Consider the following 72,089-nt stretch of genomic DNA (forward strand, 5'->3'; position numbering starts at 1 on the left):
CAGTTACGGAACTTGCCAAAGGTTTTAAAAAATCAGGCAAAGCAACCAAAAAGAGGAGATTTACAGATGACCCTAAACCCCATACCATGGGAAAGGGTCACAATCCCCAAGAATGTCCGCATAAACCTCACGATAACGATAACAGTGGCGAAAATCCCCACAAAGGACCCTCCACCCGGGAGGAGATTACCAATAACCGGGTTATGACAGCCAGTAAGAGGGCTAAGTTTATCTCTTACAAAGAAATATCTTCCTCATCACATTCAGATGATTCTGATTCCGTGTTAAGAGATGAATTACCTTTTTTCTATGAGGATGATTATACCGAGGATCCTGAGGAATCCTCTTCAAATAATCAAATCTCAGAATCCTTGATCCTAGACAGTCAGGGTATCCCCTTTTTCAATCCCGATCAAATAAAACACCCCAGGTCGGGCGAATGGGTTCCCCAACCCCAAATTTCCAAATTTTTGGCACAATGGGTCAATAAATCCCTGGATAGATCCTCCAGGAACAAACTAAAAGCCGAATGTCCCAGGCCTACTTTACCAAAGAAAAAATCCTTAACTCCAGAGTTAGACCCCATAATTTTTAAATATTTAAACAAAACAGGAAAAAATCCCAAAAGAGGTCTGGACAGATCTTTTAAACTATGCCAGGATAAACTTTTAGATTTACTAGGACCCCTCACAAAAATTTTAGACCTATCAGAACAGGCCGTTATTACAGGCGAACCAGTAGACACATCAGTTCTACGTGGTTGGGCCCAAAGGGCCATCTGTTTTTTCGGAAACATCAACTCCGCCTTGAGTGCGGAAAGAAAAAGAAATATTCTGATGAAATTAGACCCTCAGCTCACCCATTTGGCCAATTCTGACCCCGATGAGTCTGCCGACGGTCTTCTTTTTGGGGATTCCCTCATAAAAGAAATAGGAAAATTCGTGGGAGTATTCTCCTCCCTAGATAAAGCCAAAACCTCTTTGAAAAAAGTAGGTCAACCCAAAATTTTTGGCAGGGCTGGGAAAGGCAGGGGCCGCTTTCCCAGCCGAACTTCACAGTTCAGACAGACCCAGCAGGCTCCCTTCCAATCAGACAGAACTACCACCTTCACACCGCACACCACACCTTTTTTCCCAACCAGAGGGCGCCCATGGAGAACCCGAGGCCAACGAGGTTTCCCTAGATCCAGACCCTCATCAGGTAAGCTTTTCTATCCCAAACTATCCCCACTTCCCTCTAGGGGGAAGACTGAAACATTTTTTCCAAATATGGTCCTCTCTAACCTCAGACTTATGGATCCTGAACACTATCTCAGGATACATGATAGATTTCCAATCTCTCCCCTCACAGAACCACATCCCTCAACCAATACATTTCTCGAATTTAGACCAAGACCTCATAGAGTCAGAGATACGAGATTTGCTCCACAAGGAAGCTATCATTCAAGTACCACTCTTATCCCCAGGTTTTATCAGCAACATTTTTCTAGTAAAAAAGAAAGACGGCGGTCACAGACCAGTCATAAACTTGAAGACTCTAAACAATTTCGTGACTTACCATCATTTCAAAATGGAGGGAATTCACCTTCTCAGGGATCTCCTACTTCCCCAAGATTGGCTAATAAAAATAGACCTAAAAGACGCTTATCTCACTGTACCCATTCACCATTCACATCAACCTTTCCTACAATTCTATTGGAACAATCAGAAATGGCAATTCACTTGTCTCCCGTTTGGCCTTTCATCAGCCCCCTGGTGCTTCACCAAATTAATGAAACCAGTGATATCTTCACTAAGATCCCGGGGTGTACGTCTAATCATATACCTAGACGACATCCTAATTATGGCACAAACACTCTCATTAATACTCACACATACTCAATGGACCATTTCTCTTCTAACCAATCTTGGTTTTCTAATCAACCACAAAAAATCTATCCTATCCCCTTCCAAAGAAATAGAGTTTTTGGGCTTCAACATCAATACACATTCGGCTCTGTTGAGTCTTCCTACAAAAAAGCTGACATTGATTCGAAAAGAAATCCGTTCAGTACTAAACAAACAAATAGTATCACTAAGGACCATAGCACGGATTGTAGGCCTCTTGTCGGCCTCCATACAAGCAATATTTCCCGCCCCATTACACTACAGAGCCCTTCAACGTCTAAAAACGCAACATTTACGAGAGGGATTACAATATTCAAGCAAAGTCCCACTATCCCAGGAAGCCAAAGAAGAACTTCTCTGGTGGCTTCAACATATTCAGATCTGGAATGGGAAAATGATATTCAACTCCCTACCAGATCTGATATTGGAATCAGACGCCAGCCTTTCGGGATGGGGCGCTCGCTGTGGCCCTTACTCCACAGGAGGAAAATGGTCAGACTCGGAATCTCAACTACACATCAATTGTCTGGAACTACTGGCGGCCTTTTTCGCCATGAAAAGTTTCGCAAAAGACAAATCACATTGCTGCATCCTCCTACGTATGGACAATATTGCAGCAGTTCAATACATCAACCGTTTCGGAGGCACCACCTCCAAGATTCTAACAGACATTGCCAAAGAATTCTGGCACTTCTGTCTAGACAGGGATATCACCTTAAAAGCAGAGTACCTCCCAGGTTTGATAAACTCAGTGGCCGATTGGAATTCCCGATACCTTTCGGATTCCAGCGACTGGCAATTACACCCGCTCATCTTTCAACAGATCAACAAATTATGGGGTCCCTTTCTCATAGATCTTTTTGCATCACGACTGAACACCCAACTCCCCAAATTCTTCAGCTGGCGTCCGGATCCAGAGGCCTTAGCCATAGACGCTCTCCGCCAAATTTGGCCACAGGAACGTCTTTACGCCTTTCCCCCATTTGCACTAATCCCCAGAGTAATACTACAGACGATGGCACAGAATTCCACACTAGTGATCATCACCCCATGGTGGCCGTCTCAGACATGGTTCCCCACACTACTCAGTCTGACGATAGACATCCCGAGGATCCTTCCTTCTCCACAAGATCTTCTCCGAGACCCTTCGGGACATCTACACCCCCTAATACTTTCGGAACATCTAACACTGATAGCTTGGTTGATTTCAGGCAACCAACAATCGATCTCGGATTTTCACAATCTACTATCGACATCCTCTCTGATGCATGGGCCCCGGGAACCAAAAAGGCTTATAGATCAGCCTGGAAAATTTGGCTTCATTGGTGCACTCAACGAGACTTGGATCCCATTCGAGCACCTATTACCCACATATTAAATTTCCTTTCGGAAGCTTTCAATATGGGGAAAGCCTATAGGACCATAAACCTTTACCGTTCCGCTATATCATCAGAACATACCCCTATTAACTCCATTCCAATCGGCAAACACCCGATGATTTGTAGGCTCATGAAAGGCATTCGTTTTAGAAATCCCCCAAAACCTAGGTACCATTCCACTTGGGATGTTACTTCCCTTCTAAACCTTTTTTCTAACTGGGAAGACAATGAACACCTTTCACTAAAATTACTCTCCTTTAAAATCACGACCCTCTTATGCCTCATATCCATAAAAAGAGTATCGGATGTTAGAGCCTTAGATATATCTCATAGGTCCTTCACCCCTAACGGAGTAACTTTCCAAATAACGAGAAGAACCAAAACCAACCTACACACAGTGTTCTACCCGGCCTTCCCGTCTAACGACAAACTATGCATTGTCCGCTGTTTAAAAACATACGAATCCATGACCCAATCTTTACGCTCTCCTCGATCTTCACAACTTCTTATTTCTTTTCGTAAACCACACCTTCCAGTATCTTCCCCTACACTAGCAAGATGGATTAAACTTACCATGCAAATGGCAGGGATTAATACTACAATATTTGGCCCACACTCTATCCGAGGGGCGGTTTCTACTAAAGCATTCCAAAAAGGAGCTTCTCTATCTGAGATTTTGAAGGCCGCGGACTGGTCTTCGGAATCCACTTTTAAAACATTTTACTTCAAACCTGACACTCATGTTTCCATGTCTATCATTGAAGGATAGTTATATTGTCTAGCATAAAATTAGCTTTAAACTTGCACAATGTGAGCCTCCTGTTGCAATAAAATTGGAGATTTTCCTAGCTATTGTAACGGAAAATATGGATTTTATTGAAGACAGGAGGCGAGCATTGTCCCACCCTTTTTTAACCCAACCCTAATCATCTTTCAAATATGTTTTTCTGTCTCTATAGCATACTAGGATATCTCCAATCTTCCATTCATCCTACACTGTTCCTGTTACTTCGGATTTCCTTCGTGTGAATCTACGCTTTATTCCTTTATGGTCAAGATCTGTTTAATTTCAAGTTACTTCATCGTGAGTCATCATCAAGAAAGAGGCAGAATCTACAGCAACAGCACCTTATATACATTAGGGAGGTCTCTGATTGGCTACCTGGACTACCTAATTTACATATCCAATACCTGTCTTGAAAAAATTCTTTCACTAGTTGTAATAGTTATTCTTGCTGCTAATGGGAGTAGTAAAGAAAGTTAATGCACAATGCTCGCCTCCTGTCTTCAATAAAATCCATATTTTCCGTTACAATAGCTAGGAAAATCTCCAATTATTCCTCTGCCATTCACTTGAATGGGACAAACAACTGTCATTTCACTGCACTGCGGCTACAATGGAGAGGGCGTGCAGACAAATACAGGTCCTTCTAAAAAATTTGCATATTGTGATAAAGTTCATTATTTTCTGTAATGTACTGATAAATATTAGACTTTCATATATTTTAGATTCATTACACACCAACTGAAGTAGTTCAAGCCTTTTATTGTTTTAATATTGATGATTTTGGCATACAGCTCATGAAAACCCAAATTTCCTATCTCAAAAAATTAGCATATTTCATCCGACCAATAAAAGAAAAGTGTTTTTAATACAAAAAAAGTCACCCTTCAAATAATTATGTTCAGTTCTGCACTCAATACTTGGTCGGGAATCCTTTTGCAGAAATGACTGCTTCAATGCGGCGTGGCATGGAGGCAATCAGCCTGTGGCACTGCTGAGGTGTTATGGAGGCCCAGGATGCTTCGATAGCGGCCTTAAGCTCATCCAGAGTGTTGGGTCTTGCGTCTCTCAACTTTCTCTTCCCAATATCCCACAGATTCTCTATGGGGTTCAGGTCAGGAGAGTTGGCAGGCCAATTGAGCACAGTAATACCATGGTCAGTAAACCATTTACCAGTGGTTTTGGCACTGTGAGCAGGTGCCAGGTCGTGCTGAAAAATGAAATCTTCATCTCCATAAAGCTTTTCAGCAGATGGAAGCATGAAGTGCTCCAAAATCTCCTGATAGCTAGCTGCATTGACCCTGCCCTTGATAAAACACAGTGGACCAACACCAGCAGCTGACATGGCACCCCAGACCATCACTGACTGTGGGTACTTGACACTGGACTTCAGGCATTTTGGCATTTCCCTCTCCCCAGTCTTCCTCCAGACTCTGGCACCTTGATTTCCGAATGACATGCAACAGTCCAGTGCTGCTTCTCTGTAGCTCAGGTCAGGCGCTTCTGCCGCTGTTTCTGGTTCAAAAGTGGCTTGACCTGGGGAATGCGGCACCTGTAGCCCATTTCCTGCACACGCCTGTACACGGTGGCTCTGGATGTTTCTACTCCAGACTCAGTCCACTGCTTCCGCAGGTCCCCCAAGGTCTGGAATCGGTCCTTCTCCACAATCTTCCTCAGGGTCCGGTCACCTCTTCTCGCTGTGCAGCGTTTTCTGCCACACTCTTTCCTTCCCACAGACTTCCCACTGAGGTGCCTTGATACAGCACTCTGGGAACAGCCTATTCGTTCAGAAATTTCTTTCTGTGTCTTACCCTCTTGCTTGAGGGTGTCAATGATGGCCTTCTGGACAGCAGTCAGGTCAGCAGTCTTACCCATGATTGCGGTTTTGAGTAATGAACCAGGCTGGGAGTTTTTAAAAGCCTCAGGAATCTTTTGCAGGTGTTTAGAGTTTATTAGTTGATTCAGATGATTAGGTTAATAGCTTGTTTAGAGAACCTTTTCATGATATGCTAATTTTTTGAGATAGGAATTTTGGGTTTTCATGAGCTGTATGCCAAAATCATCAATATTAAAACAATAAAAGGCTTGAACTACTTCAGTTGTGTGTAATGAATCTAAAATATATGAAAGTCTAATGTTTATCAGTACATTACAGAAAATAATGAACTTTATCACAATATGCTAATTTTTTTAGAAGGACCTGTATATAAGGGGATATTGTGCTTGCACAAGTACTGTGACTCCTTTAAACAGCTAATCAGTGGGTTTGCCTTGAGTTGGACTCCCACCAACATAATATATAGGTCATCGATATCTATAGCCCAGACAATCCCTTTAAGACCTGCCTGCTGTGTATACTATTGTAGTCTATGGTTTTAACAATCAAATGATCAAGACCCCTAGGAGGACTAAAAAAGAAAAGTAGAAAAAATATTAAAATATACAAAACAAGAATATTAAAAAAAATCTAATTACATCTCAATTCTACATACACATCTCAATTCTACAGAAAAAAAAATCAAAAAAAAATCATTGATATTACCAGATTTGTAAACGGTTGAACTGATAAACCATAGTTATTAACCCCCTGCCTGCTGTACATTTGCTGCCATCACTGCATATTCAAACATTCATTCATGGTAAATATGGCTGTCTGAGATCCTCTGAGCAGATCTTGCAAAACCCAGTCTCTTCCTTGTACCGCCCTACTCTACAGTTTACTCCATTTCCACCACACCACTTCAGGAAGCACTGGGGATAACAACCTCAGTGACTACTACAACACCCATCTGCACTACTACTTTTGTTCTCTCCAACCCCATACCAGACCTGTTGGTTGCAGTACAGACTGGGACATTTGTCATACAGAGGGACAGTGGCCATGAATGCGGATGATGTGGATGCATTGCAGTATCCAAAATAAATAGAAAACACCTTTAGCATCAAGAAATAGAAAGTTCTCAAATAATCTGCATATGCAGAGAGCCGTTTCCTGGGGCCCTATTAGAGGGTTGGTACCCAGGTGTAGGAATGGCCGAGTGGTATAGGGTGGCCAAAAATGTCCCTTTATGTGTGTAAGTGAGTGTTATGGTGCTCCTACCTGGATACGGTCGGACCCCGTGTGTTGGCTCCAAAGCAGACAAATAGGGGGGAATTAGTTGAGGAATTTGAAGAAATAATTGGTCCCAGCAGGCTTTGGCATTAAAACTCTGGCAGTCAAACTCAACTCTGCTACATCTGTTGCTCTCTGGCTCTGCTGTGCTAACAGGCTTGCTGTATAACTTAGCTTCTTCTTTATGCTGCAACTTCTCTCTTTGTAGTCTGTCTTTTAATTATGCCAGGGAACTCTCCTCCTGGCTCCTGAGGCTTTAAGCTGTGGCCTCCACATCCAGCAGACCCGAATGTGCTCTGGCTGGCTTGGCTTGGCCTGGGCACGTCCAGCAGAGACATGCCCAGCACACCCTCCTTTCCTCTAGCAGGGAGTAAGCTAGACCAACTAAAACTGGCCCCACTAGTGTTGGGCGAGCATGCTCGGCCAAACACATTTTGACTCGAGCATCGCGATGCTCGGCACATCGCGGTGTTCGGCCGAACACCGTGTGCTCGATCGCGATGCTCGAGTCTCCTCCCCGTATGTTTGTTTGCTGCTTAATACAGAATGCAAAGTAAATTAGGGATGGAGGGGTTACTGCGCTTATCACATGGTCAATCACCATGGTGATGGATCATGTGATGGACCATGTGATGAGCGCAGTGACGTCACCAAAGGTCCTTTTCTCCCAGGTCCTCAAAGAAGAAGAAAGAACATGAGCCGGGCAGCGCGAACAAGTGGCTGAGGTGAGTTTATTTTTTTATTTATTTAACCCCTCCATCCCTAATTTACTTAGCATTCTGTATTAAGAATGCTATTATTTTCCCTTATAACCATGTTATAAGAGAAAATAATAAAGATTGGGTCCCCATCCCGATCGTCTCCTAGCAACCATGCGTGAAAATCGCACAGCATCCGCACTTGCTTGCGGATGCTTGAAATTTTCACGCAGACCCATTCACTTCTATGGGTCCTGCGTTGCGTGAAAAATGCACAATATACAGCTTGCTCCGATTTTCATGCAACGCACAAATGATGTGTGAAAATCACCGCTCATGTGCACATCCCCATTGAAGTGAATGGGTCCGGATTCACCTCACGCATTGCACCCGCGCGGAATTCTCGCCCGTGTGAAAGGGGCCTTTGAGACCCAAAAGTCCTTTTAAAGACTATTGTTTTATCTGGCTGCAATATATATTATTAGCGCAACCTGCGCTAAATTGCATGCAATTGTTTGGCCACTGCTGACAGTGACACAACCTCTGCTACATCTGTTGTGTTACATTTGCGCATCCTAAATATCTGTGACATTCATCGCAATTGTTTGGCCGCTGTTGACAGCGACATTACCTACGCTACATCTCCTGTATAACGTTTGCGCATCCTAAATATCTGTGATATTCAGTTTAATTCATTTGCGCATACACTTACAAAACCTTTGCTACTGTACGTGTGACAAACTTTGCAAACATATATACCATTTAATATGCAAAAGGAGAGCAGTAAGGAACGGGGAAGTGGCCGTGCTGCTGAGGGTGCACGCAGAGGCCATGGCCCTGGGCGCGGTAAAACTGTGCCTGCTGCCAGAGCACATGAAACACACTCATCCACGATACCTAGCTTCATGTTTCAGTTTGCAGGGCGGCGCAGGACACCACTCTCGAAATCAGACCAGTGCAACCAGGTGGTCGAATGGATTGCAGCAGATAATGCTTCCAGTCGGTTAAGCACCACCCTGTCCTCCACAAAGTCCAGTCTCAGTAGCCAAGAGTCTGGTCAACAGAATCCTCATCCTGATCCTCCTTCCTCCCACCATGGAGAGTCTTGGCAAACAAGTGATCTCACACTCGGATATTCCGAGGAGCACTTTTCATCGACATGCCTTGATTTGGGCCTCTCGCCAATCCCGCTTGAAGAGGGACATGAGGAAATCTTGGGCACTTATTCCCAAACTCTTGAGCATCCACAGTAAGAAGAAGATGACTGTGGGAAACAGCAATTAGTGTTTCACGAGATGGATGATGATGATGAGACTCAGTTGCCAATAAGTCAACGGCAATTAGTGTCTCAAGAGGTTGATGATGAGGATGAGACACAGTTGTCAATAAGTGAGGTTGTTGTTAGGTCAACAAGTCAGGAGGATGACCAGAGTGAGGAAGTGGAAGAGGAGGTGGTGGACGATGAAATCACTGACCCAACCTGGGAAGGTGGCAAGCCGAGCAAGGACAGCAGTACAGAGGGGGAAGGATCTGCAGAACCTAAACAGGCTGGAACAGGCAGTGGGGTGGCAAAAGGGAGAAGGCGGGCCACACAAAACAGGCCCACAACTGTTCCCCGGAGCACCCCCTTGAGGCAATATCCCTTGCCAAGGGGTAGGTGTTCCGCAGTCTGGTGCTTTTTTGAGGAAAGTGCGGACGATAAAAGAATTGTCATTTGCAACCTGTCCCGTACCAAAATGAGCAGGAACGTGAACACTAGCAACCTCACTACCACCAGCATGATCTGCCACATGGAATCAAAGCACCCTAAGGCCTCAGGCACACAACAGTTGTTTTTCTCGGCCACCGTTCCATTTTTTTTTGCGGATAGGTTGAGGACCCATTCATTTCAATGGGTCAGCAAAAAAATGCTGATAGTTCATCCGTTTGTGTTCCGCGTCCGTTGTCCGTGTTTCCCTTCAGCAAAAAAAAAAGTGCATGTCCTACTTTTTTCACATTTGCGGACAAGGATAGGCATTTATTACAAGGGATCTGTGGGAAAAAACTGATCCTCCCCCAAAAAACAGATGCCACATCCGTTTTTTTGGGCGGACGCACATGAGGCCTAATGGGTGGGCCGAACGCCTGGGTCCACAATCAGTGTCTGCGGGTCACACCACTGCCTCCTCTTCCTCTGTGTTACAAGCTGGCCAATCCCCTGTCCAAGACGCAGGCCCGGCTGCCTCCCGCCCTGCCCCTGGACCTTCTCAAGCACCATCAGCTAGCACATCCACTTCTGTGTCCCAGAGCGGCGTACAGATGTCCATACCCCAGGCCCTTGAACGAAAGCGCAAATAGCCAGCCACCCACCCACAGGCCATAGCACTAATTGCTGCCACTGGAAATGTTGCCATTTAGGCTTGTGGACACTGAGGCTTTCTGCAGCCTGATGGCGGTGGACGTCCCTCATTACTCAGTCCCCAGCCTCCGCTATTTTCTCCGGTGTGCCATCTCCGCCTTATACAGCATGTGTCCCGTAACATCACATGTGCCCTGACCAACGCAGTTATTGGGAAGGTCCACTTAACGACTGACACATGGACAAGTGCTTCTGGCCAGGGACACTACATTTCCCTGACGGCACACTTGGCGAACGTTGTGGAGGCCAGGAGCGAGTCGTACCCTGGGATCTCACAGGTGCTAACCGATGCCAAGGATTGCGGGCCCTACTTCCATCAGGATTTCCACCACCACCTGCATTAGTGGCTGCAAACCCCCCCCTTCTCCTACTCCACCTTCTCCTCCACTTCCACCTCTAAATTCTCATCTTGCAGCACCAGTCAGCCATCAGTCAGTAGCTAGAAGCAGTGTGCAATGCAGTGGGGAAGTGCTGAAACGAATTTGCTTAGGTGACATACTGCACACCGCGGCAGAGCTGTGGCAGGGTATAAGGGACCAGACTGATCTGTGGCTCTCGCCACTCAACCTACAACCAGGCATGGTTGTGTCTGATAATGGCCTTGGTGGTGGCTTTGGAGCTCGGCAAGCTCACACACATACCATGCCTAGCCCCCGTGTTTAACTTAGTGGTTAAGCGGTTTCTAAAAACCTACCCCAATCTGCCTGAGCTACTGGTGAAGGTGCGCCATGTGTGTCAATTTCAGAAAGTCATCTACAGCTGCCGCCGGTCTGGCAGCGCTGCCACAGCGCTTGCAATTGCCAGCTCACCGACTGTTGTGCGACGTGAGTACGCACTGGAACTCCACTTTCCACATGTTGGCGAGACTTTGTGAGCAGCAGAGGGAAGTAGTGGAATACCAGCTGCAACATGGGCATTTTCAGTCAGCTTCCGCTCTTCACAAGCGACGATTGGGCATAAATGTCTGGCCTCTGTGAGGTTTTACGCAACTTTCAGTAATAAACACAGATGGAGAGCGGCGATAACGCGTTTATCAGCGTAACCATCTGACTTCTGTGTCTACTGATACGCTCGCTGCTCACAATGAAGGCGGATGCTTTGCATGTGGAAGAGGTGGAAATGGGGGAAGACAGTACACAGGGTGATAGCCAGACCACCCTCAGTTCGTCTTCTCAGCGCAAATTGGTTGATGATGAGGAGGAGGAGCAGGAGACAGTTGCCTCCGCTACAGAGGGTAGTACCCATAGCAGGTTTATTCAATCTGTTCAGCGTGGATGGGCAGAAGAGGAGGATGAGGACAGCGAAGTCTTGTCTGTTGGGACTCTGGCACACATGGCTGACTTAATGTTAGGCTGTCTTTACCGTGATCCTCGCGTTGTATGCATTTTGGCCAACACTGATTACTGGTTGTTCACCCTTTTTGACCCCGCTACAAAGAGAACTTCTCATCTCTCATTCCTGTGGTGGAGAGGACTAGCAAAATTGTGCAATACCAGAAGGTCCTTGTGGAAATATTGCTCCAAAAATTTCTAGCTGACAACGCTGGCGGCAGAGTACGTTGGGCAACCGAGGAGGGGAGACGAGGGGAACACACAGCAGTTCCAACAGAGGCAGGGCAACACTCTCCAAGGCCTGGGACAGTTTCATGACTGCACCCTCACCCTGATGCGCAGCCTAGTGTCACAAGGAGGGAAAAGTTTTGGAAGATGGTGAAGGAGTACGTAGTAGACGGTGTTGGCGTTCTCAGTGATCCCGCTGTGCCTTACAACTATTGGGTGTCCAAGCTGGACATGTGGCACGAATTGGCGCTCTACGCCTTGGAGGTGCTGGCCTGCCCTGCCACCAGCGTTTTGTCTGAGAGGGTATTAAGTGCGGCTGGGGGCATAATAACTGATAAGCGCATCCGCCTGTCAACTGAAAATGCTGACAGGTTGACTCTTATCAAAATGAACAAGGCCTGTATTGCCCCCTGACAATTTTTCCTCTAAAATCGATTCTTTCTTCGGTTTTGTGCGTATTATTGTCAGTTTGCAAAATTGCCGTACTACTCGGACAACATCGTTCCCAGCAGCGACCTGGGAGTCCAAGATGCAGCCAGACATCCTCCCTATGCTGTTCCCAAACCATTTCAGTGGTGTTTCCATCAATTTCTGACCTTTTCTTATGAACCAGACATCCTCCCCTCTTCAGAGCAGGGGGTGCCTGGTTTAATGCTCGGGTTCTCCCTTTGACTTCCATTGTGCACCCGAGCATCCCAAAGTGTTCTACTCGAGCACCCGAGCACTTTGGTCCTCGATCAACACTAATCCCCACCCTTCCTGCAGGAAGTGGGACTCGCACACTCCTCCACAGAGGGTGATTAGAATGGAATGGAAAGCTCCATTCTAGCTAAGTACAGCTCTGCCGTGTTTTCTGCCACCTGCTGGTGAACCAGGCGCATTACATTTTAACATAACAGTTGCAAACATTGAAAATGCACAGTGTAGTGGACCTGGAATAAAATGCATAGATGACATTATATTAGCCCATTAAAGACAGTAGCCAGGTAAAGAAGTGGTAATGCCACTCTGGGGCGTTACACATACAGGTGACAATGTTCTAGTGCTGGTGGGGCAGCAATGGAGCCGGAACCCAGCGGTGGGGATCAGGAAGGTATGATTACTACAGCGGGTCTGGCCACGCTGGGATGTGTGAACAAACACTCACCAAAGGTGAACAAACCCTTCAAGCACAGTTAACAATAACATTGGCAAGTTTTTCAAGGGAAATTTAAAAGCAGGGATCCCCACTGTCAGCTGTTATTATAGGAAGAACATCAGACAAGGTTATTAAATAGGACCAATTAAAGGGCATGTCTAAAATGAGAGAATCAACTACTGTTTTCCCAGAAACAGCTCCACTCTCATTAAATGTCATTACGCCTGGTCCTGTCAATCAGAATGCAGAGGGCATGGCAGTTGCAGAGAGAGCAGAGCCTCTTGGTGTAATGGCAACGCCCCTGTTGCTCCTAGAGCCTCATTTGCATATATTAAAACTTAATTTTTCTCAGCAATGCGGACACATATGAACATGGGACCAACACAGATGCCTTCAGCTGCCAAGCGCACATGTAACAGGTTAGCCGGTGTCATAGGTACAAATCTGCTGACAGATGTTCTTTAATTGTTTACATTAGTGACCGAGAACCAGTCCAAGCAGTGTCCTACACACAAAACTCTGTGAATTATACAAAAATAGAGAACTCACTCCATGAGGCCGGATCTAGATGTGGTGGATTATATCCACAGTGCATTACTTTATTCGTACATGTGAATTTCAACCTGCACATTGAAAAAGGTGAAATTAGCTGTGAAAACCCTTCGCCTTTCCAAAACATTATGGGCATGCTTAGAATTTTCACATGTATTTTTTACGTTTTGAAAGCCCATCCAAGTATTTTGCACTAGAAATTGCCACGGATTTATGGTACAGAGTCTGCAATTGCAATTCCACCAAATCTGGAGCAACCAGCCTAGGAATGGAAGTAACATTGGGACAGATTTACTAGTGAAAATGTGCTAGTTTTTTTGACACATTTTGCACCAGAAAACTGTCTTGCATACTTTGCGCCACATTTACCAAGTGTTTTACACACTTTTCTAAGTTTCTCAGCCTTGCTTGACAAGGGGCCATGGCTTTGTGAGAAGGGGCTCTGTTCTAAATGCGCCCCAGTGCATAAACAATGTGCCAAAATGTTGGCTCTTTCTTGGTGCAAAACTATGCTAGCCTATAGGTGGTGTAGACTTAGACTAGACAGTTTTTTGGTGCACAGATAGATTTTTTTTGGGTGCAGGGACAGAATTTTAAGCTCACAGACAACATTCTGTCACACAGAAACATTTTTAGCGCACAGACAGAATTCTAGCATTAAAGGGGTATTCTGATTTTTCCCCCAATTTATTTGTTTATATAGTAGGAAATTGTACAATTTTCGAATATACACGTATTTAAAATTCTCCATAAAATACTATTTTTTTTATATATGAAGAAAAATGGTATAGCCCATGTATCAGTCCTATGTAATGCATCCCTGGCCTAGCTGAAACACGGCATCTGTCATGTGACGCTCTTTACACCCTGACATTCGGTAAGCAGTGTTACATGACATACATTTGCTGGGTCAGCACACAGGACACATTCCTGGGATATGTAAATGGGACTAGTGGTGGAATAATGATTTTTATTGTGGTTATTACAGTAACTACATCATTGTCTGCCTGTATTTAGTGATTTGTAAATGGCTGCCTGTCTCTAAGTGGTGTTGTCTTGTTGTTAATAAAGTTCAGTGTAAAAAAACAAACAAACAACACACAGAGGTCTGCTTCTACACCGACAGGCATGAGCCTATCTCTTCTATCTTTTTGATGGATACTATTGCATTATTATCTTATTTCTGTGATTTTCTTCAATAATATGACCAGGGACATCCGCACATTTGTATATCATACCGTGCAGGATGTTTTTTCAGTGATTTTTTTTTTGTCTATGTAGTATTTGCTTGAGGGAGTGGCGCCTTCAAGTGTGAATGCGCACCTATTTTATCTTGGGAGTAGCATTCCTCTGCACTTTTGCCCTTCCTATCCAATAGAGCGCCTTGATTAGGTGGTATATATGGGTGTGCTCGCTCCTCCTCCCATTGGTTGCTTGATGCACATGGAGGCGACTAGGAGCAGCACACCATATGTGCGGCGTCTGCGCTCCTGAACATAGAAGCCCAATGGCTTAGGTAGGTTTAGCGTAGGACCCGCCTGACCTGAGACCACCTTGGCGCTTGGTAGGCGGGCTCAGATGTGTTTTGATCAAAATATATTGACTAAGTGTCTCAGATATTATCATATCAGAGTGAGGACTTTGTCCATATATAGTGCTTGCATCTACTTTACTTAGTGCATTATTATCTCATTTCTGTGATTGTTTTCAATAATATGTCCAGGGACATCCGCAGATTTGTATATCATACCGTGCAGGATGTTTTTATCTTAGTTTTTTCTGTGATTTTTGTCTATGCTATTGTCCTCCAGCTGCATTTGTTATGACCCGTTCCTTCCGTTCAGTTGAAGGGACCCCTGTATTTAATTCAAATTGGGGGCTTTTCAAAAGATTTTCTAATAAAGAAAATCCCTAGATATGTCTTAAACCAAAGTGCCCCAAATGAATGCTGATCCTGTCAATGTCCATCAGATGTAAGTCATTTATCTCCTGCCAAAAATGAATGCCATGCAGTATAACGGCATTGATATGATCCATAAACCATTAAATGTAATCCACACACGTAGCCAAACATAGAAATGAAGGTTAATCAAGACTTCTGCTCTCTTTTTATGACACTGATAAGAACAAAACATCATTTGCATACTAAGTGGGCTAAATTAAGTCACTTGATTATAATGGTGCCGTGCATTCCTAATTCACCCTGCGTTCCATAAGTGAGACCAGCAGAGCGTGGGTTTAAAGTTCACAGGGAAGAAACAGAACAATTTGTGAATATGGCGCCTTCTCAGGGTGACATTTGGTGAAAGTTTTTAAAGAAATATATCACATTCTCATCAAAGCAAAGCTCAGCGGAGCAGATTTATAGATCACGGAGCCTATTAAATTGAACTGTACATCACCGCTGTCTACCACACAGACCGGCTCGTTTGCTAATATTAACCAAGTGTCCTTTTTGTCATTCTTCCTTCGGCGTATAACAGGCAGAGGTGGTTTGTTTGGTCAGACATCTGTATTCATCAATTCTAATCATTATATTGTATACATTATACATATCCTCTGGTGCCAGGTATAGCACGTATAGGGCATGGGGAGGGTTACTTGTGGATTTAGCTAAAAAATATGAAAAGTAAATGACATAATTTTTTTTAGCAAAACCAAAATGTAAAACATAAAAAATGGGTACCAGGGGCGCACCTAGCCTTTTTGCTGCCTGAGGCAAAAACTGAAATGGTGCCCGCTCCATGCCAATTTCTTAACCTAACCCCTTTGCCACAATGAAAGCGCTCACTGCCCATGGCCTTTCCGCTGCCCCCCCCCTCTTGCCCCTACCTGGTGCTGCCTAAGGCGATCGCCTCAACTGGCCTCATTGGTGGTGTACCCCTGTTTATATCGAGAATAATGTTACATAAAATTGTACATACTTTGTTGATTTGGGGTCATATTTGTTTTCTTCTCCTTCTCCATCCAAAGCAAACATGTTACTGATGCTACTCTCCACAGACATCTAGGCAACCTAGGGCCCCTTTCAGATGAGCGAGTGTAACGCCCTGGACTCGCAGCGCAACACTCGCCCTTACCTTCCAGCACTGACGGGGTCGCATAGCATTATATTGATTCATGATGCTATGTTACCCTTGCAGTTCTGGAATGTATTGGATAATACTGACATAATGCGTTATATATACTACACATTATACTACAGGAGTGAAAGTGAGAGCATTGTACATGCTAGCACTACAGGGGACATTATCCTACAGGGGACACTAAAAGGGGGCACTATGAGGGGCATTATAATACAAGGAGCATTGTACATAGGGGCACTAAAAAGTGGCGTATTATATGTAGTAGCACTACAAGGGACTTTATAATACAAGGTTCACTACAAGGGGTAATTATAATTATGGGGGGCACTGCAATGAGTCTTTATAAATACTGGGGGTACAACAGGGGTCATTATAAATACTGGACCACTATAGGAGGCACTATAGTTTATATTATATAATCTGTGGGGCTGGGGGTGTACTATATCCTGTGAGCGGCTGGGGGTGTTATACTGTACACTGTGTGGGGCTGGGGGTGTTGTAATATATACTGTGATAGGCTCGGGCATTATACGGTATACTTTTTGGGGCTGGGGATGTTGTACTATATACTGTAAGTTGCTGGGGGTGTTATACTATATACTTTGAGGGGCTAGGGGTGTTATATTATATACTGCGAGGGGATGAGGATGTTATACTGTATACTTTGTGATGCTGGAGATGTTTTACTATATACTGTGAAGGCCTGGAAGTGTTACACCATATACCGTGAGGGGCTGGGGTTGTTACACTGTATACTGTGTAGAGCTGGGTAGATTATACCAAATACTATTTGTTCAATGTAATTAACACTATTTGAAGTACAGTAATTATACTTGTTTTAATTTGCTAAATTGATTGAATGTTACTGTTGGTACAATACTTCAGAATTTGGGGCCCCACTTTTAATTTTGCCCAGGGCCACATTTTTTCTAAAACCGGCCCTGTATGGGGCTAAAGGATCATTGTACGACCAGTCACTTGTATAGCCTGTCATTATAGGCATATTGTGTGAAAAAATTACATTATTTTTTTTTTTACCTGCTTAGCATTCATTCCTGCAAAAACACATGTGGGGTCAAAACACCGATGATACCTCCCAATGAATAACTCAAGGCTAGGTGATTTCTAGGGGGTTTCTATTATTCTGGCACCTGTAAGCCACTGCAATTTGGCTCGGTTAAGAAAAAAAAAGTATGTACCATACTGTATTTTTTGGGACTACAAAGCACACTTTTTTTTTACCCTAAAAGTGAGGGAAAAGTGGCAGTGTGTCTTATCTGAATACTAACGACCACTTCCATAAAGGAAGCTGTCATCAGCATGTGGAAGGCGCGGGGAGCGGTGAGGAAAGTGCTGCGCAGTACTCACCCTCCCTGATCTTCTCCTAGGTCCCACTCTGCACTTTGTCCTGTAGGCACGCACTTTGACCTGATGCTGTGTCACGTCAGGTCACATTGCTGTGAGGGCCGGAAGACCAGGGAGCGGTGAGTGGCATCGCCATCCGGAGCAAGCAAGGTAAGTTTTTGATGGGGGTCTGTTCTGAGTCTGATGGGGTCTGTTCTGAGTCTGATGGGGTCTGATCTGAAGCTGATGGGGTCTGATCTGAGGCTGGTCAATATGGAGTTAAAAAAATAAATTTTAGGGCACTCCATATATTAGTTAACGTTTAGATTTTTGGGGGGAGTGGGGGATGGAAAAAAAGCTTATTTTGCAGTTTTTATGTCGTGATTTATTATCACATAGGTCGTTCCGATTGCATCAATACCATGTATATGTACCGTATTTTATTTAACAAAAATTTAATTTTAACAAAATAAATCCACTTTTTAGGAGAAAAAAAGAAAATTATGCCCTTAGAATGCCAGCTGCCCTGCCAAATCATGTGTTGCAGTGAACGAGTAGCGTGTCGCTGATGGAGTAGCAGATGGCGCACCACTTAGATGTTGCAGTCTCTACTGCATACTTTACAGCAATCCCTCACGAACTGGACTGCAAAATGGGCAGAGTTCGTAGAAACCTGCTCAACAGTGGCCATTTTGAGGGCACTCCTATCGATTTTGGCGATTGAAGTGTTGGTAAGTATGCTATTGACCATGACATCTGGGGGGTGGGGGGTGTTAAAGGGGTTATGTTATGATTAATATAAAAAATGAAAATCTGATATCATATAGTATGTGACAATTTCTTTCTAACAAACTTAGAACCAGTCCTGTACCTCACACAGATCCAGAGATCTGCCCATTCATTGCCCTGGTTGCTCTGCTAGATTTATTTCGAGCTGTCAGCTTTGGGTGTGTGCACTTTCTCAGGGGGTGTGCCCTTTCTACTGCAACTGGTGACAATTGAAAGATGGAACTGAGCAGTAGAGATTGCCTTGCAGTTCGCCCGGCGGTTGTTTCACGGTGAACTTTGTGCATTCGCTAAACATTTGAACATATGGCGATATCCGCCGGCGCCATATTCTTTTGCATTGCACCGAACTTTGACCCATGAAACATCCATCAGGTGGGACAGGACAGCCAATTGAGATGTTTCAGCACATGGACACACCCCCACCCTATGAAAGAACCTGATATAGCAGCCATTTTACATTTTATGTTTTGCCAGTGTAGGGAGAGGTTGCTTTGTGGAGCAGGGACAGGCTATTAGGGACACCAAACGCTAGCTCATAGAGCCACAAAAAGCCTTTTAAGGACTGGTATAGGTGTGCTATCGATAGGTGTGATATACTGAGAGGTGTGATGTACTTATAATATACTTTCTAACATAGAAAGTATATTATAGTGCATTTGTATTGTGCAGCAGTTGTGTGTGCTTCTGCTGCGATACCGCAGCTATATAGAGGGACAAACGCTATTGGAACAACTAATTGCAACGGGTGTGATATACCTGTTGCCCCCCAAAAAACTGATTGAGGTGTGTAATATACCTTCTTCTACAGAATACTGATTGAGGGCTGCGATATACCTGTTGCCCCAAATAAACAGGGTGGTGTGATATAACTATTGTGGCAAAAAATATAATTGAGGGGTGGGATATACCTGCTTCCACAAAATACATACTTATTAAGGGGTTCGATATACCTGCTTTGACCAAATATTGATTGAGGGGTGCGATATACCTGCTTCCTTAAAATACTAATTAAGGGGTTTATATACCAGCTTCCACCAAATATTGGTTGAGGCCTGCAATATACCTGCTTCCACAAAATACTGATTAAATGGTTTGATACACCTGTTTCCACCAAATATTGATTAAGTGGTGCGATATACCTGCTTCCACAAAATGCTGATTAAGGGGTTTGATATACCTGTTTCTACCAAATATTGATTGAAACCTACGATATACCTTCTTTCACAAAATACTGATTAAGGGGTTCGATATACCCGTTTCCACCAAATATTGATTGAGGCCTGCGATATACCTGCTTCCACAAAATACTGATTGAGGGCTGCGATATACCTGCTTCCACAAAATACTGATTGAGGGCTGCGATATACCTGCTAACACAAAATACTGATTAAGGGGTTCGATATATCTGTTTCTACAAAATATTGATTGAAGCCTGAGATATACCTGCTTCCGCAAAATACTGATTAAATGGTTCAATATACCGGTTTCCACCAAATATTGTTTGAGGGGTGCGATATACCTACTTCCACAAAATACTGATTAAGGGGTTTGATATACCTGATTCCACAAAATACTGATTAAGGGGTTTGATATACCTGCTTCACCCAAATATTGATTGAGGCCTGTAATATACCTGCTTCCACAAAATACTGACTAAGGGGTTCGATATACCTGTTTCTACCAAATATTGATTGAGGCCTGCGATATACCTGCTTCCACAAAATACAGATTAAGGGGTTTGATATGCCTGCTTCCACAAAATACTGTTTTAGGGCTACGATATACCTACTTCCACAAAATACTGATTAAGGGGTTCGATATATCTGTTTCCACCAAATATTGATTGAGGCCTGCGATATACCTGCTTCCACAAAATACTGATTAAAGGGTTTGATATACCTGCTTCCACAAAATACTGATTGAGGGCTGAGATATACCTGCTTCCACAAAATACTGATTAAGGGGTTTAATATACCTGTTTCTACCAAATATTGATTGAGGAGTGTGAAAAACCTGCTTCCACAAAATACCAATTAAAAGGGGTTTGATATACCTGTTTCCACAAAATACTGATTATGGGGTTCGATATACCTGCTTCCACCAAATATTGATTGAGGCCTGCGATATACCTGCTTCCACAAATACTGCTCTTCTCTAGGGACTTAAGCACAGGGTCATTTTAAAAATGACAGGCAGAGGAAGAGACAGGCCTTTCCGCAGGGGAGGTAGGGGTCGGGCAGGTGCAACAGGCCGGAGCCTACGTGGAAAGTTGGAGAAGGCGTGTGCGATTACTTCAAAGGGCGCACCAGAGTTGGTTGAGTGGCTCACTCAGCCTTCCACTTCTGCACCCTCCTCGTCCTCTGTATCTGCACCCTCCTCACCCTCTGCTGTGTCCACCCCCAAATACACCACCACCACCATAGTCTCTCCACTCGAGTCAGAGGAATTATTTTTCCATCCATTCCCAGACCTTCTTGACATCGGATGAGGAAGAGGAGTTAACAACGGCCGCCACCCAGCGGTCTGACGACAGTACCAAGATCAGCCCAAGGAGGGAGGTCCCCGCTGTTGCTGCCTACTCCGAGATCTCAAATGTCAGTGGTGGTGAAGGTGACGATGGATGTCACGTGGGTGCCCACAAGAGAGGAAGAGGAGTTCAGAGGGAGAGACTGAGCAGCAAAGAGGGAGGAGAAGGAGGAGAAGCAGGCAGAGCTCGCAGGGCACATTTGGCAAAAATCAGACTGCAAATGTATCTGGAACGAGCCATTCACAAATGCACAGTCACTTCTGGACTCCGGCACATAGCTCCGCAGTGTGTTTTTTTTTTAACGTGCCAGCTGCTGACAATAGTGTTGTCATCTGCAGCCTGCGCTGTCAATGCATAAGTCGAGGTAAGCCCAACACTCACCTAGGGATTTCCGCCTTAAGAAGGCACCTGGCCTCCCATCACTGAGCCCAGTGGGAGCAACGCCGTCAGAACCCACAAAGCCACACTCCCAGTGTTCCACGTCCTGCCTCTTCTTTTACTTTTCCTCTCTCCTCCCATTTGTCCTCCACTCCACCTTCCACAGTGCCATCGTCACGTTCATCTGGCAGAAGGCAGGCTTCCGTGGCCCAAATGTTTGAGCGTAAAAAGCTTGCCCAACGGCTGACCGCTGGCTTGTCGGAACTGCTAGCCCGCAACTACTGCCATATAAACTGGTGGACTCGGAGGCCTTTAGAAAATTTTGGGCCATTGGCACACCGCAATGGAAGGTCCCCGGAAGGAAATATTTCTCCCAGAAGGGCATACCAGTGCTATATGGCCATGTTCAGCGGCAAGTGAATATATCTCTGGCACACAGTGTCGGTGCCAAGATACAGTTGCAAGAAAAAGTATGTGAACCCTTTGGAATTATATGGATTTCTGCACAAATTGGTCAAAAAATGTGATCTGTCATAACAATAGACAATCACAGTCTGCTTTAAACTAATAACACACAATAATTAAATGTTACCATGTTTTTATTGAACACACCATGTAAACATTCACAGTGCAGGTGGAAAAAGTATGTGAACCCCTAGACTAATGACATCTCCAAGAGCTATTTGGAGTGAGGTGTCAGCCAACTGGAGTCCAATCAATGAGATGAGATTGGAGGTGTTGGTTACAGCCTACCCTATAAAACACACACACACACACACACACACACACACCATTTCTGGGTTTGCTTTTCACAAGAAGCATTGCCTGATGTGAATGATGCCTCACACAAAAGAGCTCTCAGAAGACCTACAATTAAGAATTGTTGACTTGCATAAAGCTGGAAAGGGTTATAAAAGTATCTCCAAAAGCCTTGCTGTTCAGCAGTCCACGGTAAGACAAATTGTCTATAAATGGAGAAAGTTCAGCACTGCTGCTACTCTCCCTAGAAGTGGGCGTCCTGTAAAGATGACTGCAAGAGCACAGTGCAGACTGCTCAATGAAGTGAAGAGGAATCCTAGAGTGTCAGCTAAAGACTTACAAAAGTCTCTGGCATATGCTAACATCCCTGTTAGTGAATCTACGATACGTTAAACACTAAACAAGAATGGATTTCATGGAAGTATACCACAGAGGAAGCCACTGCTGTCCAAAAAAAAAACATTGCTCCATGTTTACAGTTTGCACAAGAGCACCTGGATGTTCCACAGCAGTACTGGCAAAATATTCTGTGGACAGTTAAAACCAAAGTTGAGTTGTTTGGAAGAAACACACAACATTATGTGTGGAGAAAAAGAGGCACAGCACACCAACATCAAAACCTCATCCCAACTGTGAAGTATGGTGGTGGGGGCATCATGGCTTGGGGCTGCTTTGCTGCATCAGGGCCTGGACGGATTGCTATCATCGAAGGAAAAATGAATTCCCAAGTTTATCAAGACATTTTGCAGAAGAACTTAAAGCTATCTGTCCACCAGCTGAAGCTCAACAGAAGATGGGTGTTGCAACAGGACAACGACCCAAAGCATAAAAGCCTTCTAGAGTGGCCCAATCAGAGTCCTGACCTCAACCCCATTGAGATGCTGTGGCATGACCTCAAGAAAGCGATTCACACCAGACATCCCAAGAATATTGCTGAACTGAAACAGAATGGTCAAGAATTACTCCTGACCGTTGTGCATGTCTGATCTGCAACTACAGGAAACGTTTGGTTGCAGTTATTGCTGCCAAAAGAGATTCAACCAGTTGTTAAATCCAAAGGTTCACATCCTTTTTCACCTACACTGTGAATGTTTACATGGTGTGTTCAATAAAAACATGGTAACATTTAATTATTTGTGTGTTATTAGTTTAAGCAGACTGTGATTGTCTATTGTTGTGACTTAAATGAAGATCAGATCACATTTTATGACCAATTTGTGCAGACACTTAGTCGTGCAGCGATTCATTGCCAAATACCCCGGGGTCCAGGACGTCTTGCGGCAGGCCAGGAAAATCTCTGGCCATTTTAGAAGATCTTACACGGCCATGGCTCGCCTTGCTGACATTCAGCGGCAACACCACCTGCCAGTGGTCTGATTTGTGACAGCCCGACGCGCTGTTTTTTTTCGACTGCGCCAGTGGCTGCTCATGCATGACGCATGCAGATTTCTGAAGCCATTTGATGAGATCACCAAACTGGTCAGTCGCAGCCAAGGGCACAATTAGTGACATTGTATCTTATGCCTTCTTTCTGGAGCGTGCATTGCATCATGTCATTGATCAAGCCGTGAATGCATTCCCAGGGGGGCTACTCCGTCTGAGACAAGTCAATCAGCAGGAGTCTGAAGAGGAGTCAGAGGAGGATAGTTTCTGGGGTGAGGAGGAGGAGCAAGAAGAGCAAGGTTTGAGGGGGACTTTAAACTTTTTGGGGATCCCTGGTGTTGTCCGTGGATGGGGGGAGAAGACCAAGGACGACATTCTCCTGGGCGATGAGCAGGATCCAGGGGGCTCCACCGCTTCCAATTTAGTGCAAATGGGGGCCTTCATGCTCCAGTGTTTGAAGAGGGACCCCCGTATAAAAAGTATAAAGGGCAAGGACCAGTACTGGGTGGCAACGTACTTAGACCACTGGTACAAACACAAAATGGCAGACATGTTACCAGCATCACAGAGGGATGGCAAAATGCAGCATTTCCAGGCCTTGTTGCAAGAGATGCTGCATTCTGCTGTTGCGGGCTCTGACAGTGGAATTTCCACCCACAGCTAAACAGGTGCGGGTACCAATCCTACCGCGCCTGCAAGAAGAGGGCGGTTTGAAGATGTGTTGGTCACTTCGGATATGAGATCATTCTTGCAGCCAACCCATCGATAGCCGCCCTCTGGATCCAGCCTCAGGGAATGCCTAGACCGCCAGGTGTCTGACTACATCGGGTTAAAGGCTGATGTGGACGCTCTGAGAAGCGAGGAACCCCTTGAATACTGGGTGTGCAGGCTTGACCTGTGGCCAGAGCTGGGACAATTTGGCATTGAACTCTTGGCTTGCCCCTCTTCGAGTGTCCTGTCTGAAAGGATGTTCAGCACAGCAGGGGGGATCGTTACCGATAAGCGCACTCGCCTTGCTCACGACAGTGTGGACTACCTCACATTTCTAAAAATGAATGAGGCATGGATCTTGGAGGAATTCAAGACCTGTGACGAGTCTGACGACCACATGTAATTAAATTTCCTCATGCCAGCCCACACATATCCACCACAACCCAGAACAAAGAATGGTCCTTGTCGTTTGTATATTCAGCGGCATAAAAGGCCTTTTCTGTCAGGTGAATGCCTACTTTTTGGGTCCTGTACTCCAGTGGCCTGCAGTAAAATTTCTATCCAGTTCTAATGTACCTCCAGCCACATCATCACAAGTTCTTTTCTGTCAGGTGAATGCCTAATTTTTGGGGCATGTACTCCAGTGGCCTACAGTAAAATTTTTATCCAGTGACCGCCTAATGTACCTCCAGCCACATCATCACAAGTTCTTTTCTGTCAGGTGAATGCCTAATTTTGGGGCCTGTACTCCAGTGGCCTACAGTAAAAATTTTATCCAGTGACCGCCTAATGTACCTGCAGCCACATCATCACAAGTTCTTTTCTGTCAGATGAATGCCTAATTTTGGGGCCTGTACTCCAGTGTCCTACAGTAAAATTTTTATCCAGTGACCGCCTAATGTACCTCCAGCCACATCATCATAAGTTCTTTTCTGTCAGGAAAATTCATAATTTTTGGGGCCTTAACTGGCCTACAGTAACATTTTTATCCAGTGACTGCCTAATGTACCTCCAGCCACATAATCACAAGTTCTTTTCTGTCAGGTTTATGCCTAATTTTTAGGGCATGTACTGGCCTACAGTAAAATTTTTATCCAGTGACCGCCTAATGTACCTCCAGCCACATCATCACAAGTTCTTTTCTGTCAGGTGAATGCCTAATTTTGGGGCCTGTACTCCAGTGGCCTACAGTAAAATTTTTATCCAGTGACCGCCTAATGTACCTCCAGCCACATCATCACAAGTTCTTTTCTGTCAGGTGAATGCCTAATTTTGGGGTCTGTACTCCAGTGGCCTACAGTAAAAACTTTATCCAGTGACCGCCTAATGTACCTCCAGCCACATCATCACAAGTTCTTTTCTGTCAGGAAAATTCATAATTTTTGGGGCCTTTACTGGCCTACAGTAACATTTTTATCCAGTGACTGCCTAATGTACCTCCAGCCACATAATCGCAAGTTCTTTTCTGTCAGGTGAATGCCTAATTTTTGGGGCATGTACTCCAGTGGCCTACAGTAAAATTTTTAGCCAGTGACCACCTAATGTACCTCCAGCCACATAATCACAAGTTCTTTTCTGTTAGGTGAATGCCTAATTTTTGGGGCCTGTACTCCAGTGGCCTACAGTAAAAATTTTATCCGGGGACCGCCTAATGTACCTCTAGCCACATAATCACAAGTTCTTTTCTGTCAGGTGAATGCCTAATTTTTGGGACCTGTACTTCCGTGGCCTAAAATAAAATTTCTCTAGGCTCCAGCAGGGCGCATTTTTAAGAGTTTCCCTTTAAGACGCTTAAAAATGGCCCCTGATTAAAATGCATATTTTTTGTGGGAATTTTTGCCAATGATCCCCCTCTGGTATGTCCCTTTCCATGTTGTGGGACTATTTGTGCACTTCTAGTAAGCATTTGGTGTCTGAAAATATGACCTGAATGTTTTTCAGGTTCAGCTGCCATTAAAGTCAATGGGCCCGCCGCGAACGCGCGGTTCGCAGACATTTCATTGCGAACGCGCATTCACGTCTTTTAACCGTCCCGGCGGATGTTCGTCCATCACTGCTGAGCAGGTGCTTCCATCTCAGTGAGCAGGACAGAGAAATTATAAAAAGATCAAACAGTAGGTGGTGCTATACAGATAGATTTCAGTGAATAACTGTGCTAAATGTTTAATTACATACAATTACAAAAGTTTTCAGATCCAAGTGCTGGTTTAAAAAATATTGAATATTTTTTGTGGTACAACCCTTTTAACAAAGTAGTAGTGGTCCAGCAGCAGTAACAAGGCACTGCAGTGCCACCAGGTGCCATCAAACAGTTAAAGCAGCCATTGTTTAAACATGGCTGCTCACAGATACTAGACTACTGCTATAATGTGTATCATTGTTCATCAGTAGGCAAGTGGTTGCAATGTCCACTATTATTTCTAATATATCTTTGCAGGATTTCCAAATATAAAGCTAGAGCTAGAGATGAGCAAAGTTTTAATTTATCACGAATCTCTATGTTAAAACCCTATTTAGCCTGTTAATCAATAGGACCATTTTTAATGGCCGCTTAGACAGAAGTGCAGCCGTCTAATAGGAGTTAAAAACGGTAATATGCTAGTGCAATACGACCTTTTGGGTTTTAAAAAAATATCACCCATCTCATCCACTTGCTTGTGCAGAAGCAGTCCACTCCTCTCTTGATTGAAAAATGTAACACCCCGGAGTGGTATTACCATTTCTGTACTCCACTACTGTCTTTTATTGCTAAACACAAATGTCATTCTTGTATTTATTTCCAGTTCATTCACATTTGTGCATTGATAATATTATTATGAAACTGTTTTCTACATGTAATATGCCTGGTTCACCAACAGGTGGCAGCGTATGTGGCAGAGCTGTTTTTAGAATGGAAATTACTATTCCATTCTACCCCTTTGGAGAGAAGTGGGTGAGTCCTGCTTCTTACCAAAAGGGAGGAGCAGCAGTTCCAGGGTAGTCTAGTCTAGACAGTGGAGCAGAAAAGACATGAAAGATGGTGCAGTGAGGGAAAGATTTACCCCCTCCTGCACAGGAGTCTCTCCAGAGGGAAGCAGCTCATAGAGCACCATGACCCCTCATTGATTTACAGACAGAGTACTACGAGGGGGTCAACAGCCAAAGACACCCCACTCCAGAGATATCAGAACAGTACTAAAGTCCAGCTACCAGATTAGAGCTAAGATTAGCACAGCAGAGAGAGAGAGAAAGCAGAGTACTCAAGATTGTCTGCCAGTTTATGCGAAAGCCTGCTGGAACCGAGAGAGCCTGAATATTGTCTGGATACAAGTTGATGCAATTCAAGCTGTTGAACTTTATAAGAGTCTGGACTCGACTTATTCTCCACCATTACTCATTCCCTTTATTGCTTCGGAGCCTAACCCTGGGGAGTGATGGTACCCAGGTAGGAGTACCATGACACACACAGAGACTATTAAGGGCTGCACCATACCACACAGCATTCCTACCAACCTGGGACACGATCGGCCTTGGATGCCGTGTTCATACATGATCACGGCATCTGATATTAATAATAAAACACAATAAAAAAAAATAAATAAAAAAATACTTACCTGATCCATTTGCTCGCAACAGACCAGCCACCTCCATCTTGCTTGAAGGTCTGGCATGAAATCTTGCGTGGCCAGAGATAAAGTCATCATGCCGGCCAGCGTGGTGACATCATACATCACAACGCACAGGATTTTGGTCAAGATCTTTAAGCAAGATGGCGGGGCCCTGCCCATCGCGAGCAAATGGATTAAGTATTACCGTATTTTTTTGTGTTTTACACTATTTCAGGTTAAATTGATTCGCAACCGCGAAGCACAAGTAATTTATCCTGAAATTCCTATCGAAGTCCACTCCACTAATTGTATGTATCAATGGTCTAAACATTTCCAGCGACACCACTGTTTAGGTCATCTTGCCTTCTCATACAGTATTTTAAAATGAGGGGGGCTCAGGACTGGAAGCAGTTTTGGCAGCGAGGTAGGTGCCCAGTGCTACTGGCAGAACTGAAAGGTCAACTTTACCAATCAAAACTCGAAATTATTATGAGAAATAATAATGGTAATAATCCCCTAAAACATGCACAAAACATAAGGCTGGCAAGATAATAAAAATGACAGCCTAGAGCAGAATATCGTGGAGATAGCGGGCCTCCTACTCACTGTAATAACTGAATATACTGACATTTAAATAAGAAAATCTAATATACGACACTTGAATAAGAAATGAAATGCAGGATAAACACTGAGTGACAATGTAAAATACACCGATAACCACACGTGTAAATATTGGACTGAAGGATCTTTTAATAAGAACGGCGCTGCACTGCCGAACATGCTATACGGGGGAGGGGAGACAACGCACTGATCTGATAATCATGTACATTATGGGAATGGACAGTGTGGATATAAAGGGTGGGGGACGTATCAGATCCTACTGTGTTTGTTCCCCTCTGGATCTGGTTATATTTGCAGCTCTTCATTATTAATAGGCTGTGCTGAGTGATATGTTGCTGCTTTATATATAAAGAATAATAATAATAATTCTAATAATGCAATACAAATTGCTCCTATTTCCCCCCATCTCAGGCCCTACCTTTTACAACCATGTCCCTTCTCTCGAGTCTGAGCTCCACTATACCCAGGTCTTGCTCTCAGGGGCCACGCTCCCACTATCCCCTCCTCAGGGACCAGTCTATTTAGCGGAGCACCTCACAATTGTGCCCACTAGGCTGCCCCTCAGGCCCCTAGGTACCCAAGCCTCTATTATAGCCTCTCTGGTCCCCACAGGACTGGCACGTATCACAGCCCTGACTAAACCGGGCTTTTACTTCCTCCCAGTTAAATTGGATTATGTCACCTATAAGTTTTTCCTGCCTCTTAAAATCAGACAGTGACACATATCCTTTTTTATAACCTGTTTTATTTTCTAATTGTAGATTATTTTATTCTATTCCCTGTACATGATTATGAGGGCGGCCATCTTGCCTGAACTGAAGTTAACAGCATTTAGAGACTTGCTTTACAGCAGCCACCATGTCACGATGCGGTTCACTGTGACAGTTGGTGCCATGTTGGCAGACTGGATGCCCTCTCGCGTATTGGCTGCAGGCTGACTCCTGTGTATGCTGGTTGCTTGGGACTGCGTGCTGGCTGAGGTGTTTGTGTGTGAACTGTGGCCTGTGTTTGTGGCTTCCCGTGTCTGCATCCCTGTGGTTCCTGTCTCCTGTGCCATGCAGGCTGGCTGCATGCACTTTGTGTGCTGGCTGGGGGTGTTTCCATGTATGCTGGTTCTGTGATGCGTGCTGGCTGCGGCCTTGTGTGTAAACATGTCCTAAGTATGGATGTCTGTTTGTCTCATTGTGCGGTTCTGTCACTCCTTGTTGTGTAGGCTGGCTGCCTGTAACCTCATACTGGCTACGGTTACCCTGTGTATGCTGATTGTCGTTTGGAGCGTGCTGGCTGCAGCATTCTGCGTCTAGTGTGAACTTACACTTGTGATTGTTTATTCTGCGCTTCTGGTACTCCTGGTTCTGGTGAGGTTAACATTTCCTGATCTGTTCCTAGGTGTGGCTTATCAGGTGCCCTGGTTATCCAGCTATTTCTGCCTGTGAGCTGTGGAGCTTGGGGTCAGTCTGTCTTGTGCCTTGCTGGGTATAGCCCCTTACTGCTCACCTAGGCGGGTTTTGCCATCTGCCCTTCTGTGTGGTTTCGCCTGGAAAAGCATTGGTCTTATTGCCTTGCCTGATCTTCTGTACCTGTTCTGTGTCTTGTTCCACTCTGTTCCATGTGTACAGTGGCGTCTCTAGCTTTCAAATTTTGGGGGGGCACACTGGGGGCCAGGACAAAAGTAGGGGGGGCAGCTATAACAACGATACATTTACACAAGTACGCTTAGAAATGCTGCGATACTTTACCCAATACCTAAAACCGCAACAGGGAAGAAAAGTCCAGCTGTCTGTGGATGACACTTTTATAGAGAGGGGGATCTGTGGATGACACTTTTATAGAGAGGGGGATCTGTGGATGACACTGCTATGGGGGGGATCTGTGGATGCCACATACCGTGTATAGCATCTTATGCTATATGTGTCATCCACAGATCCACCCCATGACAGTGTCATCCACAGATCCCCCTCCCCGCCTCTCACAGGAGTGTACATTTGACATTTCTAAACCGTAATCCATATCCTGCAGTAACTTTAACTTTAAATCAGGATTCAGCAGCCGCTCATCTCTACTAGTACCTTAACCTTACACCACTCCACTCGGCTAACTTCGGTAACAGGACCAGGCTACAGCCTACAGGTACTGCCTGTTAGTTGTTACCGAGCGAGTGCTGATTTCTGCAGGTCAGAGCATACGGATTACAGTTTAGAAGAAATGTACACTCCTGTGAGCGGTCCAGACCAGTGGAGGGTCCAGAGCCTGGTCTCGGGAGCGGCACTTCTAGATTATTTTCTGTCCGCCGCCACAGAACAAGGGTGCTTATAGAACTGACTCCACAGTGTAGAGGTATACTGTATACTGTGTGGCACAGTGTAGCGGTATACTGTATATCGTGGGGCACAGTGTAGAGGTATACTGTATATTGTGTGGCACAGTGTAGAGGTATACTGCATATTGTGTGGCACAGTGTAGAGGTATACTGTATATCGTGGGGCACAGTGTAGAGGTATACGGTATACTGTGTGGCACAGTGTAGAGGTATACTGTATACTGTGTGGCACAGTGTAGAGGTATACTGTGTGGCACAGTGTAGAGGTATACTGTGTGGTACAGTATAGAGGTATACTGTGTGGCACAGTGTAGAGGTATACTGTGTGGCACAGTGTAGAGGTATACTGTGTGGCACAGTGTAGAGGTATACTGTGTGGCACAGTGTAGCGATATACTGTGTGGCACAGTGTAGCGGTATACTGTGTGGCACAGTGTAGAGGTATACTGTGTGGCACAGTGTAGAGGTATACTGTGTGGCACAGTGTAGAGGTATACTGTGTGGCACAGTGTAGAGGTATATTGTGTGGCACAGTGTAGAGGTATACTGTATATTGTGTGGCACAGTGTAGAGGTATACTGTATATTGTGTGGCACAGTGTAGGCTATATGTCTATAACATAAACATATTTCACATGAACACTTACAGTTACTTGGCTTGGCCCTTGGGGGTCTCGGTCGCCACTTCCACACTTTGTCCGGGGGCTCGGCGGAGCTGATGTGTTTTATCCTAATGAGAAAGATTTCATAATAAGGATTTGGAGAAGGGGCAGAGGGATAGCAGAGCATGGAGAGGCTGGTGCTGCTACTAGGGGGTCATACCATGGGGGAGTAATAAAGCCCACCATTATGCCCCCCAGTAGAAATAATTCTCCTTATAATGTGACAATGCAAAAAATACCCCCTTATGCCCCCAGTTGAGCTAATGTCCCCCATAATGTGCCAGTATAAAATACCCCTATATAGTGCCCCCAGTAAATGCCCCCATAGTGCTCCTCTCCCCCTTCCTCCTAGTGCCCCCCATAATGTACCAGTATAAAATGCCCCAGTAGATGCCCTCAGTGTCCCCCATAATTTTGCAAGTATAAATTACCCCTTCTTAGTGCCCCCGTAGATGACTCCATAGTACTCCTCTCCCCCCCTTTCCCATAGTACCCACCATAATGTGTCCCAGTATAAAATGCTACTGTACAGAGCCCCCATATAAAACACCCCTTCTTTGTGTTGCCTCAGTAGATGCCCCTATAGTGCCCACCAATAATGTGCCAGTAATAAGCCCCCATTACGTGCCAGTAATAAGCCCCCATTACGTGCCAGTAATAAGCCCCCCATTACGTGCCAGTAATAAGCCCCCCATCATGTGCCAGTATTAAGACCCCCCATCATGTGCCATTATTAAGTCCCCCCCATCATGTGCCATTATTAAGTCCCCCCCCATCATGTGCCATTATTAAGTCCCCCCCCATCATGTGCCATTATTAAGTCCCCCCCATCATGTGCCAGTATTAAGACCCCCCATCATGTGCCATTATTAAGTCCCCCCCATCATGTGCCATTATTAAGTCCCCCCCATCATGTGCCATTATTAAGTCCCCCCCATCATGTGCCATTATTAAGTCCCCCCCCATCATGTGCCATTATTAAGTCCCCCCCATCATGTGCCATTATTAAGTCCCCCCCCATCATGTGCCATTATTAAGTCCCCCCCATCATGTGCCATTATTAAGTCCCCTCCCATCATGTGCCATTATTAAGTCCCCCCCCATCATCTGCCATTATTAAGTCGTCGTCCCCATCATGTGCCATTATTAAGTCCCCCCCATCATGTGCCATTATTAAGTCCCCCCCCATCATGTGCCATTATTAAGTCCCTCCCATCATGTGCCATTATTAAGTCCCCCCCCATCATGTGCCATTATTAAGTCCCTCCCATCATGTGCCATTATTAAGTCCCTCCCATCATGTGCCATTATTAAGTCCCCCCCATCATGTGCCATTATTAAGTCCCCCCATATCATCTGCCATTATTAAGTCCCCCCCCATCATCTGCCATTATTAAGTCGCCCCCCCCCCTTCAGTATCACTATTGTAAAAAAAAAAAAAGAACACTTATACTTACCTCAGTGTCAGCGATGCGATGCAGGCCTCTTCTGGCCTGTGTCCCACGCTGTATGGCTCAGGCGGCGCGATGACGTCATCGCGCCGCCTGCGCCGGCCTCTGATAGGCTGCCGGCCTAGTGCCTGCAGCCTATCAGAGCAAGGGGAAGGGACACGCCTCTCCCTCCCCTGCACCGCCGCTGGCACAGGCAGTAGTAAGGGCGGAGATGAGCGCAATGGAAGCGCTCATCTCCCTGTGCCCGGCGGCGGCTGCTCACTTTGGGGGGGAGGGCGCATTTTTGTTGGGGGGGCACATGGGGGGGCCCAGCATGATGTAGGGGGGGCCGTGGCCCCCTCTGGCCCCCCCCTGGCGACGCCACTGCATGTGTAGCCTAGCAGCGCTCTAACTGCGTCTGATAGCCTGGCAGTGCTAAACTGCTTCTGATCCTGTCCTATGTCCAGCCTGGCAGAGCCTTACTGCTTCTGTTCCTTTCCTGCCTTGGTGAGAGGGCCCCTGGGTTCTCCGGAGGGAGGATCTCTAGTCTTTGTGCAGCTCTGCTTGTGACCGCGTCCGCTATGCATCCGTTCCGCATGGGGTCCAGACATCTGCCTGTGTGCTGGTTCCCATTTGTTGTTTTATCCATGCCCTGAGAAAGGACATGATAGGGAAAGAGCTGCAACAGAAAGGTCACCCTCCCTGAGAAAGGACATGCCCACCTAGCTGCCAATCTGAATATAATCTAGCAGAACAATTGGAGTAATGAATGTGGAGATCTCTGGATCCATGTGAGGTACAGGGCTGGTTCTAGCTTTATTAGAAATAGATTACCATGTACTATATGATGTCTGATTTTCATTTTTTACATTAATCATGGCATAACCCCTTTAATTGTAATATCCCCAGTTATTATATCAGCACGACCTCTATGAAGGAACCCCAAACTGGAATAAGTGTTAAGACGTATACAAGACGAATGAGCCGACATTCAGGAGCAGCGACAATACTTTGTATTTCATAAATCCAGCACTAACCATTTATTGCTGCAGTAAAGCCGGAGCCTCGGTAAACAGATCTCGCTATTATCTTGCCTTTTTTATTTTTACAATTCCTCGGTGTTCATGTGAGTGACGGTCGCTTTAATAAACCTGCTATACTTTAACTTTTAATACTGAAACAAATGTATAGCTTTAATAAAACACTCAGAGGTTAGTGAAAAACTTTCGCACTGCACCCACTGAAACTTCATGGCCATCTGTAATAACGGCTGGAGTATTATGAGCGTCAGATCTGGACAATTCTCTATGGTCGGGTGGAATCGCTGGCAATATATTAACGTTCTAACTCACTGGCCCAGAAAACAAGGGACAAATCTTACGGTGTATTTTTTTTTTGTTTTCAGTGTAATATTTTTTTTTCAGGAGATATTATTTTATAAGGGTTTGCTTTTTGTGGGAGACCTTGTCTTACCATTTCATTAGTGTTCAGCAAATCGAAGTATCCGAAGTGGCCTTCGATCCGAATTTCAGGAAAAATATGATTCGCCACAAAGCCGAATTTCCTTGCTCTTTGGGCTAACTAATCAATTTTTCCTAAAATGGTGGCTGAAAGAAACCAAAATTTATACTCCCTTCATCCACTTGATTGTGGAGAGGCACCTTGTCATTAGAAGGGACCAGTTCCCTCTACAAAATCAGCACCCTGTATGGATGATGTCCCTCTTGCCATCCCATTTAGATTGTCAGCTCTTATGGGCAAGGACCTAATTTCTTTTTATCTTAATGGGTTTTTTTTCATTTGTTTTAATTACTTGTCCTTGTACAGTTGTAAAGTGCAGAAGACTATGAGGGTCCTATATGACTGTTATTGATTGTGCACCTCTGACCCAAACACGCTGCTTAAAGCACTTTAAGAAAAATACACAGTTCCCTAAAATAATACATTTCACCATAGCTTTAGGTGTGCTGGGCCTTTTTTTTTCTTCAAAATGACACCAGTAAAAGTAAACTGATTTGATGGAAATGACTGGAGAGAGCCTAAAAGAGAATAAATACTACTGCAGCTAAATACTTAGGAGTTCTCCCAGTTACCAGCAGGAGGCGATAGAGAACATTGCTATGTATTAGCACTGCGTTGTGTTCGTGTGTGTATAGTGTATTATCTTATCCCCAGTTTAAAACTGTAGAATACCTTTCACAAGGATATGAAATGCTACACGACAGATATATTCATTAGTTTCATCCTTTATTATATGCTTTATGCAGATTGTTTGGATGTCTATTCAGTCATGTGCCTCTAGTGCTATCAGTACGATATTTGACCGACACCAATGTTATTCAGAGGTAAAGGAGCTGATTTATGTTTGTCCTTTAAACGGCATGTCCCACAAGACCACCATAAATCTGTCAGTTCATTTTATTATCACTATAATTTGCTGCAATAATTGTGGATATAATGTCTATAATTCACATTAGATTTGTCACAGAGTAAAACTACCGTAAATATAAATCTATTGCAAACATAATATGGCAGCACTCTGTTATACGTGCAAACAATAGAGCTATGGATTAGAGATTATTCTGGATTACATAGGTACTGGGTACCTAACACTAACAGAACGGCCTCCCCTGGGCCTAACCTAAGCCTACAATGTTCAGGGCGGTGTAGGAACCAGCTATATTCATACTCTGCTCAGAAGCCCTGGGCAGATGAGTGTGGAGTGCTTAAAGGGAACCTGTCACCGGGATTTTGTATATAGAGCTGAGGACATGGGCTGCTAGATGGCCGCTAGCACATCCGCAATACCCAGTCCCATAGCTCTGTGTGCTTTTATTGTGTAAAAAAAAATATGATTTGATACATATGCAAATTAACCTGAGATGAGTCCTGTATGTGAGATGAGTCCAGTGTGAAGGAGCCCAGCACTGCCCGCATCCTCAGAATCTCCTCCTTGCTCCCCGACATCAGAAAGCCAGAGCGCCGTATACTTGCGATGTGTGAGCTAGCGCATGCGCAGTGTCGTCATAGTGTTCCTTCCCTGTGCTGGCATCAGCCTCAGGGAAGGAACTGCGCATGCTCTAGCTCGAATAGCATTGTAGGTGAACATTGTAGGTTTAAATTAGGCCCAGGCGAGGCAGTTCTGTTAGTGTTAGGTACCCATCTGCAGAAGTCACCTTGACGTTGGTAGATGGGCCCGCCATAACGTTTGATCAAAAATGTGCAAAAAAAGCTTCTAATATTCATGTTTATTAGGTATAGTACTAATCCAGAATAATCTCTAATCCCTAGTTCTATTGTTGGCATGTAGAGTAGTGTGCTGCCATATTTTGTCTGTGTGTTAGCTTTATGGACATGACTTTGGATGTGTTAGTCTAAAAATGTTTTTGCTATAAATCTTTTGCAGTAGTTTCAAGTAAATAAGAGGGATGCAGACAGTCATGATTAGGCAAACAGGTGTGGATAGACGGAGTAATAGATGAGTAGATAGATACAGTGTCTGACTGGGGTGCCTAGAGCCCACAAAAGGAACTGATTCTTGGGGCCCATCCTATAGCTACATGGAAATATTAGGATACACCCACATGTGGCATAAACCCTACAGCAAGTCCACAGTGTTTACAAAGATGGATAGATAAGAGATAGATAGAAAGACAGACAGACAGGTAGGTAAGTGTTTGCACTTTCCATCAGTTGCTTAATAATGGAAAGCATTAGGCCAGAGAGCAATCCCGACATTTTTAGACCTAATCAACCTTTAGGCCTCATGCACACGACCGTTGTGTGCATCCGTGGCCGTTGTGCCGTTTTCCATTTTTTTTCGCGGACCCATTGACTTTCAATGGGTCCGTGGAAAAATCGGTAAATGCACCGTTTGGCAGCCGCATCCGTGATCCGTTTTTCCTGGCCGTGAAAAAAATAGGACCTGTCCTATTTTTTTCACACCCAACAGTTCACGGACCCATTCAAGTCAATGGGTCCGTGAAAAAACACGGATGCACACAAGATTGTCATCCGCGTCCGTGATCCGTGTCCGTGATCCGTGTCCGTTTTTTCCTATCATTTCAATGGCAAACTTGACTTAGATTTTTTTTCATATTTCATGTCCGTGGATCCTCCAAAAATCAAGGAAGACCCAAGGACGAAAAAATGGTCACGGATCACAGACCTACAGACCCCGTTTTTGCGGACCGTAAAAAAAAAACGGTTGTGTGCATGAGGCCTTATTCCTGTAAAATTGGAAAATATTCTACATTATAAATGAAATGCATCAGTTTTTCCAATGATGGAAAAACAAGTTAAGGATCCAGATGATGACTTGAGCATTTCACTGAAATAGTTTAATTGGATCTGATCACAGCAAAACATATAAAAGTATTCAGCCCAACAGCAAAGCTTACAGCCAAACACCAACATCAAAGTCTATACGGAAATGATAAACCATTACAGCTTATCAGCTTAAACTCACACATTCCACTAATAACTAAAGAGATATTATGATGGCTGCAGAAGCTCCAGATTGGAACAAAAAAATAAATAAAAAATAAAACAGGTTTAGTTATGAAATGTGATATTAATAAAATGTGAATGACCCCATCATCCCAGCTTCATGTATTTTTGAGATGAGAAAACGGTCCCATCCTTGTCCTTGGGCTCTGTCTGATTTTCCTTTTAACAACTTACCAACATTCTTAGGCTACATGCACACGACTGTATGTGTTTTGCAGTCCGCAAAAAAAACAAACGGATGGCATCCGTATGCCATCCGTCTTTTTTTGCGGATCCATTGTAACGATGCCTAAAACGGGCAAGAATAGGACATACTGATTCGGACAGCACACATTTTTTGCGGACCCATTGAAATGAATGGATCCGCATCCTATTCGCAAAAAAAAAAGAACGGACACGGAAACAAACAACGTTCGTGTGCATGTGGCCTAAGTCATCAATATCTTATCGGTAGACCCCCGCCGATCAGCTGTTTGTGAAGGCAGTCTCCTCTCATCTCACCAAGCACAGCGCCGTACATTGTATAGTGGCAGTGTTTGGTATCACAGTTCAGCCCCATTTACTTCTATGGAGCTGAGCTACACTCAGGGTCGGGACAAGGTATTTTGGTGCCCAAGGCAGTTAAGGTAAATTGCGACCCCCTCACCCCATACACATATAGGCCCTGAAAAATTATTATTGGCCCAATGATTGTTTTTTGGCATAGAAAAGTTGCAAATCCACTGGGTGCATTTTACGCTGCCCTCGCCAAGTCTACCGAAAAGGGGCATGGTGAGGGCTTAGTCATAGAAGCATAGAATGTGTTGGCAGATAAGAACCATTTGGCCCATCTAGTCGTATGTGGACCAAACCTAAAGAAGCTATCTGAGAGTTTTGAAAATCTCGTATGTGGATCGAACCTTAAGAAGCTATCTGAGAGTTTTGAAAATCTTCAAGGGAGCCGGAAGCTTATAAATCATCCCTGTTCATCCCTCTGTACCAGTGTGGTCCTGCCCCAGGGCATCTTGTCCTAATCGGACCATAAGTAGTGATGTGCCATCCATTATTCACTTGACCACTTAGCCAATAACTGGCCTCAATGGTTATTTACCATTCACATGTTACCATCGAGGCCAGTGATTGGCTGATGTGTCACATAAATGACAGATGTGGCATCGTCACTTCCAACCAACAGCTCAGGAATGGAGGAATCTTTATCATGTGAGTAAAGCTTTTTTCTTTAATTAGAAGCCTGGTCCCCCGAAGGTTTTTACTGCAGTGGAGAATCTGTCCAGGCACTGAGGCCTTGCTTGTCTTGTCTTGCATGTGCTACACACTCTGCTCCCTTGCACTCGTCAGTCTTATACTCTTCCTTCAGTGCCCCACAATGCTCTGCCTGCTGCAGCCTCTCTGTACCTGTCTGGGCTGCACTGCTTCACTTTGGTGGCCGTATCACACCACCCCTGATCTCTGGTAACGGACCCTGCCCTGGGTCCCTGGGCCTAAAAATGTCTCTTTATGTGTGTCATGGTGCTCCTACCTGGATACGGCTGGACCCCAGGCTTTGGCTCCGAAGCAATAAATAGGTGTCACGGCGCGGTGTGAGTGGTAAACTCCACACCAAACACAGGAGGGAAGAGAACAGGTACTAGGCCTGGAAACTAGGGAAAGGGGAAAGGTCACCACCTAGTGAATCCCTAAATCAAACCCTGACTACTATCAGTATGAACAGACCTCAATGTTCATACGCAGGAACCTAGATCCCTATCTGACCCTAAAGGGCCCTGGCAATAGTGTCAGGACAAAATATGACCTGCTCCTTTCCAGCTGAAGGAACAGGAGACTCCCTCAGGCCTAATACCAAAAGATAGTGGAATACAACAAGCAAGAAATAGGAAAACAGACACTTAACTCCGAAGTACGTGGACGAGCAGGAACTCAGTGGAGAACCAAACACCAGCACTTCCACAACCCGAAAGGAGCTATCAACCGCATAGCATGATGGGTGAGACCAGACTAAATAGAGGAGTTGGAATGACCTATGTATTTAGTTTAGATATAAAATAAGTGATGATAACACACGGGATACACAAATAATAAATTGGTGCAAGGCCGCACCTTACCTATAGAAAGGTTGGTGCACGGCGGCACCTTAATAACCAGTGGTCCTACCGTTTTAGGCCAGGGTCCTCTGGTCACTGTTGATGTTCAGATAGCATTCGGTTTGCTATGAAGTAGAACAATTAGGGCTGGGCGGGGGTATTAGTGCATTAGAGGTACCTAGACAGCCCTAGTATATGGGTGCTATCTCGACCCTAGCATCCTATCCACGGAGCACCCGTTCTAATAAGAACGACCCCGTCCGGAACCTTGCCCTTTTTGCTACTTGGCCCTATTGTGCCCTAGTGTAGCTAATCCCTACATGCATGTTTCGTAAAATAAACTCATCAGGGGCATATAGGCACACATAAAGGGGCAATACAATGTAATAACATATAGTGTTGGTCTTGGTTTAGTAATCAACACAGTTATACTTGGCAATAATTGACACAATTGATACCTGGGAGCGGTAACCTTTAATCCAGGCTCCGCTTATGTATCAGGGTGCCGTTCATGATATAGAGGCAGCGTTGAGAGGGTAGCCTTTTTGCGGTCAGATCCTTCTCCTGAAGTGTCGCGGTGTGTCCGGAGGCCGTGATGTAGCCTACTTGCCGGACACCGGGCGCTTCTATTTAAACATCATTTGGCCTCAGGAGGAGGCTTGGAGCGCAGCGTGATGACGTCAGTAAAATACTCGACGTGCTCACGCATGCGCTGTCAGTGTGGGAGATGGACACTGTTGCGTCTAAGGCGGAGGCTTAGAGTGCAGCGCGGTGACGTCAGCGGGCCTGCCGACGCCGCTGCGCATGCGCTGTCTATGCTGAAAATGAGCAGCACGTATACTGGCGTAGTTAGAAAGAACTACGTCATTCCTCCTGGCCTGGAATTAAGTCATCAGCCCGGGACAGATACTTTCCAGCGGCCAGTGTTTTGTAGGTAACCGGGACGCTGTATGGCAACCATTATAGTAGCACCGTCTATGGCAAGTGCGGTGTATCTAAAAGTGGCATTTGTTGTAGTATAGTTAAAATAAAGGTCTTCTGGTCGGTTTGGTCCAGACACGTATGCATGGGCGGCAGTATTTAATCAGCAATTCCCACATGTATTAGGATGATCCTTTCCAGGATCCAGGGCAGTAATTAGCATCCTTGTTGGCCTTTGTTTACTTTTTTTTTTTTTTAATAAAAAGGTTATTTTTTATCTCGCAAGGATATGTACATGGTGGGAGACCAATAACGTCTTTAGTGAAGGGATGTCGTCATGGACCGGGCCCATTGCATTATGGGCCAGGTACATTGACGACATATTCATTATCTGGAATGCATCTGTACCAGCCTTCACAACATTTGTGGGCAAACTAAATGAAAACACGTTGGGCCTACATTTCACCTACGAGACAAACAAAAATACGTTACCCTTTCTGGACATACTAATCCAGAGAAGTGTTTCGGATGAAGTGGCGACCACCATATTTTGTAAACCCACAGCAACAAATTCGGTCTTACAGTGGAGCAGCAGTCACCCTCTACCCCTCCAGAGGGGTATACCACGAGGGCAATATCTGCGTCTAAGACGCAACTGCTCCGAAAAAACTGTATTTGTTAAACAGGCGAAGATTCTGAGGAATAGATTCCTCTCCAGAGGTTATCCTGATTCAGTACTGAGGTCGGCATACCAACTGGCACTAGCAGCATCACGTACTGAATTACTGGTACCCAAAATCAAACCTCCTGATACCAGACAAAAGATCAGAGTAATTGGTACATTTGACGAGGCGGCCAGTGATGTCAGAAACATCTTCCAGAAACACTGGCCTATCCTAATGATGGATCCGGACATTAAGGAGAGGATCTTTGACTATCCCCAGATTACCTTTAGGAGGGGAAATAGCCTTAAAGACATACTGGTACACAGCCATCACAATCCAAGTGCAAAAGGTACTTGGTTGGATCGTAGACCACTAGGGTGTTTCAGGTGTAGCGGATGCATCGCATGTAATACGCTACAAACAGGCAAGGAATTTGTCAGCATCAATTTACAAAAGTCTTTCAAGATCAAGGACTTTATAAACTGCCGCACTAAGGGAGTCATCTACAGAATTACCTGCGAATGCCCCCTAGAATATATTGGCAAAACAAAGCGCGAATTACACCGATGTATTGGCGAACACTTGGGGGATATAAATAACAGAAGAGACACAGCTGTATCGCGTCACGTACATGAATACCACCATGGAGACCCACGGAGCATTAAAGCCATGGGTATCGAGGTAGTCGCCCCCCCCGTTGCGGGGAGGAGACTGGGACCGCGTGCTTCTACAACACGAAGCACGATGGATCCATACTCTACGTACTGCAGCCCCCAAAGGGTTAAATGAGCAACTTTGTTTTGGCTGCTTTATATGACAGCCATTAGATAAATTAAGAACACAATAAGGGGCATGTACCCCCACATATGACCCAGAGAAGCTCATTTAAACCCTATACCATACGTTACTAAAAAGGAACATATCATCTTGAGGGCAAACCATATTAGTAAATATGCTGATGTTATCCCCTTAATATGAACACATCTATTATGTGTCATATCATCATGTCATCTGATACATTCAACTGTACCAAGAACTTTACTGTATGCAGCCCTTATATGTACATATCCTTGCGAGATAAAAATACCTTTTTATTAAAAAAGTAAACAAAGGCCAACAAGGATGCTAATTACTGCCCTGGACCCTGGAAAGGATCATCCTAATATATTTAGGAATTGCTTATTAAATACTGCCGCCCATGCATACGTGTCTGGACCAAACCGATCAGAAGACCTTTATTTTAACTACACTGCAACAAATGCCACTTTAAGATACACTGCACTTGCTATAGACGGTGCTACTATAATGGTTGCCACACAGCGTCCCGGTTACTAGGCAACCTATTAAACACTGGCCGCTGGAAAGTATCTGTCCCGGGCTGATGACTTAATTCCAGGCCAGGAGGAATGACGTAGTTCTATCTAACTACGCAAGTATACGTGCTGCTCATTTTCAGCATAGACAGCGCATGCGCGGCAGCGTCGGCAGGCCCGCTGATGTCACCGCGCTGCGCTCGAAGCCTCCGTCTGAGACGCAACAGTGTCCATCTCCCACACTGACAGCGCATGCGTGAGCACGTCGAGTATTTTACTGACGTCACCACGCTGCACTCCAAGCCTCCTCCTGAGGCCAAATGATGTTTAAATGGAAGCGCCCGGTGTCCGGCAAGTAGGCTACATCACGGCCTCAGGACACACCGCGGCGCTTCAGGAGAAGGACTTGACCGCAAAAAGGCTACCCTCTCAACACTGCCTCCATATCATGAGGCAAGAACGGCGCCCTGATACATAAGCGGAGCCTGGATTATAGGTTACCGCTTCCAGGTATCAATTGTGTCAACTATTGCCAAGTATAACTGTGTTGATTACTAAACCAAGACCAACACTATATGTTATTACATTGTATTGCCCCTTTATGTGTGCCTATATGCCCCTGACGAGTTATTTACGAAACATGCATGTAGGGATTAGCTACACTAGGGCACAATAGGGCCAAGTAGCAAAAAGGGCAAGGTTCCGGACGGGGTCGTTCTTATTAGAACGGGTGCTCCGTGGATTAGGACGCTAGGGCCGAGATAGTACCCATATATCAGGGCTGTCTAGGTACCTTAATGCACTAATACCCCCGCCCAGCCCTAATTGCTCTATTTCATAGCAAACCGAATGCTATTTGAACATCGACAGTGACCAGAGGACCCTGGCCTAAAACAGTAGGACCACTGGTTATTCAAGGTGCCGCCGTGCACCAACCTTTTTATACGTAAGGTGCGGCCTTGCACCAATTTATTATTTTTGTATCCCTTGTGTTATCAGCACTTATTTTATATCTAAACTAAATACATAGGGACCGTATTCTATATATAATAATTAAAAGTTAAGTTTTAACTACAAATCACCACTCCTATTCTATTTACTAAAGTCAAAAATTTGGTGATCAAATCATCAATCAAACATATAGCTCCTCCCAGTTTTGAGTTGGAATGACCACTTAAGCTACAACTAAGACAAGAGGTGTGGTCATAACCAGCAACAATACTGAAACAAGTGAAACCAAAGAGGCTGTCAGATCACATCACGTGCAGCCAGTCTCTTAGATCTTCTGACCCCTGTCACGGGAGAGACCGTGACAATAGGGGAAATAATTGAGGGATTTGAAAGAAAGATTGAGTCCAGACCTTGTATATAGTTGAACAGCAGCTTTACTTGAATAAACATTCATCAGAAACAATCATTAAAGGGGTGTTCCCATCTCAGACAATGGGGGCATATCACTAGGATATGCCCCCATTGTCTGATAGGTGACCAGTACCTATAACGAGAACGGAGCAGGGAGAGCTGTGGCTGGAGGACCCCAGATTTCCCGGGGTTCGTCCACCACCAAGCCCTGCTCCCATAGAAGTGAATGGGAGCGTACCGCACATGCGCGGCCCAGGCTCCCATTCATTTCTATGGGGCCGACGGAAATAGCCGAACCAGCGCTCGGCTTTTTTCGGCGGCCCCATAGAGATGAATAGAGGGTGGCTGCGAATGCGCAGTGCACCCTCTTTCACTCGCGGGGCCCCTTTCTTAATATAAGTGCGGGTCTCAGCGGTGGAAGTCGCACCTATCAGACAATGAGGGCATATCCTAGCGATATACCCCCATTGTCTGAGATAGGACAACCCCTTTAGGCTTTATCTTGGTTCCAGCAGGCTTTAGCATAAAAACTGGCATGCAAACTCAACTCTGCTATATCTGTTTCTCTCTGGCTCTGCTGTACTGACAGGCTGACTGTATGACTCAGATTCTTCTGTCTGCTGCACCTTCTCTCTGTAGACTCTTAAGTGATGCCAGGGAACTATGTTCCTGGCTTCTGAGGCTTTAATCTTTGGCCTTCATGGCCAGCAGAGCTGAAAGTGCTCTGGCTGGCTTGGGCACGTCCAGCAGAGACCTTCCCCAAGCAGGGGGTAAGCTAGAACTGTCTAGAAACTAGGACCCATCCTTCCTGCAGGAAGTAGGACTCGCCCACTTCTCTCCGGGGGGTTAGAATAGAATGGAAAGCTCCATTCTACCTAACTATAGCTCTGCCGTGTTTGCTGCTACATTACATGGGAACATAATAACAGTTACAAACATTAGAAATGCACAGTGAATAGGACCTGAACAAAATACATAAGATGATGCTTTGTTAGCCCATTAGAGATAGTAGCAGGGTGCAGAAGCGGTAATGCCATTCTGGGGCGGTACAACAGCAGGTCTCTATGTCCCAGCACTGCAACAGCTCCTTCTGACTCTACACACTGACAGGGCCACATGCACGATTGCAGCAAATGACTGGCTTGAATGGTGACTTGTCCCCAAGTGGCACATGACCCAGCATTGAGGTGCCGCTCAGGGACACATCACCATTGAGGTCAGTCAAAGTTTCAAAATGAGATGACACCTACGACATCAGGGATCAGCAGACTTTGACACTACAGCTCTTGCTGATCCCTGTACTACATTAATACAGTAACTGCACTGAGCCTACATTTTTTTCAGAGGAAAAATATCTTCTCTATCATCTGAATGCGATTTACACACGTTCACGTTATACGGATGCACACAGCAATACGCTTTTACATACACTTAGTGGCACTCATAGCAGCACATCTTACAGACAGAGGCGCACTTTACAGACATACACAAACAGGGGCAACTCCCCACCAGTGGAACATGTGCAGTGTCCCAGGGGGGTCAGTAGTGTATGCTGGGCTTTGTAGTGCAGATTGACCCACTAACCTGGGATCCACTGTCGTCTTCAATGGGGCAGATACTGGAACAGGCAGGTGATTAAAAGTTCGTGACGCCAGTGTCAATTAAACGGTGACACGCCGTGTATGGTATTGTAGAAGAATGAAGCAAGCACAGGATAGCCAACAAAAACTGGAACTTTACTGAATATCAGTTATAATCATACATGGACGCAGTTGGAAGCGCCGTTCCATGAAAGTACAGTTGGTTGTAAATTAGAATACAGGTGGTTCTTAGAAGTACAGAATGGCCGGTCTTAGCAATGTTCTTTACAGAGTGTTGATTACAGGAGATGCAGTACAGGCGGCTTGCACACTATTCCTGACTGGTCCTGAAACATGTGACTTATCCTCCAAGGTCTAATGCCCTATAGCTGGCGTACCCTTGAAGCTGTCTTTATATAGTACCTCCTCTGTTATCTTGAGTACCTCTTGCTTTATCTGATCGGCCTCTGTGGTATTCTGTGTCCTGGCTGGTGCTTATGATGTTTCAGCTAAACGGATGATGACTCAGGAGGGGAACCTTTTCCTTGGATCCTGGAACCCGGTTACAGGGCTTACTACCCTCTCCTAGTCGGCAGGCTTCAGGCCTGCGCTCCTCTCACAGGCCCATAGCCTTGACTCTTCTCAGACACAGGATCATCTCTGACTCCTCTTCCCACTGTCTGCCTGCTTACTACTTCCTGACTGGGCCTTATATAGACTAGGGCTCCCTAGCTCCCTCTAGTGACTCAGAGCTGGAATAACACCCTAGCCGGCCTGCACATGCACGTTTCACAGTAACAGGAAAATACATAGCAGTACATTGACAAGATGTTCTATACCAACCTCCCCATAAATACAGGGGGAACGACAATACCCAAGTGACCCTTCAGTAGTGACGGGGTATTACTCTCCCGTACACTACATACCCCGCTGCTTTAAGCTGAGTACGACCTCGTACTCCATCAGGGCCCGCCCAACTGGAATCATGACCTGAAATAGAGAAAGACACATGCATACATACATATATGCCATTTACACTCTTATCAGACCCAATTGGCAAAGGTGAAGTGCGGTGACAAGGGGCGTCGTTCTCTTCTTCTCAGGATAATGAGTGGAACGGGGGCGCTGACCTGGCACAGCGAGATGTTTAAAGAACCAGGATAGTCCATGACAATAAATAAGTCCATAGCAAAATCAACATCTCAGAGGCTTGCACATAGGAAGTCCATCTCTGGGCACATAGACGTGAATAACAACCCGGTTATTAAATACTGTCAGCAGCACATATATAAAATGACAATACAGGACTCTGACAATACCAGGGCCATGTTATCCTGGCAAGTCCTGTTTACCCTTTAAAATAGTGCTGACATAAAAATGTCTTTTCAACCTGAAATGGGGGTAAAAAGGGGTAAAATGGTGCAAACTAAAGGCACAACTGGGATATTAGCAGCAAACCGGATGTCCCAAACATAAAAAAGGGCAGCTGGAAGCAGTGGTATACAGTGGCACATTATTCAGTTAGGATGCCACCGGCCGTGTGTAACTGGCAGCAAGCTTGACCAGCTCTGCCAACCGGAGGGACTAAACGGCCATTAGAGAGACAGACATGAAAAACCTACTCACAGGCGAGTGTCATATTCCTCCTCTGATGACGAGTCAATGAACGGCACTTGTAGCACTTGTTCAGGCAAGGCCGGCCACATCTGAAAACCATCTCCCCTGACAATCTTTAGAGGGGGGGGCTTGTCCTTCATGGCCTCCATTTCAGCATCCGTCCTCGGAAACGGGAACCACCGCACGCCTCCTGCGCACCCAAGGTCCGCCACCCAATCCACTCTCTTGCGTAGGGCCTCTAGGTCAGCTTTGGTGCAGGTGGTTGGAGCTACCGGAGGTTCAGGGACAGTGGCCTCTGGGGACACGGTGGCAGCTGCTGCTTGACGTCGGGCCTCCGCACATTCTTCCGCCCGCTGGCAGCTGTCCAGCCGCTCCTTCTCTTCTTCCCGCCTCACCGCATCAGGAGGGGGATATCGTTCCTCTAGCCCCTGCAGCACGATGGGCTCCCAGAAGACATCGGGACTTAAGTACACCTGGCTATGCCGGTGGGTGGTTCGGGCCGATTCAACTTTCACTCCCTCTGTCTCACCCGGATCTGTCTCTTCCTGCTTTAGGTCCCAGGTCTCAGCCGGCGCCTTCGGGCGAGTGACTGCCGTAGCGTATGGGCCCCGCAAGCTTTCGGCGGGGGTATACTCCACTATTTCTCCCATGGTCAGATTATGGAGATGCTCCGGGAGGTAGTGCCGCTTCACCGACCGCCTGTTCACATAAAAGTCCCGGCCAGTTCCCAGCTCCTGGATGAACCCGTATCCCTTTTCTTTGTCAAAGGACACCACGATCCCGCGGCGCCTTTCTAGCTGGGGCTTACCCGGAAAGGAGTCTCCTTGGATGGACTTGGCCATTCTCTCGAACCGCTTTTTCCGGCTGGTGTTCTTCTTAGCCACCGCGGCTCTCAATTCGGCCATTATAGTCGGCCATTCCGCGTGCCGGCGACGGATCGGTGGGGACTCAGGACGGGTGATACTCAAGTCCATGGCCTGGGCCCAGGGGGTGGCCGTCCAGGCTAGAGGGTCCCATGGCCCCAACTCCGGAAAGTCCGGTAGAGTGGCGCCCCACTCACACGTGGTCTCGACTTCCAGCTCTACAGCACACGCCATCTCTCTTCTCACTGGGTGCAGAGTCGACACTGACTCCTCCCACTCACTGGGCCGGTCTACCTCCATCTGAGGCCCGCCTCCCAGGCGTAACTCACCAAGGAACTCAGCCACGTCATCACTCCTCAAGGTGGGTGGCGCTCCAGGGCAATCTCCTCCTTCTTCTCGGGGGGTATTCGGCGCCAAATATTCGCGCCTCTGCACATCCTGATGGCGCAGTAAAAAGCCTCATGGCATCGGCGGCCATTTTAGATGTCCTGATGCTGCAATTCACTGACAGCAAGCAGGATGATGAAAAGTCCAATAAAACACAGTCCACAAATGCGATTTTCTCTCTGGGGGTAGCGCAACACAGTACAGCGCCTCCAATTCCTCCCAGGCACAATTGTAATCCACAGATTTAGAAATAAAGGTTACAGTCTTTTTAATACGGTGGTGGAATAGTTAAAGCACACAGTTCACACTTCTCTGCACTTCAGAAGTATGCGTATCCTGTTCGTGACGCCAAAAAGAGCGATGCAGTGTCCCAGGGGGTCAGTAGTGTATGCTGGGCTTTGTAGTGCAGATTGACCCACTAACCTGGGATCCACTGTCGTCTTCAATGGGGCAGATACTGGAACAGGCAGGTGATTAAAAGTTCGTGACGCCAGTGTCAATTAAACGGTGACACGCCGTGTATGGTATTGTAGAAGAATGAAGCAAGCACAGGATAGCCAACAAAAACTGGAACTTTACTGAATATCAGTTATAATCATACATGGACGCAGTTGGAAGCGCCGTTCCATGAAAGACAGTTGGTTTGAAATTTGAATACAGGTGGTTCTCAGAAGTACAGAATGGCCGGTCTTAGCAATGTTCTTTACAGAGTGTTGATTACAGGAGATGCAGTACAGGCGGCTTGCACACTATTCCTGACTGGTCCTGAAACATGTGACTTATCCTCCAAGGTCTAATGCCCTATAGCTGGCGTACCCTTGAAGCTGTCTTTATATAGTACCTCCTCTGTTATCTTGAGTACCTCTTGCTTTATCTGATCGGCCTCTGTGGTATTCTGTGTCCTGGCTGGTGCTTATGATGTTTCAGCTAAACGGATGATGACTCAGGAGGGGAACCTTTTCCTTGGATCCGGAACCCGGTTACAGGGCCTTTACCACCCTCTCCTAGTCGGCAGGCTTCAGGCCTGCGCTCCTCTCACAGGCCCATAGCCTTGACTTTACTCAGACACAGGATCATCTCTGACTCCTCTTCCCACTGTCTGCCTGCTTACTACTTCCTGACTGGGCCTTATATAGACTAGGGCTCCCTAGCTCCCTCTAGTGACTCAGAGCTGGAATAACACCCTAGCCGGCCTGCACATGCACGTTTCACAGTAACAGGAAAATATATAGCAGTACATTGACAAGATGTTCTATACCAACCTCCCCATAAATACAGGGGGAACGACAATACCCAAGTGACCCTTCAGTAGTGACGGGGTATTACTCTCCCGTACACTACATATGCAGCCTCAGTGGAAGGCCATAGCTGGCAGTCTGCTGTAGGGGCTGAAGGGGCAGTGAGACACCTGGGGAGGGGATGGGGGCAAAGAGACAGTGAGGCACTTGGAACGGGGGGGGGGGGGGAGCAGGAGGGTCAGTGAGACACGGGGTGGGGTGGGGGGGACAGAGGGGGCAGTGAGGCACTTGGGGCAGGGGGGGAGCAGAGGGGGCAGTGATGCACTGGGGTAGGGGGGAGCATATTGAACAGTGAGGCACTTGGGGCAGGGGGGAGCAGAGGGGGCAGTGAGGCACTTGGGGCAGGGGGAGGAGAGGGTCAGTGAGGCACTGGGGCAGGGGGGAGCAGATTGTGCAGTGAGGCACTGGGGCAGGGGGGAGCAGATTGTGCAGTGAGGCACTGGGGCAGGGGGGAGCAGATTGTGCAGTGAGGCACTGGGGCAGGGGGGAGCAGATTGTGCAGTGAGGCACTTGGGACAAGGGGGAGCAGAGGTGACAGTGAGGCACATGAGGCAGGCATGGAGCAGAGAGGGCACTGAGGCAACTAGTCTAGGGGAAGAACAGAGGAACCAGCAACCCGAGCAGGAGGAGGTAGGATTTGTGTACCACCCGTTCAACAGTGTAAGGAGCCTTTCCCTTTCAAAGCAGCACACTAACCAATCAGCACTTCAATAACTATCCTGGTCAATGAAACAACCAATGAGCGCTTCCTTGGTAAAGGGGCGGTGGACCTTACACTGCTGAAGAGGTTCCTGATACCGGTGCCGCGATCTCAGCCCCAGCAATTCTTTTGACTGATTTAATTGCCATTGCTGAGATTAGGACAAGGGCGCTGCTCTGGTCCGCCAGATATTAAACTGCTGCGCAGCGCCCTTGTCCCTCTCAGCAATGGGGAGTAAACCTGCCAGAAGTACAGCTGGGGCTGAGATTGCTCCACACAGACCAAGGAGAGAAGGAAGCCTTACAAATAAAACAGGAGCGCTGGAAGGCACATTTTTCCTTTTTGCACCCCCAACAACTTGCTTTCATGTGGCGTCCTAGACGGTCCCCTATCCCCACCTACCTTTCGGACCTGGCTGCAGCTAGGCCATGTGAACAATGAACATGTTGGCAATTGTCCTAAGGAAACAGCGAGAAGGCTGCAGCGCTACTGCTAGAACTGGTGCCTTCTCAAACAGCTGATCGGCAGGGTCTCCCCAACCCAGTCCTTATTTGCTGGGATTGTCTTTGAAAATGTTGGGACTGCTATGTTTTAACGGTGCTGGATTGCAATACAAGACCATAGACAAGAATGGTCATATGGTGTTAGAGTGCACATAGGAATGTGCCCCCAGTATAGTTTATTGTTATTAATTAATTTCTTATGAAAAACTAGAAAATTCATATTCTATGTGGTTGAGAAATTTTGAGCATCCCGATCGCGTGGTCATAGTGGAGAGCATTTACCGAGAGCATCTCTCACTCTGGAGGACTTGTCCTATCCTGTATCACACAGATAACCATTGATATAAAAAGGCATTGTGTAAAAATCTGCTTTTTTTGTGTGTTTTTGTATACCTCATAGGTCTTTTCTGGCATTTCTTTCTGGCATTTTTTCCAACACAAATGTGTAAATTGTAAATTTGTTCTTTTTTCAGGATTTTGTTTCCCATATAGAGGAGATAAACGCCTGAAAAAATTCCATTGCTTTAACAAGCTCCATTTTTATATAGTAAATTAACATTAAAGGGGTTATCCAGCCTCTATAATGCCCCCCAAAATGCCCGGGCACCTCTTACAGTATATACTTACCCTCCTTTACAAAGGAATATAAATACACACATTGCAGGAAATGGCAAATTAATATTGGAGAAGACACTGGATCACACAGAGGAGATAGTGGGGGCCACAAAAGAAATGGTAATGCCACTCTTGGTCATTACACAGGCACCATTTTAGATTATTAATATCTGGGGAACAAGCTCTCATCATCCCAGTAGGCTCACCATTATGCAGGATGTTGAGGATATCATCAGACAGTTGCGGGCAGCGGCAGAGGCACGGAGACCCGAATGGCTGCAGGAACAGGTGTCCAGCTTACTGCAGGGGGCTAGTGGTGGGTACAGCAAGCCCGCAACCACGTACAAGACTGCCTCGGTGGGTACGTCCGCTGGCATACCTTGGTCCTGAGGAGACCAGGGTCCAGTGCCAGATGCGGAGCCCCTCTGGGGACCCTTCACAATGAAGGAACGGCGAACTGCCTTCCAACAGTTCCTCCCGGCGTGGGAGGAATCCATCTGTATGCTGGGACCCAGAGCAGGGCAGGAGGGCCACTCGCCCCCCGTCTTCAGCAGCATTCATTATGAAGGCAGGACCAGGATCTGTGGGCTCTCCCTTGTCAAGGAGGTCTGAGGGTGCCCACTCGGCGAGGGAGCAGCACGAGGCAGTATAAGGCTGTGCACTGTGAGGCTACGGGAGTGCACAGGCCTCAGCAGAATGATGGGCAGCATGGCTGCCCCCAAGCTGAAAATGAAAAAATACGGCCGGCGTGGAGTGCATCCAGCATGGGTCCTTCTGTGAAAATTTGGTTGTAGGACAGAGGTAAGTGGAACTACCATCCCGTGATGAGCGCCAGGAAGCAGGACCATCTGCTGTGGGATTCACAACGCCCGGGCAGCCAGGTGAGATAAATTTGGGGCCACTTAGTTTGCCAACTAGGTGCCCAGGGGGCGACGTGGCTGGCGGGTGCCAAGGGGAATTGGGTAGGGGATTAGGGCAGCTGTTAAGTAGTTTAGCTGGGTGGGTATTGGGGCATCAGGGTTATCTCTGCTACCGGCATGTGGGTTTGGCCCTGGGGTAAGTGGGACAGCATGAAGTTCTTCTGGTCGGGTAGGGGGATCGGTGTCGGTCCAGACGCAGGCCCGGGGCGAGGATGATAGACCCATGGTGGATGATGCGGCAAAGGGGGATGTATACGTATACTTTGAGGGGTGGTTGGGGGCACATTTGAAGCAGGACGTACGTGAGCGTATATGGAAGGGGGAGTACGTTGAAATTTTCTCATTACTTCCCCTTGAGCGCTTTAATTTAGATGGAGGAAAAAAGGAGAAAGAAGAAAAGTGCCGATATCGGTTGATTCCGCACACTTTTTCTAATTGGCTCCAGGCATTTGCTATTTTAGCAAGTGTGATTGGGGAAAAGAAACCGGAGTGCTGTTCGGCGCTTTTTTGCTATTTAGATGCGATCGTGGCGGCGTATTAGATATATGGGGGGACAGGTTGTCTCCGTTACGATGAACTATTTAAGCAGAGGAAAGCGGTACGCCCTAATATACGATGGGATCACAAGGATATTGGGCTTTGGTTGAGGATGACGGTGCGGCCGGGGCAGTCCATTCAGGGGGAGTCAGGAGGGTCGGGTCAGTCAAGTTTTGCAGCAGCATCGGCCAAGGGTTTGTGCTTCCTTTTTAATAAAGGAGGTTGCAAGTCCGGGGCAAAATGCTAATTCAAACATGAGTGCTCATGTGGTGGTAATCACGGGGCCAATCGTTGCTTCAAAGGAAATGGTCAAGTAAAGGTCAAAGGGAGGTGATGCCGCTGCAAAAGGGACTGACTCCGGTGCGGGTGGAAAAGATCGTAAAGCGGCAGAGTTTTTGAGGAGGGGGTTTACTTGGAGTTTTAGTATTCTGTCGATGCCGTTGCCAGTGGTTGTAGTACGGAAAAATTTGCGCTCAGCACTTGAGCATCCGGAGGTAGTATCCGAGAAACTGGCCAAGAAGGTTTCATTGGGTCGTATGGATTGCCCATTTTTGGAACCACCGCTGGTCAATTTAAGGGTGTTGCCATTGGGGGTAGTGTCAAAGAAAGAAGCGAACAAGTTTCAGCTCATTCACCATTTGTCTTTTCCAAAAGGGGCGTCGGTCAATGAAAGTATTGATTCGGAAGTTTGTTCGGTGGTTTATACTTCATTTGATGAGGCTGTGTCTTGGGTGCGAAAGTTAGGCACTGGGACGTTATTGGCAAAAACAGACATTGAGACGACTTTTCACCTTCTGCCGGTGAATCCAGATAGTTTGCACTTGTTAAGTTGTTTTTTGGATGGGGGTTATTTGTAGACAGGTGCTTGCCCATGGGTTGCTCTGTGTCGTGCGCATATTTTGAAGCATTTAGTTCTTTCCTGGAATGGGTTGTGGCGGAGGTTTCCAGTTGTTCATCCAATATCCATTGCTTGGATGATTTGATTTGTTCGGGTCCGGCAGGATGGCAGGTTTGTTTATTGTTGTTAAATATGTTGCAATCGATTTTTACGTTGTTCGGGGTGCCGTTCGCATGTCGTATTATGCCAACTGGCTGGATTTTTTGTCACCGTTTGGCAGCAGCTATGGCAGGTGTTTTGGCCTCCCATAATTTCATTTGGCTAGGTAAGGAATTATGGGGGGATCAAGAGGTATGGGCTAGTTTTCTGAAAAATCTCAATGGAAGAGTGTTAGTTTGGGGGAGGCTGTGGATAACTTTGATTTCGAGTTGTTTTCGGATGCAGCAGGGGGGGTTGGTTTTGGGGTGTATTGTCATGGGCAGTGGTCCGCTGATTGTTGGCTGGAGTCCTGGGTGTTGAGGGGATGGTTACAGAACTTAGCTCTATTGGAGCTTTTTCCTATTTTGCTCGCAGTTGTTTTGTGGGGGGAGAAGTTTAGGAATACAAATCGCGATAATCTGGGGGTGGTGCAGGTGATCAACAGTCTGACCTCGTCGTCGCCTCCAGTAGAACGATTATTGCAGCATCTAGTTTTAGTATGTTTGTCGCTTAATGCGTAGGTTGTGGTAGTTCATGTGCCTGGGGTGTCTAATTGCCTTGTGGATCCCCTTTCACGTTCGCAGTGGGAGCGGTTTCGTGACCTGTCGCCAGAAGAAGATATCGAGGGGCTGGCTTGTCCGGAGTCCCTGTGGGAACTCTTGGAGGTATAATTGAGGGGCTGCTGCAGGCAACAATGAGTGCGGGTACGTGGGCTGCTTAAGGCAAAGCGTGGCGTGATTGGGAACAGTGGTGTAGTGAGCTGGGAGCCTGAGTGGATGATGGGGATATTCCGCTATTGTTATTTTTCGGTCATGTAAAGGAGGAAGGCTGGTCAGTGGCACAGATAAATAAATGGGTAGCGGGTTTAGAATTTGGGTTTAAGTTACAGGGTTTTCTTTGCCAAGATAGCGTGGTGGTTCGGATTTGCTTGTCTGATAAGGAAGGTAGAGGGAGTAGTGTCCTGCTGTTTGCTGTTCCAGGGTGTCTGTTATGCCCGGTTAGGTGTCTGCAAAAATTCGGGTTAAGATCACGTTTGGAGGGTGGTCCTCTACTTAAGCATGAAGATGGGTCATTCTTGTCAAAGTTTCAGTTCTTAGCTGTTTTTAAGCATTGCTTAAGAGGTTTTGGTATTGATCCGGGGGATTATATGGGGCACTCGTTTAGGATTGGGGTGGCTACAAAGGCAGTGAGTTTAGGAATGTGTGATAAGAAGATAAAAAGAATTGGTAGGTGGGAATGAGTTTGGTTTCGGTCGTACGGGCGGTTAGGGAGGTTGTAAGAGAAGGGTCGTCTTAGTTTAACATTGTGTTTGTATTTTTTGCTTTGTTCCAGGGGGTTCCCTGGCGTTAGTTTGGATTCTCGGGCACTCATTCGTTTATTTGGGGTGTTTTGAGGGCGGATGTCTGGCCGAACGGGCGACAATGGGGGTTTGAGAGGGACGTAGCTGTCGTGCAGTGGCTCGGGTCCAGAGGTATGTTGTGGGGTGGCGTTTTAAGGGAGGTACATCATTTTGCACAATTGGACAGGTCCCCTGATGTTTTAGTACTTCTTGTGGGTGTTAGGCTGTTTAGGGAATTGATAACGGATATAAGTTCGATTTGTTGTGATTGTGGGCTGTATGGTCTGACATTGTGCCTTTTCGGGTGTGGCGGGAGGCATGTTCAGTGGATCGCCTGAATAAGGCAAGAATTAAGGCTAATAGGGCGATTGGTAAGTTCCTGGCCAGGAATGGGGCAGTGGCGGTTAGACATGCCGAACTGGAGTTGGGTGTTGGTGAATTTTGGAGGCTGGACGGGGTTCACTTTAATCCTGCGGGCATAGACTTATGGTCCTTGGGGCTTCAGGGAGGGATTTAGAGGGCATTAGGGTTGTGGAGGGAGGCACAATCTTGAGGGAAAAGGGGATCAAATTGTGCGTTGTTGGTGGTGGGAGATCCTCGAAGTGTGGTGGTATTGATGGTACTGGAGAATAGGAGGGGCTCAATGGTGGGGCTGGACTCTCATGGTGGGGCAGTTGGTTGGTAGTGAGAGACGTCCATCAATTGGTGTCTCCAAGCTGGCGTTCTACGGCTGGAGGCAAGATGAAAGTGCCATGTTTGTTTTTTTGGGGAAATAAACTTTGTTGCTTCGAGGACCTCCCTCATCAGAATTAATTTATGTTGTTATTTATGGAGCGATGCGGATGTCGGGATCAGTACCACCGATATGAGAGGCCCGAGCATTTTGGGATGTTTTGATCTGCACGGTGGGGAGATGCAGCAGTGCCCATAGGGGCATCAGGAGTGATGCGGGTGCTGGGGTAAGTACCATCTATATGAGGGGCCAGGGCATTTTGGGGAAGCATTATAGGTGTTGGATAACCCCTTTAAACAATGAATTAACATCTGGGCGTTACCATTCTTCTCAATAGGGTGGGTACCTACTCTGACAGATTGTCTAAAGTGCTTCGATGGTGAGATACACTGCCTTGGATCTCCATTTGATGACTACAACACCCTTCATCTTTTGATAATACACGCATGAGCCGGAGCAGCTAAGCATGTCCAGAATAACATATGGCGCATCCAGCTGTTTAAAATTCATTGCAATGCTTCAAATCCGGAAGCTTCACATGCAGTATGTACAGTAGATATAATAAGTGTTTTGTCTGCCTCACAATAGGCTTTACTGAACTTCCAGATCTGGAATTGAGCTCCTGCAGACAGCTGTGATGAATGATGAGAAAATGACCTCAATGGATGCTCAGGCATCATTCTGGGAAAGGTTGATAATGAAGCAGCGCTTCTTGTTTTATTTAATGACAGGGCCGTGAGCATAGTCTCGCTATTCAGAAATTTATGTCATGCCGGGTAAAACATAGACAACCAGAGCACATATTTTCAGCAATTCATAGTGAACAATGTACTGGCTCCCATCAGCTGCTACTTGTCTGATCAACATAATATTATCCGCCATTAGACATGGAGGGTGGAAGGTTCTCTAGGAAATTGCACTGAAAATATATGAGCAAGGAAGGAGTATAAGTAGGATTCAGGCTACTGGTAGCGCACAGAGGTCATATGGTGGCCTAGAACGGAGCCGCGTGGTCTCCATGCACTACCACAATGGCTGAGTGTGATACAAGCGATTCACAGACCGCTGAACCGATCCAGCAGAAAATGAATAGCCGGCGCCATCGCTCAGCCAGTTACAGAGCAGGATATATCTCTACTGACTCAGGGCTCATTCAGACAGCCGTATGCTGTACGCAAAAATGCGGATCATTTTTTTTGCCGATCAGATGCAGACCTATTTACTCCTATGGGTCCCTTTTCTTCCGTTCTATGGCTCTGCAAATGAAATAAAACGTCCTATACTTGTCAGTGAAAATCAGGATGTGGCTCCATTAAAGTCTAAGGGTCTGCAAAACTGCGGAATGAAAAAACGGATCTGCATTTTTGCGCCAAGGATATGGCCGTCTAATTGAGCACTGAGAGTGAGAGAAGCAGCTGCAGCTGGGCACATGCGCAGTAAGTAGAAGTCTGGAGAAAGAGGGGTCCTAGGACCAGGGCCTGTGCTTCCATATAGGCAAGGACAGTCACACGGAGATGAGCGCTTCCATTGTGGAAGCACTCATCTCCGGTCATCTGTATCGCCGTCCTCAGCAGAGCAGGGGAGGGAGAGGTGTGTCCCTTTCCCTTCCTCTGATAGGCTGCAGGCACTACGTCATCGCGCCGCCTGAGCCGTACAGCACGGGACACAGGCCGGAAGAGGCCTGCATCGCATCGCTGACATGGAGGTAAGTATACGTTTTTTTGTGTATAATACTGGTGGCTACTGGCACATGATAGGGGGGCTCTGGCTACTGGCACATGATAAAGGGGGGGCTCTGGCTACTGGCACATGTTGATAGGGGAGGCTCAGGCTACTGGCACATGATCGGGAGGGGCTATGGCTACTGGTGCATGATAGGGGGCCCTATGGCTACTGGCACATGATAAGTGGGCCTATGGCTACTGGAATATGATAGGGGGGCTCTGGCTACTGGCACATGTTGATGGGGGGGCTCAGGCTACTGGCACATGATAGGGGGGCCTATGGCTACTGGCACATGATAGGGGGGCCTATGGCTACTGGAACATGATAGGGGGGCTCTGGCTACTGGCACATGTTGATGGGGGGGCTCAGGCTACTGGCACATGATAGGGGGGCCTATGGCTACTGGCACATGATAAAGGGGGGGCTCAGGCTACTGGCACATGATCGGGAGGGGCTATGGCTACTGGTGCATGATAGGGGGCCCTATGGCTACTGGAACATGATAGGGGGGCTCTGGCTACTGGCACATGTTGATGGGGAGGCTCAGGCTACTGGCACATGATAGGGGGGTCTATGGCTACTGGCACATGATATAGGGGGGGGGGGGCTCTGGCTACTGGCACATGATGGGGGGCTACTGGCACATGATATGGGGGGCTCTGGCTACTGGCACATAATGGGGGGGTTTTGGCTACTGGCACATAAAAGGGGGGCTCTGGCTACTGGCACATGATATGGGGGGGCTCTTGTTACTGACACATGATGGTGGGGGCTCTTATTACTGGCACATGATTGGGGGCATCTATGAGGGCACATTTTACTGGCACATTATTGGGGGCACTTATTACTGGCACATTATTGGTGGGCACTATAGGGGCAGCTACTGAGGCCACAAAGAACGGTTATTTTATATGGGTGCTCTGTATAGGGGCATTTTATACTGGGACACATTATGGTGGGTACTATGGGGAAGGGGGGAGAGGAGTACTATGGGGTCATCTACAGGGGCACTGAGAAGGGGTATTTTATTCTTACAAATTATGGGGGACACTGAGGGCATCTACTGGAGCTCTATATATGGGGCATTTTATACTGGTACATTATAGGGGGCACTAGGAGGGAGGGGGAGAGGAGCACTCTGGGGGCATTTACTGGGGGCACTATATAGGGGTATTTTATATTGGCACATTATGGGGGCACTATGGGGACATTAGCTCAACTGGGGGCATTACAAGGGGGTATTTTATACACTGTCACATTATAAGTAGAATTATTTCTACTGGGGGGGGAGAGGGCATTATGGTGGGCTTTATTACTCCCGAATGGTATGACCCCCTAGTAGAAGCACCAGCCTCTCCCTGCTCTGCTATCCCTCTGCCCCTTCTCCAAATGCTTATTATGAAATCTTATCTCATTAGGATAAATGTATTCACACATTAGGATAAATCTTATCTCATTAGGATAAAACACATCAGCTCCACCAAGCCCCCGGCCAAAGTGTTGAAGTGGCGTCTGAGATCCCCAAGGGCCAAGCCAAGTAACTGTAAGGTTTTATATGAAATATGTTTATGTTATACATATATAGCCTACACTGTGCCCCACAATATAGTTTCTTCTGTAAAAGTCATCAAGTGCCATGGGGGGGCCCTTATTGTTTTTCGCCCCAGGACCCTATTTCACCTAGAACCGGCCCTGCCTAGGACTCAGAATATGATATGAGAAACTGCTATTGTGGGGGATGCAGATGTGTATTAGGGACTGATATTGAGGGTATTCACTGTGAGAGGGTGGATAATGTGGAGGTGTCAGGTGCCACATTGGAGACTGGTGGCAGAGGGGCAGAGTGGTGGCACACTGGGGGGTAGAGTGGTGGCATTTAGATGGGCAAAGTGGCGGCACATTGGGGGCAATTTGAAGGTGTATTGGCGACAGAGTAGTGGCCTGTTGAAAAGACTGGAGAAATTGTCATCAGGTAGATAATGTCAAGGCAGGACTTCAGATCTGTGTAAACCTAACAGACGTGTGGTTTCTGGCCAATAGGGAACTCTCGGAGGCAGCAAGAAAAGGAGTTAAATATTGCAAGTAGGTGCCAAGTTTATGGTTTATTATGGTTTCCATCTCTTGTGTTGTGTGTCATGCCCAACTGTCCCAGGAATGATGTCCTCCTTTTTGGAGTTATGAAAGTAGCCACCTTAACAGGCTGACTTGAGTGTAGTACAGAGAAATGGAGATCATTTACTAAAGATTGGCATTTCACCGGCCAAAGAGGCTTTCGGAGTGAGATGAGGTTAACCTATTAAGAGGCGAGGCCTAAATGTTTGCAAATGTGTTGGGCTGTGATGGTCCTGTCCCATTCTGCTAAGCTCCGTCAACTTACTCACATCCTTGGCTTGTGAGGCACTCAAATTCCCTTGGAGCCTACACTATGGCTGCAGTCTCCTTAACCAGCTCAGCCCCCCTAGCTTAAACCCCCTTAATGACCAGACCACTTTTTACAATTCTGCACTACACTACTTTCACGGTTTATTGCTCGCTCATACAACTTACCACCCAAATGAATTTTACCTCCTTTTCTTCTCACTAATAGAGCTTTCATTTAGTGGTATTTCATTGCTGCTGACATTTTTACTTTTTTTGATATTAATCAAAATTGACAAAAAAAAAATGCAAAAAAAAGACATTTTTCACTTTCTGTTGTAAAATTTTGCAATTAAAACTACATTTCTATATAAATTTTTCTCTAAATTTATTGTTCTACATGTCTTTGATAAAAAAAATGCAATAAGTATATATTTATTGGTTTGGGTAAAAGTTATAGCGTTTACAAACTATGGTGCAAAAATGTGAATTTACGCACTTTGACTTTCTGAGCACCTGTCATGTTTCCTGAGGTTCTACAATGCCCAGACAGTAGAAACACCCCACAAATGACCCCATTTCGGAAAGTAGACACCCTAAGGTATTCGCTGATGGGCATAGTGAGTTCATGAAAGTTTTTATTTTTTGTCACAAGTTAACAGAAAATGTTTTTATTTTCCTTACAAAGTCTCATATTCCACTAACTTGTGACAAAAAATAAAATTTTACATGAACTCACCATACCCCTCACGGAATACCTTGGGGTGTCTTCTTTCCAAAATGGGGTCACTTGTGGGGTATTTATACTGCCCTGGCATTTTAGGGGACCTAAAGCGTGAGAAGTAGTTTGGAATCCAAATGCGTAAAAAATGCCCTGTGAAATCGTAAAGATACTCATTGGAATTTGGGCCCCTTTGCGCACCTAGGATGCAAAAAAGTGTCACACATGTGGTATCGCAGTACTCAGGAGAAGTAGGGCAATGTGTTTTAGGGCGTATTCTTACATATACTCATGCTGGGTGAGATAAATATCTCTGTAAAAGACAACTTTTCCCTTTTTTTTATACAAAGTTGTCATTTTACAGAGATATTTCTCTCACCCAGCAAGGGTATTTGTACAAATACACCCCAAAACACATTGCCCTACTTCTCCTGAGTACGGCGATACCACATGTGTGACACTTTTTTGCAGCCAAGATGCGCAAAGGGGCCCAAATTCCAATGAGTACCGTTAGGATTTCACAGGGCATTTTTAGGCATTTGGATTCCAGACTTCTTCTCACGCTTTAGGGCCCCTAAAATGCCAGGGCAGTATAAATACCCCACATGTGACCCCATTTTGGAAAGAAGACACCCCAAGGTATTCCGTGAGGTGCATGGCGAGTTCATAGAAGTTGTTTTTTTTGCCACAAGTTAGCGGAAATTGATTTTTTTTTGTTTTTTTCTCACAAAGTCTCCCTTTCCGCTAACTTGTGACAAAAAGTTCAATCTTTCATGGACTCACTATGCCATTCAGTGAATACCTTGGGGTGTCTACTTTCCGAAATGGGGTCATTTGTGGGGTGTGTTTACTGTTCTGGCATTTTGGGCGGGGCTAAATTGTGAAGCCTAAAGGTACTCGTTGGACTTTTAGCCCCTTTACGCACCTAGGCTGCAAAAAAGTGTCACACATGTGGTATCGCCGTACTCAGGAGAAGTAGGGCAATGTATTTTGGGGTGTATTTTTACATATACCCATGCTGGGTGAGAGAAATATCTCTGTAAATTGACAACTTTGTATAAAAATTTTAAAAAATTTGTCATTTACAGAGATATTTCTCACACACAGTATGGGTATATGTAAAAATACACCCCAAAACACATTGTCCTACTTCTCCTGGGTACGGCGATACCACATGTGTGACACTTTTTTGCAGCCTAGGTGCGCAAAGGGGCCCAAATTCCAATGAGTACCTTTTAGGAGGGCATTTTTACGCAAAAAATAAATAAAAAATTTCTGCTAACTTGTGCCCAAAAAAATAAATCTTCTATGAACTCGCCATGAGCCCTCAAAAGTGATCTTTATAGCGCCGCAGCGATTTTACGGTGTTTTTGCTGGGATCAGAAAAAACAAATCTGTCGCTGTGGTGGGGCGGACTGAACGCAAGTGTGCGCACAAGATCAGGCCTGATTGGGCGAACACTGCGTTTTTTGTAGAGCCTATAGAACATGTCCTATTCTTGTCCGCAATTGCGGACAAGAAAAGGCATTTTCTATATAGTTCTGGCAATGTGCGGATCCGCAAAATGCGGAAAGCACATTGCCGCTGTCCGTGTTTTGCAGATCCGCGGTGTCCGTGTCTTGCAGATCCGCGAATCCGCAAAACACATACGGACGTCTGAATGGAGCCTTACAGGGGGGTGATCAATGACAGGGGGGTGATTAGGGAGTCTATATGGGGTGATCAGGGGTTAATAAGGGGTTAATAAGTGACAGGGGGGGTGTAGTGTAGTGTGGTGCTTGGTGCTACTTACAGAGCTGCCTGTGTCCTCTGGTGGTCGATCCAAGCAAAAGGGACCACCAGAGGACCAGGTAGCAGGTATATCAGACGCTGTTATCAAAACAGCATCTGATATACCTTTCAAGGGTTAAAAAAATCGCATCTACAGCCTGCCAGCGAATGATCGCCGCTGGCAGGCTGTAGATCAACTGGTTTACCTTCCAATCCTGTGAACGTTCACAGGAAATCTCGCGTCTCGCGAGATGACGCGCCGGCGCGTCAAAGAGGAACAGACCGCCCGCCTGCAGGACGCATCCCTGCGTTAGGCGGTCCGTAGCTGGTTAAGATGACAGTGATGAAGATGCTAACTGCACGCAGGAATCTACAGCTTCCTCCAGCTCACACTAGTGCTATGCGCTGTATGTCTTTCTCACTCTCCTGCTTCTCTCCGCAAGGTCTGGCTCCACATCTATTTATCCCCTTTAGGGACGTGCTAGCTTGCACAGGGACCTTCATGCTGACCACTGACTCAGCCTAGCTACTACCACATTTACCAGGCAGTTAGGCCATTTCTGACACCAATACTACCATTCAATACACTTTATTTACAGTGCATGTCCTACTGGAACCCTGGCAGTTCACTAAGTGCAGGCCTTCTGCTCGGGACCCTCAACATCTCGTCCAAGGTCTATTACTCTACAGAGGTGCCAGGCTACCTGTGACATTGCTGCTATTCATTTCACCATGGCTACAATACATTCTTGCCAGGTGCACATAATACCTGATAACCTCACAGGCTTCCCCAAGCAGCATATAATATGGCTTGGCACATTGTATATCAGACATTGTTACAGTTATACCATTTACTCCATAGCTAGTGCTCTTTGGAGACCATGTGGATTGTATTCTATAGCCTGCACTGTATGGGAGTTCTGGATAGTAAAATATATACTTTAGAGTGCACTGTAGAAATGTCGTTAATGGAGTTGTCCCACAAAAAATATTCTACATTTTTCAAACCAGCAGCTGGATCTGAATACTTTTGTAGTTGCAATAAAAAATGTAATAAAGCCATTGAGCAGTTCACTGAAATCTATCTGCATAGCGCCCCCTGCTGTTTGCTGTTTTTCTAATTTCTCTATCCTGCTGAGATAAAAGCACATGCTCAGTTCCATCCTTCAACTGCCACCAGCTGCAGTAGAAAGGTCACCCCCCGAGAAAGGACGCGCCTCCTGAGCCGCCAGCCTGAAATAAATGCAGCAGAGGTATGGAGTAAAGAATGGGGAGATATCAGCAACCATGCGTGGTACAGGACTGGTTCTCAGTTTGTTTGAAACGGCTGTCATGGACTATAATAGTATAATGGATATCAGATTTTCATTTTCTACATTAATCATGGGACACCCCCTTTAACTAGTGGTGTCTGGGCTGTGCTGGTATTGCTGTGGCTAGCACTAGTGAGGACACTAAGGCCCCTTTCACACATCAGTGATTCACGGACGCGTGCTTTCTGTGGTCTCCATGGACAGCATTTGTACCTATTGACCTTAATGTGTGTATTCACACATCAGTGGTTTTCTGTGGTCTGTGCTGATATCACAGAAATATTCCGTATTTTTTCTGTGATTGCGAATCCCTCATGCACATTATAGCCTATGCGTCTGTGAAAACCACAGATACAACACAGGTGCCACCCGTGTTTGGTCCATGATTTTCACTAGTGTTGAGTGAATTGAACCCGACGAAGTGGAATTCAAGCCAAATTTCAGGGAAAATTTGATCTGTAGCGAAGCCGAATTTCCTCGTGCTTCGTGGTAACAAATCGATTTTACCTGAAATGGTGTAAAAAATAAAAGAAAACTCATACTTACCTCATTCATTTGGTCTTCAATGGCGGCGGCCAGCTCTTTGCGATCAAATGGATGAGGGTATGATTTTATATATATTTTTTAATTTTACACCGGATTATTGGTATCAGATGCTGCGATCATGTACGTGGCATCTGAGGGTTACATTAGTCATTTGTCACAAAGCAAATTTTTTTTTTTTTATTTGGCGAAGCAGCCAAATTGAATTTTCAAATACTTTGCTCATCTCAAATTTTCACACATTTGCTAAAATCTGCTCTGGAAATTAATTTGCAATCTAGCGGTGTACTTGGAATACGGATGACACACGGACCAAACCGATTCTTCACGGAGCGTCTTGTCCCTGATGTCATCACGTACATGGACATGTGAAAGAGGCCTAACTCTGCTGGCGATGAATGTGGCATGCAGTTCACGTATATAAGCGTCTGTGTACGCCCCGCTGACAACCTGTATTACACAAATAGGTCTTGAATACATTACATACATGTGATTCAGAGCGGAATAATATCCTGCATCTAGGTGAATACACTAGTCCTGAGACTTCCATTATTCATATAGGATCTGCAATACAATGCAGGCTCCGTTATAGTCATAGACTACTGTACAAATGGGTTTGACTTTTGAAGATACAATGATTCAATGTAGTTTCCCATCTAATCATTTGCTAAACCCATTGTATGTAACAACCTTCAGCGCTGCATAGATATTTATAGGATTTTTCCCTTTTATTTCAGACTTGTAATTTGTACCTTTTCCCTTGAAATATATTCATCATTAGATAACAATCATAAATAAGTTTAATAACGCATCCAGCTCCGAGCCTGCAGATCCCTCATTTCTACTGTAAGATTCAACGGGGGAAATTATAGGATAAATTAAAAGCAGCGTTTAATCCGCATAAAGTCTTTTCTGCAGACGATAACATTCATTTTATGACTGAAATTGCATTACACTTAAAAAGTGATGACCTTATCCGGGTACAGTAATGTGTTTCCAATCTAGATGAGATTCGTTGCTTTACAGATCGCAGTGACACAGGAAAACGGCAGGATGAAAAAAGACCGGCAATATACAACATATGTCTGTAAATAGCCTAGGAAATGGAAGCTGCCAGTTTACTGTCCGGCTCTGTTCTGAGGTTCCCATTCATTATGCATGAGGCACAGCACTGCTTACTTTGCTGAGTTACAAATAAATAAATAAATAGATAAATAGATAAAATAATAGTTATGGCTGCTGAACAAACAAAAGCAACATTTCTAAATATAGAGATGTAGCAGTGCTGAGTTTGTAATGAATAACCATTGAAACCACTATCTGGTTATCTCTGGATTTCCTATGGAGTGAATTGGAAATGTCTGAGTCATTTAAAGAGACCCCCACCATGACCCAATTTTCCCAAATAATGATAAACGCTGCATGACTTGTGCGGTGGCTGGGTTTGAGGTGGCCGCCAATGCTACACTTAATCCCCCAGATACTGTTGAGGTGGTACTAGTGTTGATCGAGCACCAAATTTCTTAGGTACTCTAGTAGAACACCGCGGGATGCTCGGGTGATCTACCGAGCACCCGAGCACAATGGAAGTCAATGAGAGAACCCGAGCATTAAACCAGGCACCCCCTGCTCTGAAGAGGGGAGGATGTCTGGTTCACAGGAAAAGGTCAGAAATTGATGGAAACACCACTGAAATGGTTCGGGAACAGCATGGGGAGGATGTCTGGAGGCATCTTGGACTCCCAGGAACGATGTTGTCCGAGTAGTACGCCACTTTTACAGACTGACAATAATACGCACAAAACCAATGATACAATCGATTTTAGAGAAAAATTGTTAGGAAACATTCTTTCCTGTATATTTACTTGTATATAAAGTGCAAGTGTTGCCAAAAATTACACAGAAGGGGGACTTCGATACAACCTGTATATCACATAAAGGAGGACCTCATTCACATTGTGGTACAATTGTTCAGGTAGTGGGACTCCTACACTCATAAAGCCTATGCACTAAGTGAAAGGGCTGCCAAAAATTACAAGGAACTGGCACTACAATACACCCTTTATTACACATAAAGGAGGGCCTCACGTCTTTGGCTAGCAGGCAACCCTTAAACAACATTAAATCAGCAGTCCTGTAAAACAGAAGATGAAAAAGAGTGCTGCCAGACAAAATAGGAACAGTGCTGCCAGGCAAAAAGGTCAGTGGAGCATTTGTATGTAAAATAAGGATCTTGGAGCTTTTTTCAATACACAAAGCAACCCCCATCATTGTCATATTGTAAAACAATTGGTTTGGAGACTTTGAAGGTAATTCATAATTTAACTTGCAACATCAGTACCTCCTCTCCATCTTCAGATGCACCATGACAATCCAGGGACACTTCAAACTGAATGTTGTCTTTAATAAACACTGCTCACTTGGATGACGCTTCCCACCTCATATAATAACCTCTTAGAGGTAAGAGCACATTGTTGACTTCACACTCCCCCTGACTATCCCCTAACCTACAACCTCTCCTAAACTTGAAGCTGCCACTTTTGTGAAAGTTCCCACTTTGTGAAACCCCTTCCCATCATCTATTAAGGTCTATCCAGGGCTAGGGCATCCCTTGCAGATCATGGGATCCTCCCCTAAACTTCCTCAAGTCTAGTCCTGCGCCTGAAAGCAAATCATTAAGGTACAATGAAGATACTTTTGAAGCACACATTTACCTCTGCTTCATCTGTACTTCAGTAGGAATTGTAATCTTATGAAATATTCTTATATTTATTAAGAATGTAGGTAACTCCTAGTCCTGCTACTGCACCCCTTTCATGCCACTAGGCAAGAAGGACAACACGACCCTTGAACCCCCTTATGCAGTGTTTTATTGGATATGGTACTATAGGCACTAGGGGAGAGTATGTCCAAAATATTCTACCATACAAAACACCATACAATGCCACATAGAGTGCCTATAGATCTCTATAGACCCACAGGGCGTGACCCTTAATAGCTGCCTGTAAATTCTCATCTATGTGCATACGGTTCTTACTAAGGTCAATGGAGCTGATGTATCTGTAAAGTTGGGCTCCCCCTCTCAACAGACTCCAAAGTTACCATGGAGGCTACCTTCCTGGTCTATTTTGGTCCTTCAGGATCTTGGCCATGGTACCCTCTTTGATATCCAGCATAAGAGATCAGGTTAGTATATTGAAACTATGTGCTGTTCACTGGCACATGATGATTATTGTAATATTTGTAATAAAACATGATTATCACTAGTCTACAATGCTGCTTTATTGGCTGCAACAGGGTAGAAGTGGGGTAGAATCTGGCAAGGCTTGTATGTAGAGTTGAGCGAACACCTGGATGTTCGGGTTCGAGAAGTTCGGCCGAACATCCCGGAAATGTTCGGGTTCGGGATCCGAACCCGATCCGAACTTCGTCCCGAACCCGAACCCCATTGAAGTCAATGGGGACCCGAACTTTTCGGCACTAAAAAGGCTGTAAAACAGCCCAGGAAAGAGCTAGAGGGCTGCAAAAGGCAGCAACATGTAGGTAAATCCCCTGCAAACAAATGTGGATAGGGAAATGAATTAAAATAAAAATTAAATAAATAAAAATTAACCAAAATCAATTGGAGAGAGGTTCCATAGCAGAGAATCTGGCTTCCCGTCACCCACCACTGGAACAGTCCATTCTCAGATATTTAGGCCCCGGCACCCAGGCAGAGGAGAGAGGTCCCGTAACAGAGAATCTGTCTTCATGTCAGCAGAGAATTAGTCTGCATGTCATAGCAGAGAATGAGGCTTCACGTCAGCCACCACTGCAACAGTCCATTGGCATATATTTAGGCCCAGCACACACACAGGCAGAGGAGAGAGGTCCCGTAACAGAGAATCTGGCTTCATGTCAGCAGAGAATCAGTCTGCATGTCATAGCAGAGAATCAGGCTTCACGTCAGCCACCACTGCAACAGTCCATTGTCATAAATTTAGGCCCAGCACCCAGGCAGAGGAGAGAGGTCCCGTAACAGAGAATCTGGCTTCATGTCAGCAGAGAATCAGTCTTCATATCATAGCAGAGAATCAGGCTTCACGTCACCCACCACTGTAAGAGTCAATTTTCATAAATTTAGGCCCAGAACCCAGGCAGAGGAGAAAGGTCCCGTAACAGACAATCTGGCTTCATGTCAGCAGAGAATCAGTCTTCATATCATAGCAGAGAATCAGGCTTCACGTCACCCACCACTGTAAGAGTCAATTTTCATAAATTTAGGCCCAGAACCCAGGCAGAGGAGAAAGGTCCCGTAACAGACAATCTGGCTTCATGTCAGCAGAGAATCAGTCTTCATATCATAGCAGAGAATCAGGCTTCACGTCACCCACCACTGTAAGAGTCAATTTTCATAAATTTAGGCCCAGAACCCAGGCAGAGGAGAAAGGTCCCGTAACAGACAATCTGGCTTCATGTCAGCAGAGAATCAGTCTTCATATCATAGCAGAGAATCAGGCTTCACGTCACCCACCACTGTAAGAGTCAATTTTCATAAATTTAGGCCCAGAACCCAGGCAGAGGAGAAAGGTCCCGTAACAGACAATCTGGCTTCATGTCAGCAGAGAATCAGTCTTCATATCATAGCAGAGAATCAGGCTTCACGTCACCCACCACTGTAAGAGTCAATTTTCATAAATTTAGGCCCAGAACCCAGGCAGAGGAGAAAGGTCCCGTAACAGACAATCTGGCTTCATGTCAGCAGAGAATCAGTCTTCATATCATAGCAGAGAATCAGGCTTCACGTCACCCACCACTGTAAGAGTCAATTTTCATAAATTTAGGCCCAGAACCCAGGCAGAGGAGAAAGGTCCCGTAACAGACAATCTGGCTTCATGTCAGCAGAGAATCAGTCTGCATGTCATAGCAGAGAATCAGGCTTCACGTCAGCCACCACTGCAACAGTCCATTGTCATAAATTTAGGCCCAGCACCCAGGCAGAGGAGAGAGGTCCCGTAACAGACAATCTGGCTTCATGTCAGCAGAGAATTAGTCTGCATGTCATAGCAGAGAATCAGGCTTCATGTCAGCCACCACTGCAACAGTCCATTGGCATATATTTAGGCCTAGCACACAGGCAGAGGAGAGGTTCATTCAACTTTGGGTAGCATCGCAATATAATGGTAAAATGAAAATAAAAATAGGATTGAATGAGGAAGTGCCCTGGAGTCCAATAATATATGGTTATGGGGAGGTAGTTAATGTCTAATCTGGACAAGGGACGGACAGGTCCTGTGGGATCCATGCCTGGTTCATTTTTATGAACGTCAGCTTGTCCACATTGGCTGTAGACAGGCGGCTGCGTTTGTCTGTAATGACGCCCCCTGCCGTGCTGAATACACGTTCAGACAAAACGCTGGCTGCCGGGCAGGCCAGCACCTCCAAGGCATAAAAGGCTAGCTCTGGCCACGTGGACAATTTAGAGACCCAGAAGTTGAATGGGGCCGAACCATCAGTCAGTACGTGGAGGGGTGTGCACACGTACTGTTCCACCATGTTAGTGAAATGTTGCCTCCTGCTAACACGTTGCGTATCAGGTGGTGGTGCAGTTAGCTGTGGCGTGTTGACAAAAGTTTTCCACATCTCTGCCATGCTAACCCTGCCCTCAGAGGAGCTGGCCGTGACACAGCTGCCTTGGCGACCTCTTGCTCCTCCTCTGCCTTGGCCTTGGGCTTCCACTTGTTCCCCTGTGACATTTGGGAATGCTCTCAGTAGCGCGTCTACCAACGTGCGCTTGTACTCGCGCATCTTCCTATCACGCTCCAGTGCAGGAAGTAAGGTGGGCACATTGTCTTTGTAGCGTGGATCCAGCAGGGTGGCAACCCAGTAGTCCGCACAGGTTAAAATGTGGGCAACTCTGCTGTCGTTGCGCAGGCACTGCAGCATGTAGTCGCTCATGTGTGCCAGGCTGCCCAGGGGTAAGGACAAGCTGTCCTCTGTGGGAGGCGTATCGTCATCGTCCTGCCTTTCCCCCCAGCCACGCACCAGTGATGGACCCGAGCTGCGTTGGGTGCCACCCCGCTGTGACCATGCTTCATCCTCATCCTCCTCCACCTCCTCCTCATCCTCGTCCTCCTCGTCCTCCAGTAGTGGGCCCTGGCTGGCCACATTTGTACCTGGCCTCTGCTGTTGCAAAAAACCTCCCTCTGAGTCACTTCGAAGAGACTGGCCTGAAAGTGCTAAAAATGACCCCTCTTCCTCATCCTCCTCCTCCTCCTCCTGGGCCACCTCCTGTTCCATCATCGCCCTAAGTGTTTTCTCAAGGAGACATAGAAGTGGTATTGTAACGCTGATAACGGTGTCATCGCCACTGGCCATGTTGGTGGAGTACTCGAAACAGCGCAACAGGGCACACAGGTCTCGCATGGAGGCCCAGTCATTGGTGGTGAAGTGGTGCTGTTCTGTAGTGCGACTGACCCGTGCGTGCTGCAGCTGAAACTCCACTATGGCCTGCTGCTGCTCGCACAGTCTGTCCAGCATGTGCAAGGTGGAGTTCCACCTGGTGGGCACGTCGCATATGAGGCGGTGAGCGGGAAGGCCGAAGTTACGCTGTAGCGCAGACAGGCGAGCAGCGGCAGGATGTGAACGCCGGAAGCGCGAACAGACGGCCCGCACTTTATGCAGCAGCTCTGACATGTCGGGGTAGTTGTGAATGAACTTCTGCACCACCAAATTCAGCACATGCGCCAAGCAAGGGATGTGCGTCAAATTGGCTAGTCCCAGAGCTGCAACGAGATTTCGCCCATTATCACACACCACCAGGCCGGGCTTGAGGCTCACCGGCAGCAACCACTCGTCGGTCTGTTGTTCAATACCCCGCCACAACTCCTGTGCGGTGTGGGGCCTGTCCCCCAAACATATGAGTTTCAGAATGGCCTGCTGACGTTTACCCCGGGCTGTGCTGAAGTTGGTGGTGAAGGTGTGTGGCTGACTGGATGAGCAGGTGGAAGAAGAGGAGGAGGAAGCCGAGAAGGAGGAGGTGGCAACAGGAGGCAAAGAATGTTGCCCTGCGATCCTTGGCGGCGGCAGGACGTGCGCCAAACAGCTCTCCGCCTGGGGCCCAGCTGCCACTACATTTACCCAGTGTGCAGTTAGGGAGATATAGCGTCCCTGGCCGTGCTTACTGGTCCACGTATCTGTGGTTAGGTGGACCTTGCTACAGATGGCGTTGCGCAGTGCACACTTGATTTTATCGGATACTTGGTTGTGCAGGGAAGGCACGGCTCTCTTGGAGAAGTAGTGCCGGCTGGGAACAACATACTGTGGGACAGCAAGCGACATGAGCTGTTTGAAGCTGTCTGTGTCCACCAGCCTAAATGACAGCATTTCATAGGCCAGTAGTTTAGAAATGCTGGCATTCAGGGCCAGGGATCGAGGGTGGCTAGGTGGGAATTTACGCTTTCTATCAAATGTTTGTGAGATGGAGAGCTGAACGCTGGCGTGTGACATGGTTGAGACGCTTGGTGACGGAGGTGGTGGTGGTGGTGTTGGTGGTACATCCCCTGTTTGCTGGGCGGCAGGTGCCAACGTTCCTCCAGA

The sequence above is a fragment of the Bufo gargarizans genome, chromosome 3 (assembly GCF_014858855.1).
Source record: "Bufo gargarizans isolate SCDJY-AF-19 chromosome 3, ASM1485885v1, whole genome shotgun sequence".
Taxonomy (NCBI): Eukaryota; Metazoa; Chordata; class Amphibia; order Anura; family Bufonidae; genus Bufo; species Bufo gargarizans.